This window comes from Glycine soja, chromosome 14 (genome assembly GCF_004193775.1).
Source record: "Glycine soja cultivar W05 chromosome 14, ASM419377v2, whole genome shotgun sequence".
Classification (NCBI taxonomy): domain Eukaryota; kingdom Viridiplantae; phylum Streptophyta; class Magnoliopsida; order Fabales; family Fabaceae; genus Glycine; species Glycine soja.
The window spans coordinates 49,933,246-50,002,708 of NC_041015.1; the positions used below are offsets into that span (position 1 = coordinate 49,933,246).

A 69,463-nucleotide genomic window follows, 5' to 3' on the forward strand; every position below is an offset into this window, starting at 1 on the left:
AAAATCAATGCATATATACAATCAAATTACAATCTTTTTCTTATCATTATTTTTTACTATTTTATAATTCAATAATGAGATCAATAAAATATATATTAGACCAATATAATAATCCAACTCAAAACATAACATAGAATAACATATTCTTTTAAAATACAAGAAATCAAAGAATATAGAGGTGATAAAAAAAAACAGTAAGCACAATACAATAGAATTTAAAAAGAACAGACATAAAAAAAACCAATTCCGATGAAAACATAATCGGGAGATGTCATTTCGAAATTGCTGAAAGTTATCACATACCAAGTTCCATTTTCATAAAAGCCGCCAAATTATAACTAAAAAGATATCATCCAAGACTAAAGCTGATAATTAGAAGAAAAAAATAACCCTCCACAAAACTGATATGTTCAAAATTAAGCAACAAATAAAAGTTTATATTATAAATTTGGTCCAGCATAACATCAAGGCTTATTCCTTAGGACTTGCTTTTAGGTTCGGACAGGTGCTGCTGCTGTGCCCGCAGGACGAGGTCCTTGACCGGGCTGACCAGGTCTTGGTGCATCATCCTGGCAAAGAGACAAATAAACTCATCAAACGAAGAGAAGGTGCTATATTGATTCATGATTCAGATTTCAGAATACAGATACATAAAACAATTAATCAACCATTGGTAACAATTTTATATCCATATAATCACAGTATATTAACACACAATAGAGCACATTTCCCTAATGCAAACTTAAATGCTGAATGAATTGCCTTTGTATCATTTTCCAGCAAATCAGAGAAACAAATATAAGTTTGCATATCGAGTTCTGGATCATACAGCTCAAACGTAAGAATAGAAAAAGACACAAGTTTGATATGATTGGATTCAAATCTGAGACCTTTCCAGTTTTGTCAAATTCTTCATCCACAGTATCAAGAATAAACCAAATTTCACATCTACAATATTACCTCCAATCCTAAATAATCCCTAATGTAATGAAATTATTAAAGTAATCCCTAATGTAATATCCAACATTTAGACTTTAAGTTGATGTGTTTTAGTCAAGTTCAAGACCCAATTTGAAGGGGGGGTTTCATTAATTTGGAGACTACTTAGCATGATTTCTAATACTTCTAGTACTACTTTAATACTTTTTCACTTTAATAACCATTTAGGACATAGAGCAATTGATCGAGGATAAAATTGACGGTTTTCTCCAATAACAATGGTCTACTGGGAAGGTACGACTCAACTCAATCAAGGAACAAAACAAGGCAAGCTAGTGTTTTAATATAGAAAATGCTCTATGCAGATCAAATTGTGCAGTTGGGAATTGGGAACTCATTTAAAATTCAATCTGTACACAAAGAACAAGTTGCCTCCTTTACTTTTAAATTCTTTTTAAGAGCAGAGTATCTCAAATTCGGTGACATTTCTTTAACATTCAAATAATTGAACACTTTGAGAAAAGATCCTCTCCATTTTATTTATTAGCCCAAAAAGCTTACAAAATGAAGAAAATACAGAGGATCCATTCCCCCGAACACTTAGTGTGCATCAGTACAAGTATACAAGTTTATTATCCAAACTAATCCTCAATTCAGCAACACACAGTGTAAATACAGCAATAAAACAAGAAAAAATGGTTATAATAGTGTTTACCCTGCGCCTGATGAATCTCTGTGGAGGCTCACGCTTCCTCCTGTCGGTGCGGGATCGAACCCTCACAACATGAGAGTGGATAGCACAGGAAACACAGTACTGCATCTTCACATAGAGTTTTGGAAGTGTATATTCTGCACATAAACAATTTAAAAAAAAAATAACAAATAAACAACATAAACAGATGTGAAATTTTCCTAAAAATAAATAAATAAATAACGGATTAGAAAATTACGTTCATAGACACAAGCTTCCTGCACATCTCTGACTGCAGCCTGTTCAACAATGTTCCTAACCAAAAACCTCTTGATGGCCTTGTCCTGTTATTATTATTTTATTTTTTTCAATTAATTGAAATGCTTCGCACAAAAAATTTGAAGGTGGAAGAAAGTGAAATAAATAATAATAAAAAAAACCTTGGGGCAGCATTTTCCGCAGTTGGAGCATCGGATGAATTTGACATGGCCGCGGCCGTGTTTGTTGCGACCTCCATTCCTGCGCTTGAATGTCTGCAAACAACAGCAGAAGATTCAACGCTGAGAAGAAGAAGAAGATGATGATGAAGTTTATGGAATGAAGAAAAGCGAGAATAAGAACAGATCTCGAACCATGGTCTGTGGTTGCCGAAGGTTGCACGCTCTCTCGTCCTCTCTAGGGTTTTGAGTGCTGCAGCTGCGGAGTGAATCCGATTGCAGCAAACAGAATCCCTTTTATATTCCACAAAAACCCTAATTTTTTTTCAACTTTGTTAAAATAGTCGTGCGTGACTAGATAAAAATAAGTATGTTAACTGGTATTTGTTAAATTAAATACATGTTTTTTTATATAAAAAAACCTTGTAAAATAGAATGAATAATATGGTAAAGTAAAAGAAAGAATGAATGATAATAGTTATATCTCAATAAAATAATAGAAATATTGATTACTCTGAAATCAATATTTATACTATATTTTAGCATAACATATTATAAAATGATGTTTAAACTTCCATAATATTTTAACATTGAAAAATTATAATTATTGATTACTCTTAAATTCATATTTATACTATATTTTAACATGAAAATTATAAAATGATATTCAAACTTCAAATATAGATGAAATTAAAAGTGATTTTCACTTTTATTGTGGACAAAATTCATTAATAGTTGTATTTTTATTACATAACCTAGACATCAAATGTAGAGGCAGCATAAGTTTAAGAAAAAAAATCTTTATAGAAAAACATTCAAATATTAAAAATAATTCATATTTTTTTAAATAATTGAAAGTATTAAAAAATATATGTATTGACTTTTAATTTATGCATCGATTGCACTAGATAAAAAATGTATCAAATTATATTTTATCTAAATATTTAATAAGAAATTTTCATTTTCTACATTTTTAATTATTGTTAGATATTTCAAATCATATAGAGATCTTAATTTTCCTTTAATTAATTTTCAAATTAAATTTTACAATGGAACCGGCAAAATGACAATAATATATATATATATATATATATATATATATATATATATAACTTGATTCAAATTTAATATAAATTTAATTTTGAATTTAAATTTAGAAAACATTGTGAGAATTATTTTAGGTAAATGCACCTCAGAAAATTTTCTACCCATATACATGTAGTTCTTCTATTTTTAATTCCTTTTTTTAGTTAATTGTAATCAATATCATTTTCATAAGCAATCATTGTTGTAAAATTATATTTAATTGAACATCGTTTTAATTTGAACAAATGTTAGTGTTCAATTTTAAAATAGGTTAAAACAACCATTTAAAATGAATTGGTTTTTTCCACTTGTTTAGGCTTTAGAGTGTGCCTAGGTAAATGGTAAATCATTGCATTGAAGGTTTGAATTGAAAGTGTAGTGGTGAAAATCTGCGTTTTAGTTTGTCGTTGCATATAATGTTTCATTGATGCTTGCAAGATCGAGGCCACCACCAACATTGCCACTATGCATATGATCGATTTCAGTGAGAGAAAGAACACAGAGAAAAAAGGGAAACAGTAAGTGAGACTCTTTTTTGTTTTTCTTTTTTTGTGTTTTTTCCCTTTATTTCTTTTGTATTTGTTCACAATGTTATGCTAAGGTTTTTCTTTTCTTTTTGTTGTTGCTGGTCTCTAATTGTCCTTGCAAATTGACCCGAGATGCAACATTAGTTGTAGGTTTTTGGTTTTTTATTGGCTCTGATTGTAATGTTTTGATTTGATTTCTCTTGTGTTTGGTATTTTGATGACTATATAGGAAATGCATGATCAAAACTCTTGCATCTATGTCTTACAAATAGCTTAATTTGTTGACCACTTAGCAAAAGCTTTAATAAGGAATGAGAATAAGAAAATCTCCCAAATTCAATACATTCATCAATGCCAATCAGAAAGGATATAAGAAATTCAAAAGTTAATGTATTCTAAAATTTACAACAGAAGAAAAAAATAAAACAGTGGACCTGACATGCAGGAAATGATGACAATGACGGAAGAATTGGATAGTGAAACATGAAAAAAAACTGGACAGTCTTATTATAACTATTAATGTGAAAAATGATAAACCTTCTATTTGCATTTAAATACTGCTTGTGCTGATCCTTATTTAAGTTCAACCGTGTTTTATTTTTTCGCTCTTCTTGATACGGATACAAAATAAAATAACAGTGTATATATTTATGATAAAGGTAAAGGAAAAATCAAGATGTCAGATGTGACAAATGTAATTTTGTTTAATACTTTGGGTCTAACCACGTTAAAGTTCTTATACATAAATATTGATATACTAAGTCTTCAAACTTTTATATGCAGTGTAGCTCTACTGATGGCCACATAACTTATGCAAGAGTTAGTCTTTTATTTTTACCAATCATGAAAACCCCTTGGGCCATCAATGTGTTAAACTCAAATCTAAGACTATTTTTTTCTACATTTTACCTTTTTTTTTGTGAGAACACTTCATTTCATAATAAAGTTGTATATTAAAATGGCCAGAAAGGCAGAAACAAATTCGAACTGATGAGAATATTTACCATTACTTATACGACAAAATCATGGAGATCAAAGACATTCTAAAGTTGAAATAGGTTCGTAAAAGTTAATAAGTAAATTGCAAACTTGTAATAACAAAACATTCTCAATGTCTTAAGAACAGAAAAAAATCTACACTGTCATAAACAACTGTACTTAAATTTCAACATCTTCACTAAGTTTCCAAATTAAAAGTGCAACCGATCTAGCATACTTATGACAGCTACTTGAATAACTATAGAGAGCAACATTTAGAAATAGCTTTTGTTTGCTGGTCTAAACTCAAGATATCCTACTTCATATGAAAGTTAAGGCTCTACATAGGATTTTAGTAGCTATTTCTTACTTATCCCATAGGCTGAGTTTCTTAAACCGTGACTCAGATTCTTCAAGCAGTTCAAGCTCAATAGCAAGAGCCAGTTTCCTGTCATCTTCAGCATTGTAGAAACAATCTCTTGTCTTAGCATCAAGAACTACCTTTCTCCATACAGAGTCACTATTGACTAAGGTTGTTGCATTTCCTATTATCCAAAGACAATATCTGCAATAAAAATAAAAATAAAACATTTCGATCAAATATTGCATATTCATAACTCGGTTGTAGCACTAAAGAATGAGCAAAACATGTGCCTACCTCGCCCTCGTCAGAGCAACATTTGCCCTTTGTCTATTGGAAAGAAAACCAACTTTTCCACTGCCATTAGATCTCACAGTTGAGATTATTATAATATCTACTTCTCCCCCTTGAAAACCATCCACAGAACGAACACTAAAAGAGAAATCAGGAAAAGAAACGGAATTGTACTTCTCAACTTTTTCCTTGATTTCATACACTTGAGCATTGTATGGAGATATGATTCCTATGCTAACTTTTTTCCTTGACCTTAAATACTCTGCCAAAACAAAATAGAAAACGGTTTACCACATTCTAAACTCTAAAGCATAGGATTTCTTATAAATATAAAACAGTCAATGCAGTATAGAGAACACAATGAATACACCAAGACAAAAGAAAGAAAATAACCTTTTTTGAGGCTTCGAATAATCTCAGAAATAACAGCAGCCTCAACCATGTTCTTGGAACTATATCCTCCACGACCAAATTGCTCTTTGCCCTTAGAAACGTTAATAAAAGAATATGAACCATACATTTCCCCCTCAAGGAACCGCTCATTATAGCTTCTTTCCAAGACATTGGGTCCATCAGAAATTTTCTCATCATAGAACTCACTGAATGGAAATAAGCTGATGGATGGATGCATTCTATACTGAACATTTAGCATATGCTTGCTGTCTCCTAAAAGCACCAGCCTCTCAAACAAACTTCTTCCAAAATCAGCCTTTTCAGCAATCTAAAAAGTTATATAAATTTCAAATTAGATAATTAACTTAACTTTTATATAATGGCAAGAAAATCACATTTCAAACTCAAAACATAAAATTACCTTGCTTTTGACCAATGCAGGAAGTTGTTTCTCATCACCTACTAGGATAATATGCTTTAATCCTGGAAGCTTTAACGGAATGACTGATTCACATTCTTTGAGCTGGGCTGCTTCATCAATTATCACATACTTTATTGGAGTCATCTCTTCTGCATATAATTTTATAGAACCTGAAGCTGTACATAAAATAATAGATGCATTCTGCAAGCAAAACTTTTCTATTCCGCATTTAGCCAGAAAATCAGTATTGGGAATTGCCGACGATACTGATCTCAACATGCTAAGGCATTTTCCGCTTGACGATTGAAAGCAATCAATAATGTTTTTTTCTTCTTTACAGCCACTAAGAATTAGCTTCAATTTTGATTCAAGAGAAGTTAGAAAATCCTTAACTGAAAACATTTTCATCACGACTTCTAATGAAAGGAAAGATTTTGGTAAGTGTGTATACAATATTTGCATGAAAAACATGAGCTTCGCTGCAAACTCCCCAAATCTTTCTACTATAAATTGCTCCATTGTCAACATATTTTTCTTTTTTTCTTGTTGATGCAATAGAAATTGCTCCATGGTCATCATATTTTTCTTTTTCTTTTGTTGATCCAATAGAAATTGCTCCACAATGTCCTTCCTTTTCTGCATCACATACTCCGTAATAATGGAATCAGTCGACTGTAACTCCCAGCCTTCCTTGCTTGCATGGAATTGAAGTCCAAAACTAGGGTAATTTTGCATGACAAAATCTTTAAATGAAACAATACCCTTCTCTTTCTCATACGAGGAATATTGTTCCTTAGGGTCTTCAAGTAACTGGATCATTGATTCCAAGTAATGCTTCCAACCACTCAGTGGATCAAAGCACTTCGACAGATTTTGTACGCGATGATCAAGAAACACATCTCGGAGGCCGGTATAAGAATCTACTTTCATTCTGGATTTATTGCCGAACAAAACTATGTCACCCAACCCATATGTATCAAATCCAAGTGAACCATTAACTAGATTTCGCAACCGAGCTGCCACTTCCAAAACTGCAGTGTTAGTAGGAGCACATGCCAATGTTCTGTGCCTAACCCTAAGCAGGCAACGTAACAAGCAAGCAAGTGTTTTTGTTTTTCCAGTCCCTGGAGGGCCCCATATAAGTTTAGTAACCATATGGTCACACATAGTAAGACAGCTTGAAATAGCAACTTCTTGGGATTCATTCAGATTCTGAGACCGAAGTGGGTACCATTTACAGACAGGTATAACGCTTTTTCTACATTTGCAATTTTGACAGTCAACTCCTCTCTGAAAAATATAAAGCAGACAGTAAACATGTGTTACCTTCATAACTGCGGTACCAATAAATCAATAAACATTGAACAAAAGTATAAATTTTCAAGGATTGAGAATAAAAATATGTAATCATCTAAAAAGGTAAAGCAGAATGGACAAATAATTAAACTATTCATATAATTAGTGGTTATAGTTGTCTTCTTTTTAAATTTTAGTATCTACACAGTTTTTTGTAGGGATCTATAACCACCAAACTGTTTTAATAACAGTTCCAACATCAAAGTCTTCCCTGGTGTTTAATACAAAAAAAAAAAAAAAACTTGTATGCATGTGTACGAACTAAAAATTCCAATTTATTTATTTAGAGACTAAAACATCAAATGGGGACAATTATAAAGATCAAGTGAATAATTTAACCAGTAATAACTAAAAGCCCAAAACTACATAGCACAGGTGTGGTATTAAATAACATAACAACTCATTCTAAATAAAGGATACAATGATACCTACACTTAAATCTGGTTGAAGAACATCTTTAATGATGTTCATGTTTGCTTCCTCCCCCTTGTACTTCAAAGCCTTCCAAATACGAATATTGGTCGTCAGGTTCAAAAGATAGGTTGCATATAGTTTTTGTTTCGTGTTTCTGGGCTGATTGGTTTCTTCTATATAGCTCCTCAGCTGGGTTGTTTCGTTTTTATTCAACCTACTAAATTCAAATTCAATATCCATCTCCAAGCACTTAGATGCCCGTATTGGGATTTCATTAGTGTTTGCATCTTTTCGGCCACACACATAAGCAATAACGTAGCTTAATTTGGGCCTATTGATCAAGTCACCAATGTTTTTGGGTCTAATATCTGTGAAGGCAAATATATCTCCTGGCTCAGGTTCATATGATCCAATATCTTCTTTCACTTCATCTTCAACTTCATCGGTTCGAGTCTTCAGTTTTATGAGATAGAATAAGCTATTGGGGAGTTTAAAGAACCTGTCCCTTATAACAGTCCAGATTTCACAAATAGGAGCACGAGACACACCCTTCAAGCTTGAACACAGATCAGAACGTGTTTCCTCTATCAACGGAGGGATGAAGGAGTTCAAGTAATCAGAAGTTGACATAAACGTCTCCGGTATCCTTTGTACCTGAGAAGGAAAAAAAAAAAAAAAAAAACAGTTTAATTTCCAACGAACTTCAAGCATGTTTGAAAAAAAAAAAATCTATTTAGGTATTATGGTGCTATTTTTCAGTCAAAAACGCGTTCCAATTCTACCTCCATAACTCACACAAAAAGGATTTTATTAAAAATCTTAGTAGTTAAAAATACAATATGAGAAATGTTGTTACTCTAGTAATAACAAATATATATATATATATATATATATATATATATATATATATATATATATATATATATATATATATATATATATATATATATATAAAAGATTTCAAAATATCCATAATGTAGGTTGGATATATGGATATCTTTAAGGCATAGTCCACAAAGTCAATCATTTAGATCGATTGAGCAACTCTAATGTGAAATAAATGACTTGTATAATTCTATGATTTCAACATATATATGCATAATGTGAGATGAGTTTTTGGATTGGTCAGACCCACTAAAGATTTACTCTAAATAACACTTCTATCACTACCTTATCCAAGTGTTCAACTAACTTACATAACTTTCAAAATTTCACCAAATTGAGGGAGACAGAACATAAAAAAGACTCTTTCTCATAGCGTAATTAAGGTAAGTATGAAATAAGGAGAATCTTACAAATGACAATGCAAGACACATTGTATAAAACACATTAAAATAATAACAAAGTCGAATATTAACGAGATTTTTTGGTTGACTGATGACATGATGTAAAAGAACCTTATGTTTGTAAAGATCTTCATTCAGAGCATCCTTAAGACTCCAAGAGAATACAATGTCTAAAAAGCTTGCACTCTCATCATCCTCTTCCGATGCATTACAAGTGATCTTCGCCAACTCTTGTCGCAAAACGGTCTTTCTTTCCTCGATTAATCTAAGGCAAACAATTGCAAAAAAATATCACTCAACTTCATTCCATTTTATAGGCTTAATCCAAAACATGCATAAAAATACAGTGAATGGTTACACTTAAGGAACTAAATAATTTAACTACCAATCTTGTTCCATATATATTTCAACCACCCGTGCTTAAAGTGAATATAAAATCAAAATAAACAAATAAAAAAAAGTACTCGTGGATGAAGTTCATTAAGTAATTCACTTATAATTACAGAAAGCAATTTCTCATGTACATGAGAAACATCACACTAATGAGAAAAGAGATGGTAAAAACGTAGTATGATTATATGTAGCAATTCTCTCACTCTTCAAAACAAGAATCAGAATCGGACAAAGACAAAATGTCATCTTCGGAAAGCCCTTCCATTTCGCAGAATCAAAACAAGACACTATTTGATAATTTTGGAGGAATGTGAAGTGGAGAGATCGGAGAGAAGCAACTTTCAAACGATTGGAAAGGTTACAATGAGTTTGCTGATAATTTTGGAGGAGTGGTGTATTTATTCTTAGTGTCCTGCAATTATGGTATACTCTTAATTACTACACTTACTCTTAACTATACACTTTATAGACATGCTCACGTTGAAAGAGATTAATTATTGTTTGATTGGCTTTTTTAATAAAATATTTTTTAAACTGACTCTAGGGAATATAATTTAGGAAATATGATGTGAAAGTGTAAAAATAAACATCAGTAATAAAAAACTCAGAATAGAAAGAGTAAATAGCGGTGCATGCACGTGTATAGAATTTAAATTCAAATAGAAAACCAAATTAAACAACTTAAAATTGTTCTTATTTTCTGGTTTTAAAAACTACTAAAAGAGGTATATAGAACTATTATCATGATTGATAGTTGTATTATTAGTTCATAAAAATTGTTAACTTTTTCAAAACAATATTCTTATCAAATTATGTTATTTATATTTTGTTTTAAAAAAAGAAAACAAACCTCTCCTAAGATTATTCAGAGTGGTTCTTGCTATGCATTTAGGCTTTGGCTATTTTCTTGGAAAATGATAGTTGCACATTAATTTTGGTGTGCGTCGTAATTTGGCTTGTGCTCATAACGTGGTCTCTGGAAATGAACGATTGTCGATTGAGCATGCACCTAGAAACTGCTCTACTAGTACATGATTATGGTAGTGATCAATTATTGTATTAGAACTTTTAAATTTTTTGAAACTTTTAAAATTTAAACAAATTAAGAAAAGTTATATGAACACACAAATAAGCTTTTAGAATAATCTAGAAAACAGTTATTCTATCAAAAAACTCAACTCACCATCTTTTTATTTATTTAAAAAAACAATTGCTCAAGTAAGGTACGGTTAAGATTCCAAGAGAATGCACTGTTTAATATATATATATATATATATATATATACATATATATTAGCCAGCTTCGTTCGATTTTATAGGTTTAAATTAACATCTCATCTTCTTTATCAAGCCATTTCATATCTCATGATTATATTAGAAAGGTTGCCTTGATGCACTGTTGGATAATTAGGGTGGTATGTGAAGGGTACATAGAAATTCGAGAGAAGCAACTTACTACAAAGAATGGAAAATTAAAGCTCTTTAAAATGAGATGTCGTTATACTTAAATACTAAAATATAAAATAAATTGTGTATTTATTCTTTAATTTTAGTGTGCTACAGTTATGGCACTTTAAGTTAAATGAAACGATTCAGCAGACATATACACCCAAAAATTTTCTGTGCATGATAGTAAGTTAGTATTATTCTGTATTAAAACTTTTAAAATTTTAAAAAACTAAGGAGTAACTTCTAAACAATGATGAAAAATTGTATTATCAACAGACAAATAAAATTTAAGAGTAATATTTGCTCTTGTAGGATGATCAATAGTTCAATATACGTGTAGAAAGAAGTTTTTTATCATAGAAAATAACTTATAATATTACTATATGAAGCGAAATTAGACTTCAAAGGACACTTATTCGGGATTCAAAGTTAAAAAAATAAATTAAGAAAACTTTTTGTGCTTAAATACTAGATTTCAATAAATTTTGGTGGCCATGATCTCTTAATGTGATCGCCACCAAACCTAATGGCTCGTTTTGGCTCAATTTTTTTTTAGAGAAATTACAGTATATTTTAAGTAAAAGATGTGTTTAAAAAATTGTTTTAGTGTTTTTCCTAAGAGATAAAAATAACAAATTTGTAGTAATAAACAGGTCTTAAGAAAAGTTGTACTATCACGAATACTTTTTTTAAGCTTAAATAAAAGGATTATAAATTTACAAAATAGAAGTTGCATCGGATTAGAGGCTAATGGATTTAAATAAGGCTGCGCACGAGGTATGTAATAGGAAATGGGAAAAAGGGAGAAAAATAAATAAATCGTGATGCATTGGTTTCTCGACTTTTACACTTCCAGTTATCATGCATGAATTCAATGACAGAATAGCAAGTGACCTAAATAAGAAAACAAAGGTGGTTGTTATTCTCACCCTGAATTTTCTATTTACACTCTTAACTATCTAAATAGACCATCTATTATTTATATGCTGTTGCCCACATCAATACGGAACACGGACTGAACAAAAGCTACTTAATTTCAGGATTTTCTTCCTGCACCTATGTAATAAAAAACCAATTTTCCCCCTCCTTCATTGATGCTTAAAATATGAAATACGGATTCATCTGCATCATTCATTCACGCTCAATTCATTTCTCCTCTCAAATTCTCTCATCTTCATCTCTTCAATCCGTGACTGATTTTCATCAAACTGTTGTTCATCTTCATCAATTCGTGTGTGTTCGTTGTTGGCGGCCACCATCGTCTTGTAATTGTCATTGTGAGTTTCACTATCATCTACATTTTTTGTGTATTGAACATATACGGACTAATTAACAATCCGTATAATCCAAATGGATAGTCAACCAGTATAAGTTATACAAATTGTTAATCCGTATATTTATTATGACACAAATCCAACTTGCAGAGATGAAAAAAACTTACATCCTCTATGGTTGCACCACAACACTTACCATGACAACAACCATCTACTATGAATAACCACCGTGATAGTTTACTTTGACAAAACCAACCACAAGAAGAAAGGAAGAGCTCAATTGAAAGAATACAAAAATGGTGTATGAAGAAAAAAAAAACAAATGTAGAAGAAGTTAACAAAGGTAACCTTGGAATATTCAAAAAATTGTTGGACGCAGAAGAAGTTAATTTCTTATCAATTGGGTGCCATGGAGAGCTTTTTTCGTCTCTTTCTACTTTTTATTGTTGGTTGCTCGCATTTTCTCTTACTAGAGAGAGGGGAAAAAAAGAGATGGCTGGGAGATGAAAGCTATTAAGGAGTAGATGCACGTTGTTCTGATTTTTATAATTTGTGAGTCGAGATAAAGAGAGAGAACTTATTATTTTTTATTTATATGAAGAGAAAAACATAATAAAAAAATTATTATATAAAATAAGATATAATTGGAACAATTAAAAATTAATTGTTAGTTTGTTAATTTTTTTTTTCCTCACGTGTTTTCTTTACTTTTAAAGAGAAAATTTCCATAGTGCATTCATGTTAATTTTTGTTCTTTCACTCTCTGAAGAGTTCTTCATTGTTATGGCATGCAAAGCATGCAAGGTCCCTATTAGAACTGAACATTTTATTGGCTCGAGTGAAGGTCTAAATATAATTATTTTGTAGTTACAAAGGACAACATTTAGATACATTCATTTAGTTATTTTTAGTATTTTTCTCTAATTAGAATTAGAATTTCATCACAGCAATTCACATTATAAATGTTTGTATTAAATGTCAACATATATTATCTATATGAAAATTTAACTCTAATTAGAGAATCACACCCAAATTACATTAGGAACACATACTGAGTCCACACTAACACACATCACAAGCACAAAGTTTTGGGTCAGCTAGCCATGGAAAGCAACAATGTCAGCACCCATAGAGGGGTTGCTCACAGTTGGTGCATCATACTTGCTGAACAACTTGTAGGATGAAATGAGGGAAAGCAAGACATAGAAAACAACAACAACAAATGTGATAGTTGTTGATGCAGTAACCTTATGACAAAATGGACCAAAAGACCTACAAGCTGAGCTCCATGCTGTTGCCATGTTTCCCTTTTCGGCCAGGTATAACACCTCTGCTGATGCAGCTCCAGCAGACAGGATTATGTACGTTAAAACCTAGGAAACCAAATGGAAACATGTTTATAAATTTTAAGTTGTCATGCATGCATGCTGTATATTGGTATTTTATCATGTTATATATGGTCAAAATTGTCTTGATACTTTCTTCTTCTTCTTTTGCTACAGTTAATACTTTTTTCCTTCTAACATAATTTAAGGTTGCTACCCCTTCCTGCCTCTGGTTGACTTTAATTCATTTTGCCAATTAAAATTCCAAATTTTAAAGTTTTTTTTAATGAATGACACTTAGAAACGTTTAGTTTTATGGATTTCTTTTTATTTTTTGCTAATTTCCTCTAAGAAATATATGTGTGTTACCCTTTAAAATTATTTTAATATAAATGAATTTCTTGAGAAAAGTGAGCGATACAAGAGAGTAAACCATGGGCAAATCTTTGAAGTATGTTCACCCCTCTAATTAAGCACGTCATTCAGAATTGAACTCGCCACCATATTGATCAACATGCATTGGTATGAAATTGGGCATAAAAAGTTTGGATTTAAATAAGTTTTATTCCCACGGAAATTTGTGATTTTCCTATTTGGGCATCTATTTTTTTCTTGCTTTCAAATGAATCATTCCAAAAATAATTTTCTCTATTAAATTGTCTATTTCTACACAATATATATATATATATATATATATATATATATATATATATATATCTTAAATTTCTCTTTTTTCCTGCTTTCTACATAATTAAAAAAATGTCTTTCTTTTCAATTATATTCTTACATAGCAATTTAAAAAGTTATTTTATTTTCTATTTTTTTCTTTTTACATTTTTCCATCAACTTTTCTTTCTAATAGCTTAGGATATATAATGAGTTGCTAAAATACAAAATGGTCCACTCTCTCACAGAGTGTACTTAATTATTCATTGTCCCACATCACCTACTCAAGAGTCCTAATTAAGAATAACCAAACCTAAACATATTCAATCTATTTAAAATTATTGTATATTTTTAATTCTTTCAGAAAAACTTTTGATATTTTAGAAATTAAGAATTGGTAAAATCTTTTTTTGTTAACTAGATTTTCACTTCATAATTACACCTAATGTGTCTATTAAGTATCAACTGTATCTTATCAACTTCAGTTCTCACCTATATATATATATATATATATATATATATATATATATATATATATATATATCATTTTTATTTCATTGATACTTCTTTTCTTAACTATCATTAGTTAATTAATTAATAATTTTTTAATCAAGATATATCAATATTTTACTCCGATAATTTTTAAAACAGGGTTTTTTTGTGTGAAAGGATTTTAAAACAGAGGGTAGTACCAGTTAAAATCATTTAATGTTATAAAAAATCTCTGGATTATTCTGAAGTTCTCTGATGTTTGGTTGTACCTAAGAATATCATTAACTTTTTAAGGCAAAAAAAAAAAGATTTTATTAAATGGCATAGATGGAGCACATGTGTTCAAATATTACCTAGGAATATCATTAAGTTTTATTAATTTGTCATCTATTTTAAAATAAAATAAAAGGTTATTGAAAATGTAACATTTATTATTAATAATATATTTTCACTATGATTTTTAACATTTTTGGTTTAAACAAAACCGATATCATTTCCATTTATTTCGAATGCTCAAATAGCTTAAAGATCACGATAATCCGTATATTAACTCACTCTTAATTAATGGCCTTCATATATTTTATATCAAAAACTATTAGGTATTTCGCATTAATGCAGAACAACCAGTATTGGAGTTCTTGTTTGTCAAAAAAACCAGTATTGGAGTGCTTATCCTTTAATTTTGGCAAATTTCATTCATATATGCACAATAAGAAGGAATTAAAGTGAGAAGACCTGGTCAAGCACAAAGAAAGTCCAAGCTATATGCATGCTCGACAGACGAGGCAAAGCAACAAAAATGGCTGAAAATAATGAATATCCTGCACAAATGCCATTGGCATGCACCAAATACCTGCAAAATACCGAATCCAGAGGTCAAAATTAGTTTCGGTTCATCATTTCTATATATACTAATGCTATTTTTAACGATTGTGTTAAATATATTTTTAATTTCCTTAAAAATATATTTTTAATCTCAACAAGCAAATAGGGTATGATTTGTTTTTGGTTTTTCAAAAAATAATTATCTCCTTTTAATCTTTTACTTATAGAAATGTGTCATGTGTGTCTCTATTTTCATAAACCTAGAGAGTAATAAGAGTGTTTTTTATATAAAAAAACATGAGAAATTAAACAGATGATTATTTTTTTAGAGACTAAAAACAAATATTTTTAGAACAAAATTTGAATATAGTTTTCTAAATATTATTGTTGTACACTGCCAGAAAGAAAGTATAATTAGTGTTGTTCAGCAACCAAAACTAAAATTTAATTTGTCTCAAAAACTAGTATAACAAAGATAAATATTAAGGATTATCGAGATAAAAACTTATTAATCCTGTTAATTAGAATATCCCCAAACTTCTAAGTTTCATCTTACCGATACAACCCTAAATTCTTTGCTTCTCAAGCCACAACAACCCCAGCTATCAAAACCAGCGAGTGATAATATATTTACATATCTAATATCAATTTTTGTAAAGCAAAAACGAAAAAGAAAGAAAGAAAGTGTATAAATCTGTGTGGTGACTAGATTGAGATACGTACCTGAAAGCACCAAGGTCGGTGTAGCTAACAGAGCCATACTTATTTTCCTGAGAGTTCTTGAGCATAATTACAAGAGCTGTGACACAAAGACCAATGGGGAACAAACGCAAGAAGGTCTCCACAACACGTAGGTTGCTATCAATATAGCCTTCAAATTCCTTATCGGACCCTTCAGGTCCTATGAGTTGCTTGCAAGATCTCGAAGTTTCAAGCACTCCACTTCTCTCTTCCATAACTATTGTGTTTGTTTCTCTACTTAGTTATTAGCTAGTCATGTATGTATTTGCAAATTGCAAAGTGAAGTGAATCAATGTGATGTGATATATACCCGATGAAACAATGGCCTAGGCCAGCAGGGCAATCACAGCATTGAATGTACATCATGTCATTGAAGGGAAGCCACTCATTCCCAAGGGAGTTGCCAAATACTAGTCTAACTAGAAAAGAACTTTCCACTCACACAAGTCATTGGTCATAGTATTAGATTCAAGTTTTTTAAACAAAAAAAGTAGTATTCAAATATCCAGCATTTTAAGAGAAAAATATTAATACAATAGATGATGAGACATGATAAAAAAAGAAAATTAAAATTATTAATAAGGTATTCAATATTTATAAATATTTAAATATAAGAACTCTTTCTTAAATAAGGTATAAATTCAAGGTTTATAAATAAAAAAATATGATTTAAAGAGGAAAATTTCAATAAATATAATCAATTAAATTTTTTAATAAAAATTAATCATAAAAAAATATCTTACACCAATAGTGATCCAAATTAGGTCCTTCCTTTCCTTTCTTTGTTGTCTAAGTAACTCGCTAGTTTTAGCGTTTGCCCAAACCATCAAGGCATATCAACTAATGTATCACTTTTTATTTCCATGCGTCAATGTCAAGTTATATTAACTCGTGGTCTTTACTATTAAGAATGGGGAAAATTAAATGCCCATTTCATTTTAGGCGGATTATGTAGAAAAAGAGAAAGATAGGAGGAAAAAAATATAAAAATAAGACTGAATATGATTTTGATCCTTACAAAATTCCCTTCTTTTTATTTTAATCTTTATATAAAAAATATGAAATCATTATTTTTATTTTTTTATTGTCATGTGACACAATATGTTAACTGTTTATTGTTTAATGGAAAGTTAAATGGTCATCCCAAATGTCTGTGATGTTATGTCAACAAGTGACACCAATTTTTTTCTTCTAAATTCTTAGACTAATGTTATTTGTCTACCTTAAATGTTATAGGGATCAAAGATAATAATTTTATATTTTGAAGGATGAAAACCAAAGTATTTTATAGAGGCTAAAGTCAAAATTCACACATTTTTATAAGGACCAAAAATGGTGATTTTAAATTTTAAAAATAAAAAGTAAAGATTTTTTTATACAAAAATCTAACTTGTGACACACTTAATTTATAGGATTTAAAACAACAATATAATGAAGAAAAAAAAGAGAAATGAAAAAAAATCGAATGAAAATAAAATGAAAAGGAATTAAAGTATATATATATATATATATATATATATATATATATATTTATAATTTGCTATAAAAAAAACTAAGGGTAGTGCCGGTGGCTGTGACTGAATGGGACGTGATATGATACGACGATTGTGAGTAATTAATTATGGAGGGGACGTGACATTGAATTTAAGCTTAGACCGTAGGAAGGTGAGTCGGCTACTTATTTGTTTAGGTAAAAAGAAAAGAAAAATGTCACGGTTCTACCTATTTGTTCTAATTAACAGCTGATTTGATGGAGAAATAAGAGAAAAAGAGATAAGTTATATATAAAAAAAATCATTTATTGCTTTGTCTTATGAAGAGTCTATTTGGTTATGGCACGAATTCTTAAATGAGTTAGATCACATTGAAGCAAACTCACATTCATCAAACTCCGTTTTCACTTTATGAAACAGTTTGGCAGTGTGATCGATCACAGAAAGAATAATTCCTTTCAGGTCATAGTATCTTTCCGAGTTTGTGTATGTTTAGGGGGTGATTCCCCATTTTGGATCACTTTTACAAATTATTTTTTAAAATAAATCTGTTACCAAAATTTTTATTAACATGAATCTATTTTTATCAAATATTAAATCAAATTAAAAGGTTGACCATGTGACATATCATGGGAGCTTCACAGATAAAACAACTACTTACAATAATTATTTCATTCCGATTATTATAGTAATTTCTAGGTTGTCACCTCAGACGATAATTACTACTTCAATCACTTTTTACGAAGTAGTAATTTTTATTTGTGACTTCAAGTACAACAGTACCATAAAATAGCAAATAAGAATTACTATTTCAATCATTTTTTGTGCTGATACATTAAGGAAATGAAAATTCTTATTTGCTGATTTGTAGCAGTTTCATTAAAAGTATATTTTTTATTTTATTTTTTATACATCATGTGTAATATTTATATTTGTCAGCATATAGATTTTGTTGTGCATTTTTTATTATTATAGAATTTAATTTAAATTTTGTTGTCTATTTGCATTTTATATTATTTGCAGTTAATTTTGTATTATTTGTATATTATGTATCTTATTTAAAAAAAATTGTTACTTTTTTACAAATACAAATACACAAAAAAATTACTAGTAAAAACAAAAATTCAATTTACAGAATAATTTAAAAAATTACAAGTAATAAGATACATCATAAGCCCCCTTCACAAAGGATTCTTCTTATATTAGTTGCATAACATGCTAGTTATATATGTAAAAATAATGACACTATTTATTAAATCTAATTAAAGAGTCTTATAATAAATCATGGTGAGTTCTTAGTTTCTTACAAAAACTACTTCTATTTTAACATGAATATACTCTTCCTAAAGATATGAGGATTCAAATTCCTTAACAAGTTGTTTTCCTTAGTCATAATTGACCATGATCCACTAATCTATATCCTTGAAAAGCACGGTTAGTACTGAGGACATTTAGCATTGTATATTTCATAGTTAATTAGGTACGGATAGGTAGGGTTTCACTTTATTCTTCCTCACTTCAATTTTTCACATAAAGCTTTTGTTAGGGATGTTACTTATGACAGATAGACAATCATAACTTAATTAGTCGTAATTGTACACTTACAATAAAATCCAACTTTTCTGGCCGAAAAGAATCAAATTCAATGCTGGAGCGAGTTAGGTCTTACTTTTATTGGTATGAAACTGGATGCTAAAATAATTCTTACTTTTATTGGTATGAAACTGGATGCTAAAATAATTCTTACTTTTATTGGTATGAAACTAGATGCTAAAATAATGCTTACTGTTATTGGTATGAATCTGGCTACTATAAAATTACTAGCAGTTAATTCTACATCCACATTTTGTATACAATAAGGTATGATATCGATAAAGATATATAGATAGTGAAATTGAGGCAATATATATTAACCATAAACTTGTATGTGATGATAGCGAGAGGAAGCCATTCAAGTGAAAGTGAAAGTTGGTTCTTTAACAATTCCACCAACTTTAACACCATTCATCCATTAAGAATTTAGAGTTAACAGACCTCAATCCTTCTAAATGGCTTAATATATATAGAAATCGTGCTTGATGTAGAACAGATCCATAGTATTATTAGTACTTTTTACCCCCTCACGTAAAACATATATAGGAAGCTAATAACATCATAGTGGAGATTGAAAATAGCTGAAGATTTTGAAATTAATGAACTCTTCTTCTATGTTTCTTGCTACCATGAAAAATATATTGAAGTATTCCAATTAAAATTTTAGTAAAGCTATTCATATATTGAAAATACTATTTTATTAACAATTAGTATTATAATATTTAGTGTTTTCTTAATACTTGTGTTTGTTATTATTGATGAGGTTATAATTTTAATTAAAACTAAAATAACTGAAAGAAATAATATTTGAATTGATTAAGTTTTTAGTTCTTAAACTTTTTCGAATTTGATTTTTAGACTCTAAATAAAAATTTGACTAATTGTGGTCCTTCAACTTTTTTTCATTAAATTATATAGTTCCTAAATAAAAGTCTTACCGGTCAAGATTCTTATAAACTTTTGAAAAATTTTAGAATGTTCTTCGTACTCAAGCAAAATACCTTTTTAAAAATTCAGTTTTTAGAATGTTCTTCGTACTTTTTATTCTCCTAGCGAGTTGCAAACTTCCCCCAGTTCGTAAGCCTGGTGCATTAAAACTTCCGCTATTACCTCTGAAATGCCTTTTTAACCTTTTGGATTGGTTAATTCGGAAACCAAATTGGTGCAAGAATAAATTTTAGGTGCAGGAAGCTATAGCTAGACCTTTTGTTAACCTAGACTAACGGGCCCATAGCATTTACAGCCCAAAATAAGCCGAAAATTATATATGTTTAGTTGTGCCACCGAAACTGCAATGTAGTGAACTAAAGGCTCCTTTTATACTTGGTAAAATTAGTTGGTAATTAGAAGTTGAATTATAAGTGTTTGATAAAATTATTTATTGAAGTAGTTGAAAAATACAAAATTATATAAATTGATAAAATTATATCTTAACTAAAAATATTAAAAAGGAAATTTAATAAATATTTAAAGACAAAAAGGGAATACAAATAAAAATCTAGAAGCCAACAACTACCGTTTTAAAAATGTTATATTAAGTAGTGTCATAAAAAGATGTTAAAAATTATTAAAAAACTTATTTACCAAATCGTCAAACAAATTTTTTAACAAGTAAAAAAAGTTAAAAATCAACTAAAATATTTTGCTAAACACACTCTTATTTCCATAGCTCAAACTAAAAAGGATACCCATTATTTATAACCTATATTTATAAAAAGGTTAAAATATATTTGTGATCTCTAATAAATACCCAAATTTTGTGTTTGTTAATTTTGTTCTTTACATGGAGTCCCTAATAAAATAATAATTTTTTTTTTGATCCTTAATACTTTTTTTAGTTTCTCATAAATTAGAAAATTTTATATTTACTCCTTGATAATTTTTTTTATTTGTTATTAGTATTTTTTAAAGGGACTAATAGCAATTGAATTTTTTTTACTAGGAATAACTCATCAGGGATTAAAGAAAATTGTCAATGACCAAAAATAAATTTTTTGTTTTATTAGGAGGAGAAAACAAATAAAATAATTATTAGAGGACAAACACAAAATTTGAATATTTATTAGAGATTATAAACATATTTTAATAAAAACATTATCATGTTATTGATGTGAAATATCCACTAATTTTGTTAACAATTAATTTCTGTAAAAAAACTTAATTGATCACATTTAGTAAGATTTTTTTTCTTTTAATCACATGTATTTTCATATATAAGACCGAACTCAAAACCTTACTTAAAAAGATCAATTGTATTAACTTAAACCAAACTACTTGGCATTTATATCTATAATATATTATTAAAGGAAACAACTCTATTTGGATTTCACATTCTTTTGTTTATTTTACCTCTAATTTGCACATGACTAAAAATTAAAGAACTACTTATATATGGACATAAACTAGTACCCAAAGTATAAACATGTATTAAATAGAAAATTTAATAATAAAAAAAATACTTTTTTTAGTTTTTTCTATTTTATATTCAAAAATTACCAATCATGCTCTCCTCCAAGATAGCTTTTGCCATTAGTGCTTTGCCCAAATTGGCAATTGATGAATGGTTTCACAAAAATATTTACCATTAAATATCTTCATGCCTTAATGTTACGAAGATAGCCTATAGCATCGATCCTCGCTTACTTGTTTTAATTCTCTCCAAACGGGAATGAAATCAAATGTTTTTCGAATGTTAAATTCTAGAATGCTTTTCAATTTCAAGTACTTAAGCCCATACGGTTGGCCCAAAAGTGTAAAAATCAGAAAAGGAATATTTTCCTAGGACATCTAGATCATTTTCTTGTCAACAAATCTTTGATTTCAGTCCATGTATCGACTCTCATATTATTATGATATAATATAAGTTCCTTTTATTTATTTTTTAAAAAAACGGGACTTAGATAACCCACTTAAGATCTTAAGAAGAAAGGTATAAGTGGAGTTTTAATAAATTGGTAAATTTGGGCTCACCCCAAACCAGAAAAGAAAAAAAAAACTGTTGCTTTTCGGCTAAATAGATATATGCTCATTTCCTTAACTTATAAATAAATGAGTATTTTATACCGTAAGTATATAAATTATTTTCTCAACATTTATAAAACAACTCCAAAATAACAAATTTAGTATATATTTTCATATATATTTTGTACATATCCAAATATTCAAACCTAAAACTTGTTACATGTACTTTTGTAAAACAATATTATTATTTCTCATTCTAATTATAAAAATGAAATTACTATTCAACTTACTAGCCTTTTTTATTTTTAATAGTGATATGCTTTGACTATTGAACTTACAGAATGACCTACCTACCAACAATATTGTAGCGCAATTACAAAGATCTATATGTTAGACAACAATTGTAAAGAATTAGAACTTTTAATTTCAATATTAGAAAACTAAGTCAACTTAATAACATTTATGAGTTGTGAAAGTAATGTTATCAAATTGACCAAATTGACTAAACTAATATGATAAATTGACCGGAATTGCTGAACTTAATTTAATAAAGACACTTCAAGAGACTAATAAGAAACTTACTAAATTTAGAAGATCAAAATAAAACAAATTAAAAAAAATCAGATGATATTTTTACATAGTTATACTTGATAAACTTTGAAAGATTCTATTGTTTATTATAAAAACAAGTAATTATTAAATACCTTACAATTAAACAATAAAATACTGGAGTGGATGACGGCAACATCAAAAATTCATTCAACTCAGACATTTTCCAGTGTTGGAGATATCCACTTGTGCTACAAACTCCTTGTCAATTTCACCCTTATCCAAACTCCTTGTCAATTTCACAATCCACGCACTACCCCTTGATCTTCACACTTTTTTTTTTCTTAATAATAATAATAATAATAATAATAATAATAATAATATATTTTATTTTTTAGAATCATGTTTTCGTTTTTACAATGTTTTTTTTCTTATACGAAATTATGTATAAACATTTTTGTTGGGTTTTGAATCCATCGAAGAAGCGCCATATTTAATGTGTCGTTATCAACATATACTTACAAATTTAAGTTTGTTTAATCTTAATTTAATAAACAAAATATCTTTAATTGAAGAAAAATCATATAGTGGCAATTTATATTTTATTGTGAAATTCTCCTAAAATACATTTAATATTTTATAAAGAAATTTTTAAACAAAAGGTAAATTCATTCATCATCTTAAAAATATTAAAATACTTAATATTTTTAATTAATAAAATAAAAATAGTAAAAAATGTTACCGGAGAATTTACATATTACAATTATTCCTACTATACTCAAAATAATATAACACTTTTAATTAATTAAATTCAAAAACTGTACATTCTCAGTTTGATAACATTTTTTTATAAAAATATATAATTTTAATTAAACGTAACAGAATATTTTTTTTTTTTAACTTGCATTAAACATCATTAAATTATTTGTAGTTGTGTCAAGTGTTCTAACTCACTTGGTTAGATAAAATATATAAATTATTGTTGTAAATTTTGATACTTTTTACGATTTTCATATATATATATTTTCTTGAACCGCCTATCCAAACCTGGCACTAGCTAGGGTGAAGGATGACATGGGACTGGGAGTTTCAGTTAACGGGAACAAGAAATATCAATTTCGGATAAAGCCGAATCTTACTCTCTCTGTCAAAAAAGATTATGATAAAATAGATAATACGAATTAAAAAAATAACACTAATCTTATCCAACATCTTATAAAGTCTTGCTTATAAACCATCCAACCTTGTGATTCTATTTAAAGCCTACAGCTTTAGATCAGAGAAAAGTGCATACATGTTTCTTTCCACCCATTGAGTGCTAGCCAGATACAAATCGTTGCGTGTGGTTCATTGATTAATTGGGAAGAAGAATAAAAAAGTTGACACATAAAACCCCCAAAAGGGTACTTAAGAAACAAGATTTGTTAGGAGATGGAACAGCTAAAGTATAAGGTTGGCCAAGGTGATGATAATAACAACAAAGGACAAGTTGATGAGTATGGTCTTGTTCGTTCTTTTTCTTCTGAGTCTGAATCTGGAATTTCAAGTGGTTCATCATTGGATTCTGATTCATTTGAAGAAGTTACATCCCCTACTTCCTCTTCTTCTTCATCATCATCTGATCAACTTGTAACTGAACCGTTGAATGAAATGTCTTCTTTGTTTCAACAACTTCCCATCCAGTAAGCTTCTTTCTCCACCCCTTTAGTTCTTTATGTGATTTTGTTGAGTTTGCAATTTTTTTTTAAACACAGTTGCTTAATTAGAAATAATTCTGAATATAATTTTTAAAATAATTATTACAAGGTTCAATAACCGTTTAATTTCTATATACAATTAGAATAGTTTATACTATTAATTGATAAAAAAAATCATTATAAACAAACATTTAAGATAATTATTATAAAATAAGCCCAATTAACTGATTAATGATTGTAATAATCATCCATATCATTTGTGCATATACTATTTTCTCAATCTAAATATAAAAAAACACTATTTATTGATTGAGTAAATACTGTTATGCATAACAATTGTAAAAAAGACTTCAGCAATTTAATTAAATTTTTTTGTTTTTGCTTCTAAAGTTTGTGTGTTTGATAATATTAATTAGGAGGGGGATTTCCAAGTATTACGAGGGGAAGGCACAGTCTTTCACTTCATTAGCAAAAGTGAGCAGCTTGGAGGATCTTGTCAAGCCAGAGAATCCATACAACAAGAAGTTGAAGACTTGTAGAAGCTATGGAGGGGTAATGGGTGAGACTCAGATAGCAAAGTGCAGTCCTAGTGCTATATCTATGCAGGGTTCTCAAAGGGGTTCATGTTCTTTTCTTATTGCAAATAGGAGCAGTGACAACATCATGGGTAGAAGACCCCCAATACCACCTCATAGATCTACCACTACCAGCTCCATTCCTAATCAAACTGCTTTGTTTGTTTGAAACGGATAAATAAAAACAAAGTTGAGATCGAAGGGTTGTTTTTTGTTCTTTTTGTAAATTAATGGTTGAGAGTTTTTTGGTGTTAGAAATTTTCAGTCATAGTATGTAAAAATGTAATTAGCGGTCATATGATGTTGATTTACAGATCTAATTAGTTTCATTCTTCAAAGAAGGCGGATAAGAAGCTTAATTTTGATACATCCTCAGTTCATTAAATGGTAGTTATCACAATGAAAAATGTTTAATCTGTGATTACCAACGCTTTACAATTAAATTCTTGGATTTAAATTTTCATTTTAGTATTCAAGTTTTAAATATGTAAGTTGAATAAATACTACTTGTAATTATTGTTGGTTGTTCTAATTTAACTAGCAATATTGAATTTTTTTTAGAATTTAAGTTTTAAATATATAATTGGATTAAATACTTAAAAAAGAAAAAGAATTTTGTCCCTTATTGCATTTTACCTACTCGAGCAGAATTCATTACCGTAAAAGATACCCATTATCTTTACTAAAAAATAAAAAAAGCAAACGTAAATATACAAACATGATAATGTGTATCTTTATAGTTCTAGTAATGTTCAATAATTGATAATCAGCTTAGTTTTCCTCTTTAAGAGTGTGAACCCATTAAACCTGAGCATCTAAATCGACCAACATTTTTATTTGAGTTATAAAAGAGTATGTAACATGGGTGTTGAAACGGACACCCTCTCTAGGTGTGATTAATGGTTGAAACTTGAGAGGGAATCTGATTTCAAAATGATGCAATTATAGCCTTGCCTTCTAGTTTGAGAGAGAGGCCATGAAAAATACTCCCAAAAGCTTTGCGTGAGTGATAGGGCACTAATCAATCTAAACAGAGGAGGCTGAAATGAGAATTCCACAACTATTTCTAATAACTCCACCACAACCTGCTTGATGATTTGATCCTGGAATAACACCATCCACCTAAGTGGAGGAGTTTGCCAAGGAATAGAATTTTGAATAAAAGCATCCAACGGGTTTCTCGTTAGAATATTTAAGTTAAAGTATTGCTATAGGTTCCTACTCCTTTTGGTTCCTACCATCAAGTAAAAACTCCATTTTGTTAACTATTTCAAAAACTCCACCCTCCCTCTTCTCTTCCCTCTTTCGAACTCTCTTCTTCCTTCTCTCTTTCTTTCTCTTTTTCTCTTCTCCTCCCAACCTCTTTTTTCTTTCTTTTCTTTCCTTCCCCAATTCCTCTCCTTCCTAATCCTCCTCTTCCTCCTCCTTCTCCTCATCACGTTCAACTCTTTACCTTTTTCTTCTCCAACTCCCTAGAGGTATCATTTTTTTTTCACAAATTCACCTTCAACGAAATCATGACTTTATTGTAGATGTAGCTACAATAAAATCATGATTTCGTTCATCTTTTTTTTTGAAAAAATAAGTAATAAAATCACGATTCTTTTGTGTATGTTAACATAATGAGTTTTGTTATCTTTTTTGTGTTTTTGGAAAACTACAATAGAACTTTGATTCCATTCTATTGTTTTCCAGCATCACAACGAAATCATGATTTTATGGTGCATTATGATGGAACACACAAGAAAATTGTGATTCTGTTATATTTTTTTATTACTTTTAAATAAATGTAGTTTATTTTATTTCATTGTCTTAGTTAAATATAAGTGTTTATTATGAATGATTACTAGCTTATTTTTTCATTTTGTTTAGATGCTTGCACGAAGCAGACATCATATGTTGTCGGATGTGACCCCTCGCAGGAAGGGGAAGATACTGTAGAGAAACGTCGTAGAATGACTGCATTGACATGCCAACATCATGATGACGAGCAACAACAAGAGCAATAGCAGGTAGAGCCAGAGCCAACTATTGGTAGGATATGATCTCCATTTGGAGGATGTCCAATTGATTTGTCTCATCGTTTGTCTTATAAGGAACACTGTGTTGATCATGTTTGGATCCATTAGGAGCGCCCTTAGTTGAAGCTTGTCATCTATAAGTTCGGGCTTATGTGGACTGATCGGGTTAGCAGCCCTTGTTGCGGCATGGTATCCTGTAGCAAACAAGGACTTGGTAAATGTCTTTTTGGAGAGGTGGCATCAAGAGACATCTTCTTTCTATCTGCCTGTTGGAGAGATGACTATCACTTTGGATGATGTTCTTGTCTGTTGCACTTGCTTGTGACAAACAGAACCATTGATCATATCTTCACTCTTTGACAGAGATGGTGAAGAGAATGAAGATCTTGCTTATCACTTATCTGAAAATTTCAACAAAAACAAAGACTTTTATGAGAAAAAACGTAGGTGTCAAGATGAGGTTGATGTGGCTAGAAGACCCTACGCCTATAATTATGAGCATAAAGACTTACGTAAGCATAAGCCACACTAAAGATCCCATTATTCCCATCATTGGTATGCTTTTGGTATTAGAGGGAGGAACAAGGACCTTAATTTTATTAACTAGCAAGATAAGGAAAAATAGAGGACGGCATTAACATTCCAATTACCATCATTCTCCACGAAGTGCCATACTTTTGAAGATGTTGATTGTTCATAATGTACACAGTAGTTTACCAAATTTGGGAATCCAAGCATACCTTAAAAGCTAGCTTTCACTCAATCTCCAAGCTATGTTATTTAAGGAAATGATTCCAATTATAGCAAACCCCTCTCCAAAAATTTGAAGGAGCTTTAGTACATTAACAATGGGGATAGAATCATCACCACATTTATACTTAGCTCTAAGCCACTTGTGCCCAAGCCTTATCATCGTTCTTGCACAGATCCCACGAAGCTTTTGAGCATGAAGGCACTATTCACCTCCCTAGTAGATTTTATACCTAGACCTCCTAATAATTTGCGTTGACAAGTTTTTTGCCAAGCCAACGTATGAGTCCTCTTATGATGAGGCATATCTCCCCAAACGAAGTATTTTTGCCCGATGATGAGTATTAAGTTAACTAAAATAAAGTAATTAAAAATGCATGTGGGCAAGTTGGATTCATAAAAATACTAATGAAATGTAAATTACTTTTACCATTTTTAATTAATAAAAAATACGTAATATTCATGATTGTTAATATACACATGCAAAACACATTCAATTGACGCATATTTTTAGAAAATTAAAAAATAATAAACAAATTTATAAAAATTATAATAATAAAAGTAAATTATAAAATTAATACCTGTATACGACATAATATATTAAACTAGTATATATATATATATATATATATATATATATATATATATATATATATATATATATATATATATATATATATATATATATAACTTGCATAACTATTTTGATCATTTGAAAATATTTAATGATAAAATTATTAATATTTAACATATAAAAAAATTATTAAATGGATTAATTCTTCCAAAAGTTACTAGTAACTTAATCCTACTCAATACTCATTATGTTTTGTTTGAATAAAAAAAAATCTTATAATTTTTGGTTTTGAGCAACTTTCAACACTTACTTGAGGCCCAAGCAGCCCATTGGACCCAATTGATAGTGATGCGTCCCCCAACACAAACAAAACAAGCCTTGTCTTCTTTGCGCTTAACCTTGCCGGTTGCCGCGGCGAACGGGAAATGAGGGCACCGCACATATTTGAATTTGCATATTATCGAGTAAGATCACTTTTACCGTTACTTCTATATGTATGAATCAATAATTTCTTCTTCTTTCGTTTGATTAATTTGTGTTCTTGTTAGCAACCCCTTTCTAGCTTATGTTCATCTCTCCCCCATTCATCCATATAGGGTGTTTCTTGCGCGGTATTAGCACCGAATTTGCATGCTATTCTTACGAGAATTTAAAATTACTTTTGGATGCTACATTTGCAGAGTGATAAATGGGAATCGTGGTAGTGGGAAGGAGAGTAAGGAAAGTTGTGGTTATAGTGGGGTTGGCCTGTTCCTTAGGCTGGAACTGTCTCTTTGTTGTTTTTTTCTTGGTCACATTTATTCCTCGTTTTGCTGTTTCACATTCCAGAGTTTTCAGAACATTTTTTGGTTGTGGCTCTACTTTTCTTTTTAATCAAGGGGTTTTCCATGTCTGAGGAAGTAACAATTGAGTTTCTTTTATAATTTGTGGATTTAATGTTTATGGTGTTTCGGGATTCAGAATTGATCTTACTTTATCCTTTTTGTCTTCTTTCAAATTGAAGCTCAATCATCAATGGAATGAGCAAATTACAATATATGAGCACCTATAGAAACTGTTGTATGATAAAAGTTGAATGACTCTCCCTTTTGTGGAAACTATGAAGTATGTTTCATTATTTTTAAGTGTAAGTCTTGTTAAATTTTATTGGTTATATTCCCTGGCCTGGTGGCAGGAAAGGAGCTAGTATGCATCGCTTCCATATCAGGGACAAATTGTACACCAGGGTTTTTCATAGGGTTCTGAGTTCCATCTCTCTTCTTACCTTTCACTTTTTGACTATTTTTCCATGAACCCTATGGAAAACAACAGCAGCACAAATGCCACATCAAAACTACCCCGCAGAGCAAAAAGAAAAAAGAAGGGTCTGGGAGTAAATGTTGCTCAAGTAGCAGACAACACATCAGAATTCTCATTTGCTATAGCCAAAACTGCTGTTGCTCAAATCTGCCAATCAGTTGGATACAAAATCTCCAAACACCATGCTCTTGAAGCCTTAACTAATGTTTCCACAAGATATATGGAAGCCATTGTGAGGTCAGCTTCCTCTTTTGCCAATGCCTCCAATCGTACTGACTCCAACCTCTTTGACCTCATCAATGGCATTCATGATCTGTGTTCTGTTCTAGGATTTCCTGGTGGTTCAATGATACACAAAAGTAACCTGCTGGGGTCTTCAGCTCTAAAAGAGATTATGAATTTTGTCAACCTCTCTAACAAAATTCCATTTGCTAAACCAATTCCATTCAGAAATGTTTCTGAAGTAACCATTGATTCTGGTACGTCAATGTGCTTATCTAAGCAAGCGAAAACTCACATACCAAGATGGCTCCCAGATTTTCCCAAGGAAAACTGTAATCAGGTTTTGGTTAAGGAGAGGAAATGTGATGAAAAATTGTGGGAACATTTACTTGCTGCGGAGGAAAACAGTGGCTTATTACAGAGCAATGACATTAATGGAAAAGAAGGTAAAAACGCAAGGATGGAATTGCCAAAGGGAAGAGAAAAAATGAAGTTTAAAATTAGAGGGGAGAAGAAGAAGCATGGCGGATTGGGTGTGAATATGATGAATGGGGTTTGTAAAGGAAAAACGAGTGTCTTGGAATTATGACAAAATCAATTATTGTATGGTTAAGGAAAATGATGAAGAAAGATAGCATAATTGTTATGGAAATGAAATGATGTTTGTAACTGTTGTGTAAGCTCAGAATATGAAAGAAGAGACTGACATGAAATCAAATGAAAATTTAGTGCAGTCTAGTTTTGACCAAGCTTCATGTTTTTGAGAGTTTTGTTTCGGTGGAGTGGAATGGGACCGATTCCTAGATTATGGCTTGATTATGAAACTTATCTTCCAAAGAAAATGATTTGTTTGCAAATTCTTTTTCGAATATTGTAGCTAAGTCTAGCCCATTACTGCATATTAGATTTTTTCGATTCAACTCTTTTGGACAATATATTCTAAAATCGGAGTCGAACAGTCATTAAATTAAACCCTAAAGGTACTAAATTATAAATAAAATAACTAAAAAAGGGTACTAAATTATTATTTATTAGCTGCTTTTGGGGTTTCTTCTTCTGACTTTCTATTTGTAATAGACTATTAGTCTACTTGGACTCAGTTTCAGATGAAGATGAAGGGTGTTACTATTGATCCTTACAAAATTATTGTTGGTTCTTATTAGTCAAATACAATTATCCAAATATCCTTTAAACATTTCACCTCACCCTTTTTCATCCCACGACTCTTTGTACAATTTTTTCATAAATTCTTATGCATAATGAAATCACGGTTTGATATATAAGGGATGCAAAAAAATATACAACATAATTAATATTTCATTTGTTATTATATAATAGGATCTCAATTCTGTTAGAACAATAGCTTTGGCACCCCCTAATGGAGCAGAAGCATAACTCCGTTGTGTATTGTGAGTGAAGGTAAATTTAGAATTTTTAAATGGTGATAGGAAACAATAACAACTCCCTCGTATGAATAGGTACTTCCTGTAGTAGTTAGATTTTTGTGCACTTTTGGGCCACTTCTTTTGAGTCCTTATTTCGCTTTGGGCCATTATGGCTAGCGAATTATATGAAATGTTTACATTGTAAGAAGGTGCTTTGAGAGTGTATACACACACATATATTCTTTAAATTATATGAAAAATTGAAAATATATCGAAAAATTGAAAATATATCTAAGTTTAACGATTGATATATAAAATGTTGAGCAACAAAACAACATTCTTCAGTTGGAGAACATAGGTGTTACACTTCTATTTATAGAATATATTATTTTAAAAGTGAACGTTAATCTTAATTCACAATTCACATGTAGTATAACATCATCGTTAATTTACAAGAACGAAAACTAAAATAAATATAATTTATATGGATTAAAATAAAAATTTGACATATTTATATTGACGAACAAAATATCTAAATTTTAAATTATATACTAAAATAAAAATAAATAATTTAATATTAATTCATCCACATTTTAATTTTTACATTCCCTCTACCTTCAAATTCTTTTTTTTATCCCTCTTTCCTCTCCTATCTTCCTTCAAACTCCACTTTTCATTATTTTTATTTTGCTATTCGATTTTCAAATAATAAAATCACTATATTAAATAGTACTAGTAATGGATATAACAGGGGAAGGGTTTCAGACAAATTCGGTACACTAATACTACATGTGCATTTTTCATGATTTGTCCTCCGGTTTGTCGGTAATGGAGTAGGTAGGGAATCCAACAATTAACACGTGTTGAAACATTGACTGCTTTGGACGGATGCATGTGTAAGTAGTTTAGGAAAGGGAATATTATAAAATTGGTCTTACTTTATTTTTAATTTTGAATTTAATCACTCAATTTTTTAATTCATGAATTTGGTCTTTTTATTTTACAAAATCATGTAATGTTGGTCCTCTGACGTTTACTGCTAACAAGTAATGTTAACGGTCACATGTCACGTTCTTATGATGATTGTCATGTATTATGTTTTGATTGGATGTCAATTCTATTAAAAATAAAATGTATTGTTGTTTTCATTGATCAATCAGAACATGACACGTGACAGTCATCATCTAATAAAATCGTAACACATGACATTTAATATTCCTTTATAACAGTCAACGTCCAATTGTGACATGAAAGATCAACATTATACAATTTTATAAAATAGGGGAACCAAATTCATGAATTAAAAAACTGGGAGTAAATCCAAAATTGGAGATATCAATTTTATAATTTTGCCTTTGGTTGGCCCTCCGTATATATACGTATTATTATTTGAGAAGAGTGGTTCTAAAGATAGCTTACTTCCTACACAAACCTGATATATATATATATATATATATATATATATATATATATATATATATATATATATATATATATATATATATATATATATATATATATATATTTGAGAAGAGTAATATACTTTTTTAATTGATAAAATTTATTGTATATTGTATAGACAATTTAAAATATTTTTTTGGATACTTTTTTTATAAAAGGCTTTTTTATAAGCTAAACTTTTATTAGAATTTAGTGGTGCATAATAAGACGTGCCCACAGAAGGTCACCACCGTACAATAAATCGAAACTTCCACACATACTAGACATAAGTAAATATATAAAGTCAAAATGGATTTTAAGGAAGTTTTTTTGGATTCAGGGGGCGACTGTCCGTATTTCCTTTAATAATAATCTGGCAGGAATAATGATATTCAGATGTTATTATTTTATTTTTATAAACTAATCAATTACCTTTAATGTGAATATAATATATTATTTTCTTAGACATATATTTGTTTTTTTATTATCTTTAATGTGAAGATATTGAACCTTTAATGATATTGTTGTTGAAAGTCAGGTGAATAATGCAGAAAAGAATCTAACGAACTTATTAATACTAGTAGAATACTATGAAGTAAAAAAAAAAAAAAAGTAGAATAACGTCGTTATAGTGGTAACTAAATTTATAACTAAAAAAAATGTAATGTCCTAGGAATTTTACTTAAGATACTTAAAATAAAAATATTTTTATTAAAAGACACAAAATTATATCATCTACCATCTTTCTAATGTTCTCTTATAATTTATATAATAATATTTTTTCTCTTGATTTCTTAATTAATATCTAAATATCCATATTCAACGAGATCCTTTAACTGATGATGATAAATTTATTACATGTCACGATTCAAGAATGAGGAAATGTTGACTATTAACTCTTGCGTTTCTTGACACCATGCACCAATGTTGTTAATTAGGGTTAGTTAGCAGATGACAATATATGTTTAAGACAACATGTTGTGCTTGATAAATACTGCTAACTAGCTGTCATTAAGGAATGTGTGGACATCTCAATTTTGGTATACATATATATACAAAGAGAGAGTGAGAGTGAGATAAATATTTTAGAGTATTGGTTAAGAAATTTAAATAAAAATATTTTTATTGAAAAAAAAATTATATTACTCATAATATTTTTTATGTTATTATATAATTCATATAATAAATACTTTTTTAATTCTTTAATTAATATCCTAAAAATACCGGTTAACAACACCCATGTATATATGTGGATGCATTAAACACATCGCTTAAACAGTTTGAAACTTTGAATGGCTGATATCTCTTATAGTTTCTGTTTCTAGCAACTTGACGATACTAAGAATGCCACAACATCTATTATCTGCTGCACCATTGATATTGTATGTACTATAATGCAATCGACAACAAAATTATTTCCATGTCACATCCCAAATAGGAACTTAAATCATTCAAGTATGCTTATTAATTATAAAAAATACCTTTTATATATAAAAATAAAATATAATATGAAATAAACATTTAAAATTTAAATTAAATAAATACTGCTAAATATTTTCCATTAAAATTTTGAAGGAGGAGATTAAAGATAATAAAACTCACAAATATTATATTGTAATTACATAATCACACATCAAGTATATAGAAGTGTTATGATTATTTTTTAAAATATAAATTTAAAACAAATATTAATACATTTTTACGTGACCAATAATTATTTTAATGTAATATAAATATCTTAATAAATTATTAAATTCTTTTTTATCATTTAAGTATGAACTCACTATTACTACATAAATAAGTGTAATTATCAATGATGGATTGTTGATGTAAAATTGAACTCTAAACAAATTTTGACTTTTGATAGAGAGAAAGATAGGAAAAAAAGTAATAAATTTAATGGACCATGTGATGAAAATAAAAATAAAAGATAAATTTTAATGTATATTCAAGAAAGAAATAAGAATAATAAATATGATAAATATATAGTCTTAAAGATTTAAGAAGTATTAATCACGGAATTAAAAAAAAACTGGCAATTTTACTAAACGAGAGAATCAAAATGCACGTAATAAAGTCAAAATTTAAATGAATGAGTCAAAATTCAAATTATATAGTCAAAATAAGTATGTCCTTTTATAAAGTAAATTTCATTTGATAATACAGAGTGATGATAAACGTGAAATCTAAATTAATTTGATAGTCAATCTTTATTAATAAGTGAGTGTAATTTCTTTATTTTATTAATATTTTTAAGGAATTAATTAAGAAATTAATATTTTTGTAATTTTTTATTAACAGATTCAAAAGAAGAAGATTTTAAGTGCTTTAAAGAAGAAATTGATGCAAAAAATGAAAGAAAAGACCTTGAAGAAAAATTATTGAAGAATGATTGGACAACTCACTCAGCAAGCACTCTCGCTTAACGGACAAGTTTAGACTTAGTACGCAACACATGCTTAGCGCGAAAAGACCCACAAGGAAGCTCAGATGCGCACTTAGCGCGAAAGCCCGCACTAAGCGTGAAAAGTAAGCTAGCATAGGCCTACAAAAGGAATAGAAAGCAGGAAAAGACACACCAAGTCTCAAAGCATTGGTTTTATTGTTATTAGTCATCCAACACTTTCTTTTGTTAGTCCCTGAAGTGTAAAGTTTCTCATGATTGAGAGACTAAACTCCTTTTGTTGGGTGTTGAAGGGTCAAACTCTTGTAACTTAATTCTTTACTCTTATTTATTTAATGCAATTATGTTTATATTATTCTTTTATGTACTTTTGAGGGTAATGCATTGAAAAATGATTACTGTCTAAAGAACGGGAAAATGCATCTAAATGAATTCATTGTTAAAAATAAATTGACATTTGTTTTACTCTAAAGAATTTTTGTCTTTCTTGTGCGGGAAACCAAATATAAGATAATTCAATAGATGAGAATAGAAATAAGGATTTTCACTAAATAGAGAAAATCTTTTACATTAATTTTGACATACTAAGTCCATCATCATTGCATTCTAATTACATTTTTTCACGTTTAAATTATTATTTTTTTGTTATCTCTCTTTTTTTCTTTATCGTACTCCAACTTTTATATTTATAATTCTTTATCTCTTTCTTACTCCAACTTTTACACCGATAATTCTTTATTATTTTAATCTTTATTATTTATGATCAAGTTGGTACCTTTGTAAATTTGTTAACAAGTGAAATGTGATGTTTGGTCAAATCAGTCACTTCTTGTATTACTATTACTGCTATTATAGTCCGTACAATGCTTTTGCACTATACTTTTTTCCCCAAATCAAGATCGACCGGCTTAGCTGCAATGGTCAAAGAAAGTCTTAAAGAAGGTGATTCTACCAACTATGATCAATTAAATTTTTTAATTAAAATTAATTATCAACAAAATTGATACATATCTTATACCAATATCATAATAACAAAAGAAAAAAAATGATATGTGATAAAAAATCATCAAATAATTTCTCCTCTAACTAATAACTAGTCACCCAAAAAATAGTTTGATTAGTTTTAAAATTTGATACTTTTTCCCACAAGCTATTTTAAGATCAAAAAAGTGCCCCCACTAAACATTATCTTTCTTAAATTCATGATTGTTAGTGTTTGGTTACTGTCCGTGAGTTGTAAAGAAAAGATTGCTGTCTCCGTGAAGCTGTCAGTAGCCCCAGATCATTAATTTTTCTTTTTGGCGGCTTTATATGAGAATGATTGTTAATTGTTAGGATTACTTCCACATCCCGTGTTAGACAGATATTTATATTTACATGCTCTATATATCCAATGGTGTAGATTAAATTTAGATATTACTGCATTTAAAACATTAAACATTTTACTTTCCATTTATATAAGAATATAAAATAGGATTAAATATGATTTTACTTTTCATATTGATTTTAGTTCTCTAAAAAAATTTCTTAAATCTGATTCCTGAAACTTTTAAAATTCTTCTTTTTAAGTTTATTTAATTCCATTAATATTTTTGTTAAAAATTTACAATAATAGCTGTTTCAACATTAACATTTTATTTGACTCAAAAACTTAATACAATTAACCAGCAAGTACTTAGATATGAGTAGAAATGGAGTCGGGTGACTTAAGCAAGTAAAAAGGAGTTTAAATCTTGATTCTTTGCATGGAAAAAACATAGATTGAAGATGCAATGGACTGTTGAGCGACTTTAGATCCAGCAAAAGATTTACCTCAATGACAGAAATACTCCTTTCAATCCTATGCATAGTATTGGAAAAGCTTAATGCAATAAATAAAAGTGATTGATTAATGTGTTACATGTGCCTAATAGTTAGGAATTTGGACGTGGACGCACGGATATAAATATCTCTGGCATGTACAATAGCACAGACAAGGTGTTTGGCGGGTATTTGTATTGTATGTTAATTTACTTTTGTTCCATATAATATATATTATTCTAAGTTTATTACATTACACCAACAAAGTGCCGTTGGTTATTGGATCTCTCACTAGTTTTAGAGAGAGAGAGAGATTCAGAGGAAGAGAAAAACGTGTGGTTATGTGATTGTGGAAGAGAGAACTGAGACGGCATTGCCAATTCTCCCTTGATCTATGAAACTGACCCTGCAAATCTGAGGCCACAATCGGTAGAGATTGTTTCATTTTCATAACAAAAAAAAAAAAAAACATTTCAGCTCTAAGCCTCTAACCTTATGAGTTTTGAGCTGGTTTGGTAAACTGTGTTTCTCTTCCAATCTATTCCCTTTGATTCCATTGGTTCATCTCAACAAACCCTTTTGACTGTCTACCCTTCTGTTGCAAGTTCTGTGATCCTTTTTCCATTTCTATGGACGCAAAAGAATTATTCTCCACAAATTTGATAGATGGTTAGTATTTTCTTACTCTCAATCGTATTCACATGCACACACAGTTTTTATGTATGGTTTCATAAGCTCACTATATGTTTGTTTTGCCTTTGTTCTCATTTTCTATAGTTTCATTGCAAAGGAAAGGTTCAACTGTTTTGAAACTTAGTAGGAATTGAAGTTGGTTGCTTAAAGTTTACTTGGCCAAAGCCATTTGTGTGGGACTTGATCTAGGGATCAAATAGTCCTAAAGGGGTGACATTTGAGCTACAGCTCTTGGCTGCTAACTTTTATGTTTGAAACTTTTAGATTTTACCTTTTTATGTTGAGTGTTTTGCCATTATATATGTCAATATAACAGTAATATTGTGCACGAATAGTACTATTTCTGAATGTTGAATTGCCATGTCAGTGATTGCATTCCTGGCGGTCAGACCTGTCTCTAAAATGGTATTGGACTAATTAAGATCTGAATTATGCTACATGGTAGATGCTTGCTACAAAAATAGTTGTTTGCAATTAAGGATGTGTTTGTATTGGTGTTTAGCACGTTGAATTCCAAAGCTTCCTCTCGGTAAAATTGCATTCAACGTGTATTGCAACACGAGAAATACTTAAACCAAACTCACACTAAGTGTCTCAGGTTGTGTAATTGTGGATGTAAGAGAGGAATCATTAGAGAAGCTAAGACATAATTGCCATGGCATGGATGCCTTTGATGCATGTGCCATACATGGCCACGTCTATGTAGTGTCGGTGTGGTTTGCGGTAACGAGTATGATGCATTTCCTGATGTCTTTTTATTACTTGATCTATATATCATGGCGTACTATGTTCTTATTACTTGATCTATATATCATGTGCATACCATGTTCTTATGTGGTCCACTGTTATATTTTTAGGAAAAATAAAAATAACATGAGGGAACAACAATATAGATGAGGCTCAGTTACCAGTTACCACGCTCCTTTAGACAAAAATAACTAGCTCATGGGTCCCATTATCTGTTTCATATGACACGAGATTCTATTTGTTTGAGTTGGTTTGTCTGTCAATTTCAGACTTCCATATTGAAAGGAAAAGTAAGATTAGTACTATTTGAGGAATTATTTCGTGTAGAATGGCTGTCCTTTTCGTTACAACTGAAAAGTTTTGTGCTAAAAACATTGACTTGGGATAATTTAATTTTAAGTTGATTTTTCAGTTCTTGTTTATCCCTTCTTCTTTTTTTTTCAGTTCTAGCTGGAGTCAGAGGCAGGGAAAGTTGGATTGATACCTATTTGAATCTTTATATAAGAAGTTAACAATTTAATATACAATCCAATGATCCACCTGTTTATTTTGTTATTCTGATTTTCGAGATGATAAATTGCTGAAAGACAGAAATCACAAAATATTGAGTAGTTCGATTTAAAAACTGAACAAAAATGGAAAATGCTGAATTAGGTGGCAATTTCCAATGCTGTTAATCTTAATTCTTGTCACAGGAATGACCATGAACTTTTAACCTCACCAAGCCACACGAAAAGGCTTCATTTTTTGACACACATAAAATTAACTGTCACTTTTCTAAATTGTGTACATCCATCTTCTTCTCAAAGAAGTTATGACAGCACATTACTTGCTTGACATTCCCTAATTCATTTGTTCATGTTTGAAAGTTGCACTTTAATTAAGAAGATAACAATAAAGTGTTTTTTTGCCCTTTAACCCAAAGTAGCTTATTCTTTTGGATGAGGTGAAATTGTGGGAAATGTATGGCTTTTTCAGTGATTTGTTCTTGTGTTAGAGCATTATAACATAATGATCTATATTCTTTAATGGGATGCACATGCAATTGTTTACACGGCTTGCCTGTGAAATTTTACTTTAGTGTCTTTTCTGAATATTTCAAGCGAATATATTATGGATATAGAATACCATTTTTGTGTTGGTGGTTACATATCTATGTTTTCTTCCTTCTTGTTCTTTCATGTCTTTGAAAAAGCAAGAGAGAAATTTTGCATTATGTGGTTTATTTAGTTCATTCTCTTCCACATATAAGGGCACTTTTTTCCCCTTGTGATTTTGGTGTCCACCAGGCACTGTTACCTCACACATCAAGAGGCAATGCAATTCTCCTCCTACACTTATTGTTATTGGTGCTGGAATATCAGGAATTGCTGCTGCGCGTTGTCTCCATGATGCATCTTTTAAGGTGTCATATCATCATGATTGTCAGATTTCATCTTTATTTATTCTTTCTAATATCTTTAATTACGTCAAGGAAATATTTACTATTGCTTTCTACTTTGGCTTATTCTTATCATTTGGTTAGGTGATTGTATTGGAGTCAAGGGATAGGATAGGTGGCAGGATTTATACTGATTACTCATTTGGCTGTCCAGTAGATATGGGAGCCTCATGGTAAGTTCTACTTGTTTTACTATAATTGTTTTTTGTTGCTAACACACTATTTGATAAATAAAAGATTAACATCTTCTCACTAGCCATCACTGATTGTACCATTTTTAAAAAGGCAGGGTTTTGCCCACCACACAAAGCATAAGGAATTTGATCTTGTTAAACTTGTTGGTAGGCCACTCATGCTTAGATATTCAAAGAAATGGATTAGATCAATTTTTTAGATATTCAAAGGAGTTGGTATCAGGGGTTTATAATAACTCACTCACACTTTTCAACATCAATTATTTTTTTACCATTTTGAAAGATGTTCAACAAAACATTTTATAAAAAAGGAATATTTTTTCTATTTCATTTTTCAGATACTACTTTGTGAGATTTCCTGACACCTTCCTCTTATTGCCAATTTTTAAGGCTCCTGAGTCCTGTCTACATAGTTGGTCCACAGAGAAAAACATCTATCTTCAACGAAACAATGCACACAATGTTTGCTAAAAGTGTGAACTGCAACTTAATGGCACAACTTAATGGATTTTTCCCCTGTAATTCCATTACAATTGCATGTGATTTAAAGCTTCTAAGAGTCCATCCTGATGTAAAATTTCAAGTTAGTAATAAAAAAAAAAGCCTTTCTCATAGAATGAAGCTATTCTAGTATATTTGTTGTGACTCTAGTGTACCAAAAATGATAACCTATACTCACTTTCCAGTTGTATAACAGCAATGATAACCTTTTGTTTATGATTTTTCTTTTTAATTTTGTCAATCTAGTGCTAATATTTTCTGTCTTCTAAAGCTAATGGTCGTTTCTAAATTATAATGGTTACTCAAATAGTGAGGTTTATGCTGTTTGGTTTGGTCTATAGAACCAAGTGTCTTCTCTCTCGTCTTTTAATTTTCTTCACACTCATGAGGCTTAAAATTCAGTACAGTGTGAGAAATTTAATGTAGTCATTACCCCTTTATCGAATTTTATTGAAAAATTTTATTCTGAGTTTTATTTTCTGTGAGAAAAGCTAAATGCACTTTCAGTTTCAGATGCTTATGCTGAAAGAAAATTTCTTAGCATGGATACATATGCTGTAAAACATCTCTCAAAGATGTTTGAGATCGTGAGGAAACACAGTTTTTATCTGATAAGTGAAATGTGAAGAACTGTCAGTGAAATGAATCAGAACTCAATAACTTTGTTTTATTGATTATTTCTTGATTATTTTCCAGGCTACATGGTGCTTGCAATGAGAATCCCTTGGCACCATTGATACGCGCATTAGGACTTACACTCTATCATACAGGTGGTGATAACTCTGTCATATTTGATCATGACTTGGAAAGGTAGTAATTCAGATTTATTCTTCATGTTTCTGCAAGATTGGTGTATTTGAAGGTTTATGATGTAGTAATTAGGATTAGAAGCAAAAGCATTTTAACTGAAATCTACATATGATTATAGAAATTTTTGTTAAGACAGCTCTACAATCTTTGTCTCATTAAACTGAGGCATTCACGTATGATTTTCTAACAAGTGTCAAACATCTGAAACTTCTGCATTTCTATACTTCTACTTTCTAGTAATTCTATTTCATCTTTCTAGCTGTATGCTATTTAACATTGATGGTCATCAAGTCCCTCAACACATTATGATGGAAGTTGGAGACACTTACAAGAGAATTCTGGCAGAGGTAAGATCTTTGCTGCATATGGCTTCTGTTGCTTCTTTTAATCACGAATGCGGTTGTGGTTATCTTAAACTAGAATCTAATGGCTTTCTGGTGAGATATCTAGACAGTAAAAGTGAGGGATGAGCATCCTGATGACATGCCTATTCTCCAAGCAATTTCAATTGTGTTAAATAGACATCCAGAACTAAGGTAAGAGATTGGTAAGAGCATATATTGTGTATAAGCACTGAAACTTGAAGTTTCAATCTATCGATATAACTGACAAAGTTTTCTGCAGGCAACAAGGACTTGCTCATGAAGTGCTGCAATGGTATATATGCAGAATGGAAGCTTGGTTTGCTTCTGATGCGGATATCATACCATTGAAAACCTGGGATCAGGCAAGTGCCATTATATTAGTTGAAGGACACAAGATCCTCTTTCCCCTAAGCTTCTACACATGTCCTTTTTTCTGTAGTTTTATACTTGAGTCTTGATTTCATTATGAAATCTCGTTTTGCCACTAGGTCCCTGGTTAGATAATTGTTAATACTATAAGTGATGAATTCTGCTTTGTTGGAGCTTTTATATAATTAGCAGAAATCTAAGTTTCCGACCTTTATGAAACCTATACAGTATTATTTCCTACACAGCATTATATTTCTGAACGTCACTAAACTTCTAGAAGAGAATACAAAGACAACAACAAAAACCTTATCCCACTAGGTGTATGTTTGGCATATGGTATCATAGGCTGAGTTACTTGATATTTTTCATTTGACATGAGATTTCCAAAATAAATGGTCACTTATGTCATAGGTCCTCTAAGAAAAACATTAATGCTATATAATTTGAGGAAACTGAAGATAATAATTATTTTAAGGGGATATATTCAACATTTAACCTAAACTGAGCAGTATTTGCTGCAACTGAAGTCAATTAACTTTTTTTCGTGTTTTGAATCTTAGATTTTCAGTCTCTTCTTTTTTCTAAATGAAAAGGTCATGCTTATGAAAGTAAAAGAAAAACATATTATTTGAGTTTGTGAGATAGACTGGTTCATCAAGTAATCATAGCAAATTTGAATGTTTACTATACTAAATCAAATTGATGTAAATTTGGATACTGATATGTGTTAAGTTTGGATACTTAAATTGACAGTGATAAATTAGACTTCACTTTTCATGCACTGTCAATCAGAAATCATGGTAGGTGTGAATTTGAAAGTAATTATTCAAAAAGTTAACAAATTTACCATACATGACATTTTTTATTGGATGACTGTGTAAAATCCTTTTACATTATCAGCAAATACTATTTACACAAAAATTATATTGAACGGTTTGCATTATAATATAAATATTGTCTGTAATAGTAGCTTCTTACTCATTTGGGTACTGATATGAAAAATATCTATCTATTTCATTGTAAAGAAATCTTTGCTGAACAGTATCAAGTATATTTCTGCATTAGGCCCTTGATTCATTAAGTTATTCCCTTTGTTAAAGTCGATAAATTTTAAATAAGGGTTCCGTCTGTATGTAGCAGATGAATTTGGCAATGTTTAGTAATGCTTGTGTTGTTCTTGTTCTTAATTTTCCTACAGGAGCATATCCTCACTGGTGGTCATGGACTCATGGTGCAAGGATATGATCCTGTTGTAAAAGCTCTTGCAAATGATCTTGATATACGCTTGAACCACAGGTTTGCCTGTATAATTTATTGCACGACTTAGCTACATGATTTGATGCATAATCATTTTTCATAATTTATTGTGGAATTAATTATTATCATTTTTCGTCACTTTTATCAACAAGAACGCATACCAATTTTTTCTGTTACCTCCTCCTCTCATAGGGGTAGTTAGGCAGTCAGGTTTTGATCCTTTTATGAAACCTTACCATGTAGGGTGACCAAAATATCCGATGGTTACAACATGGTAATGGTCACAGTTGAGGATGGCAGAAACTTTGTTGCTGATGCTGTTATTGTAACTGTCCCTATTGGAATCCTTAAGGCCAATTTAATTGAATTTTCACCAAAACTGCCTCATTGGAAGGCTGAAGCAATTAAAGATATTGGTATGGGAAATGAAAATAAGATTGCCCTAAGATTTGATGCAGTGTTTTGGCCTAATGTAGAAGTTCTGGGCATAGTTGCACCCACCTCTTATGCCTGTGGTTATTTTCTCAATCTCCACAAGGCAACAGGCCATCCAATTCTTGTGTATATGGCAGCTGGCAAGTTTGCCTATGACCTTGAAAAGCTGTCTGATGAATCAGCTGCAAATTTTGCAATGCAACAGCTCAAGAAGATGTTTCCTGATGCTTCTAAGCCTGTAAGTTCACCTCTCATGTTATGAGTTTTCATTATTATGTGGGCTGGGACCACCACTTTTAATCTCTACATGACACATGATGAAGCGCTATTAATTTTTTTTTCATAAATTAAAAAAGTTAAATATATGTCACATAGAGATTGGTCAGGACCATAGACAAGTGGTGGTTTAGGACTACCTAATAATTTCTCACTTTCAGGAGCCTGATTTTTGAGTTTTGATGGACTACTGTAGGTTCAATATCTTGTGTCACATTGGGGAACAGACCCAAACTCTCTTGGTTGCTATGCTTGTGATTTAGTTGGGATGCCAGATGATGTGTATGAGAGGCTTCGTGCACCAGTAGGTAATCTATTCTTTGGCGGGGAAGCTGTTAGCATGGATGACCACCAGGGATCTGTGCATGGAGCTTACTCTTCTGGGGTGATGGCTGCTGAAAATTGTCAGAGACATCTTCTACAGAAACAAGGCCACATGGAAAGTCTTCCTCTAGTTCCTTCTGTTAGGCATGAAATATTTGAAACTACTATACCTCCTCAAATCTCTAGAATTTGATTATGTACCCTTCCTTGTTCTTGAAAATGAGAACAATGCTCAAAAGAATGAGTTGCTGATTAGATTAATTAATGCACATTGTAGTTCAACTTAAACCATAGTGACTAAAATATTTAGGGAAGCCACCATAAAAAATCATATTATCCAAGAACTTTATTGCCAAATCAATTTTTCCTTCTTTGCATAAAGCAGAAATAAAAGGATCATAAGTTCATGACTATAAGCATAAGTTAACCCCTGCCCCTTCATAACCATCAGCACATTCGCAGCCTTGTTAACTTTGCCACACTAATAAAGCAAACTAATCAAAATGTTGTAGGTCATAATGTTTGGCTCACAATTTTTTACAAATATATCATACAACTCTCTCTATATAGTTTTCCATTTGCATCCATTAACACATTCTTTTTCATTAGTTAAGTTTTATTCAAAATTATAAAACCAAGAGGGTTAAAATTTATTAAATAAGACGTGAGACTTATTTAATTTTTTAATTTTCAATAAATTTTCAATAAGAATGTGTGTTTCTTACATTTTTTATTAAAATATTGTAGGAAATTACATTCAAAGTGTAACCCTTTGACCAAAGATACTGTTAGTTTTGAGAAGGAAATTATAAAAAACAAAGGAGAGAAGAGAGACAATACGTATGTGAAGGAAATAAAATTATTTTATTCTAATTCAAATTGTTCTCAGCAGCGATATAATAAATAGTAAAGGATAAACTAATTAGATAACAAGATATTAGCAAAACAGAATATTAAAACTAACTTGCTCCTTAAAGATAGGAACCACTTATTGACTAGGCTAATCCATTAAAACTGCCTTACTCCTAAAATATAGGAAATCAACTTATTTTTTAAATTCTATCTTAAAAACTGAAAAATAAAATATTATGCAGTTATAAAAGTATATCTTCAACACTCCTCCTTGCTTTTGGAACTGCAAACTCCAATTCTTTGAGTTCAAGTTTGTTGATAGGTAGTGACTTTGTAAACATGTCAGCCAATTGATCTTTAGACTTGCAGTAAATTAAGTTCACTTCTCCACTTTGTTGCATCTTTATCAAATAATAAACCTGGATGTTGAAATGTTTAATCTTCCCATGACACATGGGATTGTTTGCAATAGCAATGACTACTTGATTGTCAACAAAAATTCCAATTTTGTTCTTTTTAGAAAATAAGAATGTTTGATCTTGTTGAAGTGAGATACATTAGACATCCAATCAAGCTCCCACAATATCCTTCATCAATGTTATCAACACCTTCTTCCTTGCTAAACTTCTCTTTTTGATTCATTGGTGTGCTAACAGACTTGCATTCTTCCATTTGAAACTTTTTCAAATTTTCTTTTGCATATTTCCTTTTTTTCATGTTTAGCATTCTTTCAAAATGGCAATGATCAAGTCTCTTGTGCCAGAGTTCCGTGGGTGTGACTTGAGTGAAATAGGTTGTATGCTCCTCCTCTGCTAGATCAAATGAAAAGCTTTTACCTTTCATTTTAACCCTTAGAACTTCCCGGCCAAAATTGTCATAGATAAAGCAATGTTGATGTTCAAAGGACACTTTAAATCCCTTTTTAATCAACTGACCTACACTTAGCAAGCTTTGGTCAATGTTAGGTACATAAAGAACATCTGATATTAATTTGGTACCTGAACACGTTGAAATTACAACAGTTCCTTTTCCTTTTATTGGAATATAGACACCATTCTCAATTCTGACCTTTGAGACATTAGTTGGCTTCAAATCCTTGAATAGAGTCTTATCATTTGTCATGTGGTTCGTACAACCACTATCAATCAACCAACTTTCACTTGATTCACTACTCAAGAAGCATGTGGCCACAAACAGTTGGTCCTCTTCTTCTTGATTAGCAATCTGAGCTCTCTTATCATGATGATTTTTGTTGGCGCAGATCACCGCTTCATGCCCTATCTGGTTGCACTTGTTACATTTTGCATCTGGTCTCCTCCAACATTTGAAAGGTGCATGACCTTTTTTGCCACAATGCTGACAAGGTGGATAATTTTTCTTTTTATCCTTACCTTGGTTGTTTGCACTGTTTTCGCTGCTTGCTGGTTGATTCTTCTTGAAAAAATCTTTTTTGCTTTCATCAACTTCATGATGTTTGGCGGGCAAAGCACCTTCGACAACACGATCTTGTCTCATCAACTTTCGCTGCTTTTGAGCTTGCAGGGCATGTAGCACTTCTGCCAATGTGATTTTTGACAGATCCTTTGTGTTCTCCAATGAAGTTATAGATGCTTCATACCTCTCCGGCACTGTTACCAAAATTTTCTCTACAATTCTCGAATCAGCAAAATCACTTTCCAACAACTTTATCTTGTTGGCAATACCCAACAATTTGTTTGAGTATTCTTTGATTGTCTCTGACTCTTTCATCCTTTGAGGCTCAAATTCCCTCCTTAAATTTAGCACTTGCATGTTTCGTATTCTATCATCTCCAGCGTATTCCTCTTTCAGATAATCCCAAATTGCTTTGGGTGATTTAAGAGTCATGATTCTGATGAATATCATTTGTGAAACACCAGTGAACAAACATGACCTCGCATTTGCCTTCTTCATCTTTCTTTCCTTGTGATTTTTAATTTGGGCCATGGTGGGATTTTCAGGCAACGGATATATTTCATAATCCTCTTCCGCAGCATCCCACAAATCCAAAGACTCCATGTAGGATTGCATTTTCACTTCCCAAAGATCATAATTCTCTCCATCAAAGATCATAATTTTCAGGCAACGGATATATTTCATAGTTTTTTTCCTTTCAAATTATTCAAAATAATATCGCTTTGCCGATTGATTTATTTTTGGTATTACTTGTTCAATTTATCGTGTTTAAGGAATATCTATGTTTAATTGCTTTAGGTACTTGGCATTGTAATTTTGTTTATGAATAGTGATTTTTTTGGGACATTTTTAAGTTTAAGTATAAAATTTTCATATTTTTTTAATATAGGTCGGGTTATGCAGGTCACTTGGTGTGATTCATTGGTTTAATCATTGACCTAATAATTTAGTGTCTTGATCTTGTCTATTATCAACTCAATTTTTAAAAACTATGGACCTAATTGTAAATATAATGGTATTTAAATGTTATTTAATTTTTTTTCTTATTTTTTACAAAATATTTTTTTTCATAGGCTTTATTGTGAAAGTAATAATATTTTCTCCTTATTTTAGATAAATATTATATTTTTTTAATAACTTTGCATTACAAAAATCATTACATTCTTTCTTTTCTAAAACAAAATAGTCAAGTATGATTATTTTCTTTTAAATTTTTTTCTTTTATAATTCGTGATTGTTATTTTAATTATGTTGATTTGATTATAATTAATTTATTTACATATTATAATTAATTTAAAAATTGGAGAATTAATATTTATTAACTTTTTGTCAATAGAGCAAGTTTACAGACAATATTTAAATTAAAAGATTGATCGGGTTGAACTTTTAGACACACCAACAAATATTATGTTTGCTTAACACTATATTCTTCATATATTTTCTTTGTTTATCTCCCCTCATCTCTATTCTTTTGAACATTATTTGTGATACTAATTTTTAACCATTATAATCTTAGTTTTTTTTTAAAAAAAAATATCTAGTTTACCTTATGCCTAAATATATCTTCTATTAACAGTTAATAATGATAAGTTGATAACATAGGTTAATTTCTAGTAACGTAGGAAGAAATTAACTACCAAATGAATTTTAACTTCATGATTTTTTTTCATAGAACATAAATTTAAAGCTTATTTCACACAAAAAACATAATCATTATCAATTGGAAGTCAACATAACTTCTAACATTGTTTATACTCAAAAAAGATTTTTACACTTACAACATCATTCTTTGCAAGATTGAGGGAGCGTATAGAGGAGGCAAGGCGGCAGCAACGCTCATAAGTTTGTTGCCATGTGAAGCGGATTCCTTCATGGATGATAGAGATACGATTGCCATAGCATTTGGCACACCTGGTCAAGAAAGTTACAGGACTGAGAGGGCTATAATTTGCTTCGCATTTTGGAATGTTATCCATCTTCTGATGTATAGTCTTTAATTTCTAGCTATATGGGACTGATGCAAAATAGATATGATTCACACAATAGAGGCGAAGAGGATGGTATATATATATATATATATATATATATATATATATATATATATATATATATATATATATATATATATATATAAGCACTTGGCAATGTTTGTTTTGATCACTAATTAATGGAATATATATATAGAAAATTAAATAACCCGAGTGATGCTATCAAGGTTATCAAACTCAAGAGTTTACATGAATTCCTGAAAGTTTTATAGACTCGACTCGTGGACTCAACTCGTGGACGTAAGAGTCTACTTCATATAAAAATAATAACAAAATATGTATAAGTAACCTACTAATTAAACATTTTAACAAAAACAGTACGTCATAAAGTTCAAAATATTTAAATAATCAAGTCTAATAATGATACATCACTACTAGATAATAACTTGTAGAGGTTATAGAATTATAGTGATAGATCATTATCATTGAGGATTTGATGTTATTAGAGAACAAAAGTTTGATATTATTAAAGGTGAAAATTTTGTATTTGAAAATAATACATTAAATGAAGTCATGTTGAATGCTAAACAAACAAAAAATAATAAAAAATAACTTATATTTTAGTATACTTTTTTTAACTTGCTAACTCATTTATTCAAGGATCAACTCATTTGACTTGCATGGGTTAAGCATATAGCTAGCGTTCCTTCTAAGCCAGGATCAAACTCTTCTTTTGAGTATGATTGGGCCCAACAATGTAGAACCTGGTGAACCGGGCGTACTACTTTTCCATCCTGTCCCAGCAAGAGCGCGTCCTAACGCTATAGGCTTTCGTGCTAGTGCACTAAGTCCGTTGCTTGTTTCGGTCTAGCGTCTTCAAACCTTGCATGCATTGCTTCTCTTATTCTTTCTTTTTCGAAAAGAACAGTACACAGATAGGGATGTGCTCCCAAGCTGCTACCTCTGTAGGTAGTATGGAGAGTCCTCCACTTGCAAGATCAATATCCTAGAAAATAAGTGGTCTTGTAAACTCGTAATAATTAATGAGTTAACTTAAAAGTTTAATAATTATGGCACTATTTTTATTACTGATTATTTGGAATCTGTTTATATATATTAGCAAAAAGCTTAATAATCATACGTGGACCGTATAAAATCATGATTGATATGATTTCCATAATAGTTATTATTATTATTATAAAAATTAATAAATTTATGAATAAAGTATTTTCAGAAAATAACCTCGAGTAGACCATGATAGTATTTTGATCACTAATTGATGGAATCTTGGAGTCTGCTTGTATATCTATGAATAGAAAAATAGCCCCGCGAGTGGCATGGATGATATCTTTTAAAGGCCATAAATTATTTTCAAGGAAATCAAAGAATTTGTTAAAGGCGGAAGGGTCTTAAAAATAGAAAGAAAGAATATGCTATGTAATGAAACTTCTCCTATACAGTGGGGTCCCCACCCGTGCAACACGAGAGTAATTTATTTCATTTACTATTTAGTACTATATCATTAAATAAAGGGTGTTGCTAGGTGCACCCAACACTTAACATGAAAAGACAAAAATATCCCTGTGTATTTTAAAAATATTTTTGTGCACTCAGCTTATTCAGATTGATCCGTATATGTAATGAGTTGATCCGCATAGGTTTTAGTTGATCCAAAGCTGATATAGATGATCCACAGTAGATTTTTAAGACTTACGGATCAAGTTGATTCGCAAGTTGATTTTAAGATTTACGGATCAAGTTGATCCGTAAGTCTTTTATGGATCAACTTGATCCGTTACGGATCAAGTTGATCCGCAAGTTGATTTTTAAGACTTACAGATCAAGTTGATCCTTAAGTCTTTATGAATCAACTTGATTCGTGAGCTTCTTATGGACCAACTTGATTCACAAGTTGATTTTTAAGACTTACGGATCAACTTGATCCACAAGTTGATTTTTAAGACTTATGGATCATTACGGATCAACTTGATCCGTAAGCTTTACGGATCAACTTGATCCATAAGCTTTACGGATCAACTTGATCCGCAAGCTTCTTACGAATCAAGTTGATCCACAAGTTGATTTTTAAGATTTATGGATCAAGTTGATCCGTAAGTAAATCTTAAAAATCAACTTGATCCTCAAGTTGATCCGTAAAGGGAGAAAGAAGACAAGGATAATTTTGCCATTTAAAAAAATGTTGAATGCACCAGCAATAATGCTGGGTACACCTAACAATACTCTTAAATAAAACTGTTGCTGGAGCACGTACGAAATTATAAGCAGAAGAAATACACAATAACTTTTTCATTTCATTAGTTAATTACTGCTAGGGAGTATGTTGTTTCGAAGGATAAACGAATTACTTCCTCCCTTCTCTGTGCTTATAAGATATACACTCAACAATTTTTTTTATTCCTTATTCTAAGATTCCATTTCATCTTATGTATTAACTATTTTTTCACCAAAATACTTTGAATTATTTTTTTTCTCTCCTAATATTTGATAAGTAAGGACTAAGATATTAATTAGAGTGGCGGATGTGTTTTAATTGTATAAGGGGATTAATGGCTGTTAGATCTAGATGTGCTTTTTATGCGGCACGTGGTTACGTGTGCTATTGGGTTTGGGAATAAATGATATTTTTTCTTTAGTTGATTAAAAAAAACTATATAGAAATTAACAGTCAAGTCGAGGGGATTTGCGCAGATGTGACGGGATTTTTTTTTTAATTTAGTTTTGTTGTTTTTTTATACACCAGACAAGGAAATACTATCTTACAAAGTAAATAGTTTATGCATTAGTATAGAGAATCACTATATAGATTTTTTATATTATTATTTAATTATCATAAACTATTGTGTAATGTATATAGTAAATTTATTGATTATTATAATAAATTAAATTAAAAGTTTACCGCAATAATTTCTCATTGTTGATAGCGTAAAATGTGTTTATATTGAATGTTCAAAATATTTCTTAAAAATCACATTTCTTAAAAGATTTGTTCAAATCACCATTTTAAAGTTTTAATAAACTTGGCATTTTCAAATGAATAAAGTGATTAAAAGTTAACAATAAAGTCATTTATTTTAATAAATTGCTAGATTGAATATGAAAGATTTAGGTATTAACTAAGAATTTATTAATGGTGATACATGGATAAATTATACACAAATCACTGAATTATATCTTATTGTCCTAAGAGTATATGTTTTATGAATTGTTTAAAATTAAGTAATGTTATTTAATAAGTTTTTACCATTGAAACAAATGACTTAGCAATACATTATTTAATGAGTTGTTTATATAAATAAGTGTTACTTAATATTCATTCTTATTAATTAAAGAATCATTTTTCGATTATAAAATAATAAGAATCATTTTTCGATTATAAAATTTAATGTGATTCAAATGAAGTATTGATCACTCTAGTAATTTTAGCAACGAAATAAATGTTTGTGTAAAATTTTAAAATTTATGTGATCTGATAGAACTTACTAATTTAAGATAAACAACTCATTAAATAATCATGCATGCATTGTAGATGTTGAAATACTTTTTAAGTTTATTAATTTTGAATTGATTTATATTTTATATTTATATTCTTGTTCTTTTTTATTATATAACTGTGGTTTATACTGAAGATTAAAATTTTAATGAAAAAGAATCTTCATAACAACCAAAAACCACATATTTCAGGAGTATTAGTTACGTTGCTTCTTGTTCGACTAAGCCATAATTCCCATAAACACATGATCCTCATGTTTAAGAATATAAACCCAAGAAATAATCTTCTTTTTCTGTTACCATCCCAGAAAAACAAAGATTTCTCAGCAATCTAATGTAAACTTAACAAATCAAAATAAGATGATATACATCTTAGAATAGAAAACTAGACCCTTACTTAAATATAATTCCAGACCCCAACAAATAGGAACATGCATGCAAACACAGAGCAGTAATAGAGCTGAAAACCTTGGGATCATACTGAGTTTGGAAGTATCGAGTTTGGAAATATCATTGTAAAATGAGCCTTAATAACGAAAAAAAGTCTTAAAAATGCAAGAAAAAAAAAAGGATTTCACGATGGTGTTTTTAAGCTCAATTTTTTTCGCTTAAATGCATTACTTTTGCATGAAATGATGATGATTCCATTAGTATTCATGTTGGTCTATCAAATGCATTCACACAACTGCCAATCACACTAAAAATAAGTGTAAAATGAGTTGCGATTAGATTAATTAATGCACATTGTAGTTCAACTTAAAACCATAGTGACTAAAATATTTAGGGAAGCCACCAATAAAAAATCATATTATCCAAGAAACTTTATTGCCAAATAATTTTTCCTTCTTTGCATAAAGCAGAAATAAAAGGATCATAGTTCATGACTATAAGCATAAGTTAACCCCTGCCCCTTCATAACCATCAGCACATTCGCAGCCTTGTTAACTTTGCCACACTATAAAAAGCAACTAATCAAAATGTTGTAGGTCATAATGTTTGGCTCACAATTTTTTACAAATATATCATACAACTCTCTCTATATAGTTTTCATTTGCATCCATTAAACACATTCTTTTTCATTAGTTAAGTTTTATTCAAAATTATAAACCAAGAGGGTTAAAATTTATTAAATAAGACGTGAGACTTATTTAATTTTTTAATTTTCAATAAATTTTCAATAAGAATGTGTGTTTTTACATTTTTATTAAAATATTGTAGGAAATTACATTCAAAGTGTAACCCTTTGACCAAAGATACTGTTAGTTTTGAGAAGGAAATTATAAAAAACAAGGAGAGAAGAGAGACAATAGTATGTGAAGGAAATAAAATTATTTATTCTAATTCAAATTGTTCTCAGCAGCGATATAATAAATAGTAAAGGATAAACTAATAGATAACAAGATATTAGCAAAACAGAATATTAAAACTAACTTGCTCCTTAAAGATAGGAACCACTTATTGACTAGGCTAATCCATTAACTGCCTTACTCCTAAAATATAGGAAATCACTTATTTTTAAATTCTATCTTAAAACTGAAAAATAAATATTATGCAGTTATAAAAGTATATCTTCAACACTCTCCTTGCTTTTGAACTGCAAACTCCATTCTTTGAGTTCAAGTTTGTTGATAGGTAGTGACTTTGTAAACATGTCAGCAATTGATCTTTAGACTTGCAGTAAATTAAGTTCACTTCTCCACTTTGTTGCATCTTTATCAAATAATAAACCTGGATGTTGAAATGTTTAATCTTCCCGACAATGGATTGTTTGCAATAGCAATGACTACTTGATTGTCAACAAAAATTCAATTTTGTTCTTTTTAGAAAATAAGAATGTTTGATCTGTTGAAGTGAGATACATTAGACATCCAATCAAGCTCCCACATATCCTTCATCAATGTTATCAACACCTTCTTCCTGCTAAACTTCTTCTTTTTGATTCATTGGTGTGCTAACAGACTTGCATTCTTCCATTTGAAACTTTTTCAAATTTTCTTTTGCATATTTCCTTTTTTTCATGTTTAGCATTCTTTTCAAAATGGCAAGATCAAGTCTCTTGTGCAGAGTTCCGTGGGTGTGACTTGAGTGAAATAGGTTGTATGCTCCTCTCTGCTAGATCAAATGAAAAGCTTTTACCTTTCATTTTAACCCTTAGAACTTCCCGCCAAAATTGTCATAGATAAAGCAATGTTGATGTTCAAGGACACTTTAAATCCCTTTTTAATCAACTGACCTACACTTAGCAAGCTTTGGTCAATGTTAGGTACATAAAGAATCTGATATTAATTTGTACCTGAACACGTTGAAATTACAACAGTTCCTTTTCCTTTTATTGAATATAGACACCATTCTCAATTCTGACCTTTGAGACATAGTTGCTTCAAATCCTTGAATAGAGTTTATCATTTGTCATGTGGTTTCGTACAACCACTATCAATCAACCAACTTTCACTTGATTCACTACTCAAGAAGCATGTGGCCACAAACAGTGGTCCTCTTCTTCTTGATTAGCAATCTGAGCTCTCTTATCATGATGATTTTTGTTGGCGCAGATCACCGCTTCATGCCCTTCTGGTTGCACTTGTTACATTTTGCATCTGGTCTCCTCCAACATTTGAAGGTGCATGACCTTTTTTGCCACAATGCTGACAAGGTGGATAATTTTTCTTTTATCCTTACCTTGGTTGTTTGCACTGTTTCGCTGCTTGCTGGTTGATTCTTCTTGAAAAAATCTTTTTGCTTTCATCAACTTCATGTATGTTTGGCGGGCAAAGCACCTTCGACAACACGATCTTGTCTCATCAACTTTCGCTGCTTTTGAGCTTGCAGGGATGTAGCACTTCTGCCAATTGTGATTTTTGACAGATCCTTTGTGTTCTCCAATGAAGTTATAGATGCTTCATACCTCTCCGGACTGTTACCAAATTTTCTCTACAATTTCGAATCAGCAAAATCACTTTCCAACAACTTTATCTTGTTGGCAATACCAACAATTGTTTGAGTATTCTTTGATTGTCTCTGACTCTTTCATCCTTTGAGGCTCAAATTCCCTCCTTAAATTTAGCACTTGCATGTTCGTATCTATCATCTCCAGCGTATTCCTCTTTCAGATAATCCCAAATTGCTTTGGGTGATTTAAGAGTCATGATTCTGATGAATATCATTTGTGAAACACAGTGACAACAAACATGACCTCGCATTTGCCTCTTCATCTTTCTTTCTTGTGATTTTAATTTGGGCCATGGTGGGATTTTCAGGCAACGGATATATTTCATAATCCTCTTCCGCAGCATCCCACAATCCAAGACTCCATGTAGGATTGCATTTTCACTTCCAAGATCATTAATTCTCTCCATCAAAGATCATAATTTTCAGGCAACGGATATATTTCATAGTTTTTTTCCTTTCAAATTATTCAAAATAATATCGCTTTGCCGATTGATTATTTTTGGTATTACTTGTTCAATTTATCGTGTTTAAGGAATATCTATGTTTAATGCTTTAGGTACTTGGCATTGTAATTTTGTTTATGAATAGTGATTTTTTTGGGACATTTTTTAGTTAAGTATAAAATTTTCATATTTTTTTAATATAGGTCGGGTTATGCAGGTCACTTGGTGTGATTCATTGGTTTAATCATTGACCTAATAATTTAGTGTCTTGATCTTGTCTATTATCAACTCAATTTTTAAAAAACTATGGACCTAATTGTAAATATAATGGTATTTAAATGTTATTTAATTTTTTTCTTATTTTTTACAAATATTTTTTTTTCATAGGCTTTATTGTGAAAGTAATAATATTTTCTCCTTATTTTAGATAAATATTATTTTTTAATAACTTTGCATTACAAAATCATTACATTCTTTCTTTTCTAAACAAAATAGTCAAGTATGATTATTTTCTTTTAAATTTTTTTCTTTATAATTCGTGATTGTTATTTTAATTATGTTGATTTGATTATAATTAATTTATTTACATATATAATTAATTTAAAAATTGGAGAATTAATATTTATTAACTTTTTTGTCAATAGAGCAAGTTTACAGACAAATTTTAATTAAAAGATTGATCGGGTTGAACTTTTAGACACACCAACAAATATTATGTTTGCTTAACAACTATATTCTTCATATATTTTCTTTGTTTATCTCCCTCATCTCTATTCTTTTGAACATTATTTGTGATACTAATTTTTAACCATTATAATCTTAGTTTTTTTTAAAAAAAATATCTAGTTTACCTTATGCCTAAATATATCTTCTATTAACAGTTAATAATGATAAGTTGATAACATAGGTTAATTTCTAGTAACGTAGGAAGAAATTAACTACCAAATGAATTTTAACTTCATGATTTTTTTTCATAGAACATAAATTTAAAGCTTATTTCACACAAAAAACATAATCATTATCAATTGGAAGTCAACATAACTTCTAACATTGTTTATACTCAAAAAAGATTTTTACACTTACAACATCATTCTTTGCAAGATTGAGGAGCGTATAGAGGAGGCAAGGCGGCAGCAACGCTCATAAGTTTGTTGCCATGTGAAGCGGATTCCTTCATGGATGATAGAGATACGATTGCCATAGCATTTGGCACACCTGGTCAAGAAAGTTACAGGACTGAGAGGCTATAATTGCTTCGCATTTTGGAATGTTATCCATCTTCTGATGTTAGTCTTTAATTTCTAGCTATATGGGACTGATGCAAAATAGATATGATTCACACAATAGAGGCGAAGAGGATGGTATATATATATATATATATATATATATATATATTATATATATATATAATAATATATATATATATATATAGCACTTGGCAATGTTTGTTTTGATCACTAATTATGGATATATATATAGAAATTAAATAACCCGAGTGATGCTATCAAGGTTATCAAACTCAAGAGTTTACATGAATTCCTGAAAGTTTATAGACTCGAACTCGTGGACCACCTGTGCGAGAGTCTACTTCATATAAAAAATAATACAAAATATGTATAAGTAACCTACTAATTAAACATTTTAACAAAAACAGTACGTCATAAAGTTCAAAATATTTAAATAATCAAGTCTAATAATGATACATCACTACTAGATAATAACTTGTAGAGGTTATAGAATTATAGTGATAGATCATTATCATTGAGGATTTGATGTTATTAGAGAAAAAAGTTTGATATTATTAAAGGTGAAAATTTTGTATTTGAAAATAATACATTAAATGAAGTCATGTTGAATGCTAAACAAACAAAAAATAATAAAAAATAACTTATATTTTAGTATACTTTTTTAACTTGCTACATCATTTATTCAAGGATCAACTCATTTGACTTGCATGGGTTAAGCATATAGCTAGCGTTCCTTCTAAGCCAGGATCAAACTCTTCTTTTGAGTATGATTGGCCCACAATGTAGAACTGGTGAACCCGGCGTACTACTTTTCCATCCTGTCCCAGCAAGAGCGCGTCCTAACGCTATAGGCTTTCGTGCTAGTGCACTAAGTCCGTTGCTTGTTTCGGTCTAGCGTCTTCAACCTTGCATGCATTGCTTCTCTTATTCTTTCTTTTTCGAAAAGAACAGTACACAGATAGGGATGTGCTCCCAGCTGCTACCTCTGTAGGTAGTATGGAGAGTCCTCCACTTGCAAGATCAATATCCTAGAAAATAAGTGGTCTTGTAAACTCGTAATAATTAATGAGTTAACTTAAAAGTTTAATAATTAGGCACTATTTTTTATTACTGATTATTTGAATCTGTTTATATATATTAGCAAAAGCTTAATAATCATACGTGGACCGTATAAAATCATGATTGATATGATTTCCATAATAGTTTATTATATTATTATAAAATTAATAAATTTATGAATAAAGTATTTTCAGAAAATAACCTCGAGTAGACCATGATAGTATTTTGATCACTAATTGATGGAATCTTGGAGTCTGCTTGTATATCTATGAATAAAATAGCCCCGCGAGTGGCATGGATGATATCTTTAAAGGCCATAAATTATTTTCAAGGAAAATCAAAGAATTTGTTAAAGGCGAAGGTCTTAAAAATAGAAAGAAAGAATATGCTATGTAATGAAAACTTCTCCTATACAGTGGGGTCCCCACCCGTCAACACGAGAGTAATTTATTTCATTTACTATTTAGTACTATATCATTAAATAAAGGGTGTTGCTAGGTGCACCCAACACTTAACATGAAAAGACAAAATATCCCTGTGTTTTTAAAAATATTTTTGTGCACTCAGCTTATTCAGATTGATCCGTATATGTAATGAGTTGATCCGCATAGGTTTTAGTTGATCCAAAGCTGATATAGATGATCCACAGTAGATTTTTAAGACTTACGGATCAAGTTGATTCGGCAAGTTGATCTTCTACACATGTCCTTTTTTCTGTAGTTTTATACTTGAGTCTTGATTTCATTATGAAATCTCGTTTTGCCACTAGGTCCCTGGTTAGATAATTGTTAATACTATAAGTGATGAATTCTGCTTTGTTGGAGCTTTTATATAATTAGCAGAAATCTAAGTTTCCGACCTTTATGAAACCTATACAGTATTATTTCCTACACAGCATTATATTTCTGAACGTCACTAAACTTCTAGAAGAGAATACAAAGACAACAACAAAAACCTTATCCCACTAGGTGTATGTTTGGCATATGGTATCATAGGCTGAGTTACTTGATATTTTTCATTTGACATGAGATTTCCAAAATAAATGGTCACTTATGTCATAGGTCCTCTAAGAAAAACATTAATGCTATATAATTTGAGGAAACTGGAAGATAATAATTATTTTAAGGGGATATATTCAACATTTAACCTAAACTGAGCAGTATTGCTGCAACTGAAGTCAATTAACTTTTTTTCGTGTTTGAATCTTAGTTTTCAGTCTCTTCTTTTTTCTAAATGAAAAGGTCATGCTTATGAAAGTAAAAGAAAAACATATTATTTGAGTTTGTGAGATAGACTGGTTCATCAAGTAATCATAGCAAATTTGAATGTTTACTATACTAAATCAAATTGATGTAAATTTGGATACTGATATGTGTTAAGTTTGGATACTTAAATTGACAGTGATAAATTAGACTTCACTTTTCATGCACTGTCAATCAGAATCATGGTAGGTGTGAATTTGAAAGTAATTATTCAAAAAGTTAACAAATTTACCATACATGACATTTTTTATTGGATGACTGTGTAAAATCCTTTTACATTATCAGCAAATACTATTTACACAAAATTATATTGAACGGTTTGCATTATAATATAAATATTGTCTGTAATAGTAGCTTCTTACTCATTTGGGTACTGATATGAAAATATCTATCTATTTCATTGTAAAGAATCTTTGCTGAACAGTATCAAGTATATTTCTGCATTAGGCCCTTGATTCATTAAGTTATTCCTTTGTTAAAGTCGATAAATTTTAAATAAGGGTTCCGTCTGTATGTAGCAGATGAATTTGGCAATGTTTAGTAATGCTTGTGTTGTTCTTGTTCTTAATTTTCCTACAGGAGCATATCCTCACTGGTGGTCATGGACTCATGGTGCAAGGATATGATCCTGTTGTAAAAGCTCTTGCAAATGATCTTGATATACGCTTGAACCACAGGTTTGCCTGTATAATTTATTGCACGACTTAGCTACATGATTTGATGCATAATCATTTTTCATAATTTATTGTGGAATTAATTATTATCATTTTTCGTCACTTTTATCAACAAGAACGCATACCAATTTTTTCTGTTACCTCCTCCTCTCATAGGGGTAGTTAGGCAGTCAGGTTTTGATCCTTTTATGAAACCTTACCATGTAGGGTGACCAAAATATCCGATGGTTACAACATGGTAATGGTCACAGTTGAGGATGGCAGAAACTTTGTTGCTGATGCTGTTATTGTAACTGTCCTATTGGAATCCTTAAGGCCAATTTAATTGAATTTTCACCAAACTGCCTCATTGGAAGGCTGAAGCAATTAAGATATTGGTATGGGAAATGAAAATAAGATTGCCCTAAGATTTGATGCAGTGTTTTGGCCTAATGTAGAAGTTCTGGGCATAGTTGCACCCACCTCTTATGCCTGTGGTTATTTCTCAATCTCCACAAGGCAACAGGCCATCCAATTCTTGTGTATATGGCAGCTGGCAAGTTTGCCTATGACCTTGAAAAGCTGTCTGATGAATCAGCTGCAAATTTTGCAATGCACAGCTCAAGAAGATGTTTCCTGATGCTTCTAAGCCTGTAAGTTCACCTCTCATGTTATGAGTTTTCATTATTATGTGGGCTGGGACCACCACTTTTATCTCTACATGACACATGATGAAGCGCTATTAATTTTTTTTCATAAATTAAAAAGTTAAATATATGTCACATAGAGATTGGTCAGGACCATAGACAAGTGGTGGTTTAGGACTACCTAATAATTTCTCCACTTCAGGAGCCTGATTTTTGAGTTTTGATGGACTACTGTAGGTTCAATATCTTGTGTCACATTGGGGAACAGACCCAAACTCTCTTGGTTGCTATGCTTGGATTTAGTTGGGATGCCAGATGATGTGTATGAGAGGCTTCGTGCACCAGTAGGTAATCTATTCTTTGGCGGGGAAGCTGTTAGCATGGATGACACCAGGGATCTGTGCATGGAGCTTACTCTTCTGGGGTGATGGCTGCTGAAATTGTCAGAGACATCTTCTACAGAAACAAGGCCACATGGAAGTCTTCCTCTAGTCCTTCTGTTAGGCATGAATATTTGAAACTACTATACTCCTCAAATCTCTAGAATTTGATTATGTACCCTTCCTTGTTCTTGAAAATGAGAACAATGCTCAAAGAATGAGTTGCTGATTAGATTAATTAATGCACATTGTAGTTCAACTTAAACCATAGTGACTAAAATATTTAGGGAAGCCACCATAAAAAATCATATTATCCAAGAACTTTATTGCCAAATCAATTTTTCCTTCTTTGCATAAAGCAGAAATAAAGGATCATAAGTTCATGACTATAAGCATAAGTTAACCCCTGCCCCTTCATAACCATCAGCACATTCGCAGCCTTGTTAACTTTGCCACACTAATAAAGCAAACTAATCAAATGTTGTAGGTCATAATGTTTGGCTCACAATTTTTTACAAATATATCATACAACTCTCTCTATATAGTTTTCCATTTGCATCCATTAACACATTCTTTTTCATTAGTTAAGTTTTATTCAAATTATAAAACCAAGAGGGTTAAAATTTATTAAATAAGACGTGAGACTTATTTAATTTTTTAATTTTCAATAAATTTTCAATAAGAATGTGTGTTTCTTACATTTTTTATTAAATATTGTAGGAAATTACATTCAAAGTGTAACCCTTTGACCAAAGATACTGTTAGTTTTGAGAAGGAAATTATAAAAAACAAAGGAGAGAAGAGAGACAATACGTATGTGAAGGAAATAAAATTATTTTATTCTAATTCAAATTGTTCTCAGCAGCGATATAATAAATAGTAAAGGATAAACTAATTAGATAACAAGATATTAGCAAACAGAATATTAAAACTAACTTGCTCCTTAAAGATAGGAACCACTTATTGACTAGGCTAATCCATTAAAACTGCCTTACTCCTAAAATATAGGAAATCAACTTATTTTTTAAATTCTATCTTAAAACTGAAAATAAAATATTATGCAGTTATAAAAGTATATCTTCAACACTCCTCCTTGCTTTTGGAACTGCAAACTCCAATTCTTTGAGTTCAAGTTTGTTGATAGGTAGTGACTTTGTAAACATGTCAGCCAATTGATCTTTAGACTTGCAGTAAATTAAGTTCACTTCTCCACTTTGTTGCATCTTTATCAAATAATAAACCTGGATGTTGAAATGTTTAATCTTCCCATGACACATGGGATTGTTTGCAATAGCAATGACTACTTGATTGTCAACAAAAATTCCAATTTTGTTCTTTTTAGAAAATAAGAATGTTTGATCTTGTTGAAGTGAGATACATTAGACATCCAATCAAGCTCCCACAATATCCTTCATCAATGTTATCAACACCTTCTTCCTTGCTAAACTTCTCTTTTTGATTCATTGGTGTGCTAACAGACTTGCATTCTTCCATTTGAAACTTTTTCAAATTTTCTTTTGCATATTTCCTTTTTTTCATGTTTAGCATTCTTTCAAAATGGCAATGATCAAGTCTCTTGTGCCAGAGTTCCGTGGGTGTGACTTGAGTGAAATAGGTTGTATGCTCCTCCTCTGCTAGATCAAATGAAAAGCTTTTACCTTTCATTTTAACCCTTAGAACTTCCCGGCCAAAATTGTCATAGATAAAGCAATGTTGATGTTCAAAGGACACTTTAAATCCCTTTTTAATCAACTGACCTACACTTAGCAAGCTTTGGTCAATGTTAGGTACATAAAGAACATCTGATATTAATTTGGTACCTGAACACGTTGAAATTACAACAGTTCCTTTTCCTTTTATTGGAATATAGACACCATTCTCAATTCTGACCTTTGAGACATTAGTTGGCTTCAAATCCTTGAATAGAGTCTTATCATTTGTCATGTGGTTCGTACAACCACTATCAATCAACCAACTTTCACTTGATTCACTACTCAAGAAGCATGTGGCCACAAACAGTTGGTCCTCTTCTTCTTGATTAGCAATCTGAGCTCTCTTATCATGATGATTTTTGTTGGCGCAGATCACCGCTTCATGCCCTATCTGGTTGCACTTGTTACATTTTGCATCTGGTCTCCTCCAACATTTGAAAGGTGCATGACCTTTTTTGCCACAATGCTGACAAGGTGGATAATTTTTCTTTTTATCCTTACCTTGGTTGTTTGCACTGTTTTCGCTGCTTGCTGGTTGATTCTTCTTGAAAAAATCTTTTTGCTTTCATCAACTTCATGATGTTTGGCGGGCAAAGCACCTTCGACAACACGATCTTGTCTCATCAACTTTCGCTGCTTTTGAGCTTGCAGGGCATGTAGCACTTCTGCCAATGTGATTTTTGACAGATCCTTTGTGTTCTCCAATGAAGTTATAGATGCTTCATACCTCTCCGGCACTGTTACCAAAATTTTCTCTACAATTCTCGAATCAGCAAAATCACTTTCCAACAACTTTATCTTGTTGGCAATACCCAACAATTTGTTTGAGTATTCTTTGATTGTCTCTGACTCTTTCATCCTTTGAGGCTCAAATTCCCTCCTTAAATTTAGCACTTGCATGTTTCGTATTCTATCATCTCCAGCGTATTCCTCTTTCAGATAATCCCAAATTGCTTTGGGTGATTTAAGAGTCATGATTCTGATGAATATCATTTGTGAAACACCAGTGAACAAACATGACCTCGCATTTGCCTTCTTCATCTTTCTTTCCTTGTGATTTTTAATTTGGGCCATGGTGGGATTTTCAGGCAACGGATATATTTCATAATCCTCTTCCGCAGCATCCCACAAATCCAAAGACTCCATGTAGGATTGCATTTTCACTTCCCAAAGATCATAATTCTCTCCATCAAAGATCATAATTTTCAGGCAACGGATATATTTCATAGTTTTTTTCCTTTCAAATTATTCAAAATAATATCGCTTTGCCGATTGATTTATTTTTGGTATTACTTGTTCAATTTATCGTGTTTAAGGAATATCTATGTTTAATTGCTTTAGGTACTTGGCATTGTAATTTTGTTTATGAATAGTGATTTTTTTGGGACATTTTTAAGTTTAAGTATAAAATTTTCATATTTTTTTAATATAGGTCGGGTTATGCAGGTCACTTGGTGTGATTCATTGGTTTAATCATTGACCTAATAATTTAGTGTCTTGATCTTGTCTATTATCAACTCAATTTTTAAAAACTATGGACCTAATTGTAAATATAATGGTATTTAAATGTTATTTAATTTTTTTTCTTATTTTTTACAAAATATTTTTTTTCATAGGCTTTATTGTGAAAGTAATAATATTTTCTCCTTATTTTAGATAAATATTATATTTTTTTAATAACTTTGCATTACAAAAATCATTACATTCTTTCTTTTCTAAAACAAAATAGTCAAGTATGATTATTTTCTTTTAAATTTTTTTCTTTTATAATTCGTGATTGTTATTTTAATTATGTTGATTTGATTATAATTAATTTATTTACATATTATAATTAATTTAAAAATTGGAGAATTAATATTTATTAACTTTTTGTCAATAGAGCAAGTTTACAGACAATATTTAAATTAAAAGATTGATCGGGTTGAACTTTTAGACACACCAACAAATATTATGTTTGCTTAACACTATATTCTTCATATATTTTCTTTGTTTATCTCCCCTCATCTCTATTCTTTTGAACATTATTTGTGATACTAATTTTTAACCATTATAATCTTAGTTTTTTTTTAAAAAAAAATATCTAGTTTACCTTATGCCTAAATATATCTTCTATTAACAGTTAATAATGATAAGTTGATAACATAGGTTAATTTCTAGTAACGTAGGAAGAAATTAACTACCAAATGAATTTTAACTTCATGATTTTTTTTCATAGAACATAAATTTAAAGCTTATTTCACACAAAAAACATAATCATTATCAATTGGAAGTCAACATAACTTCTAACATTGTTTATACTCAAAAAAGATTTTTACACTTACAACATCATTCTTTGCAAGATTGAGGGAGCGTATAGAGGAGGCAAGGCGGCAGCAACGCTCATAAGTTTGTTGCCATGTGAAGCGGATTCCTTCATGGATGATAGAGATACGATTGCCATAGCATTTGGCACACCTGGTCAAGAAAGTTACAGGACTGAGAGGGCTATAATTTGCTTCGCATTTTGGAATGTTATCCATCTTCTGATGTATAGTCTTTAATTTCTAGCTATATGGGACTGATGCAAAATAGATATGATTCACACAATAGAGGCGAAGAGGATGGTATATATATATATATATATATATATATATATATATATATATATATATATATATATATATATATATATATATATAAGCACTTGGCAATGTTTGTTTTGATCACTAATTAATGGAATATATATATAGAAAATTAAATAACCCGAGTGATGCTATCAAGGTTATCAAACTCAAGAGTTTACATGAATTCCTGAAAGTTTTATAGACTCGACTCGTGGACTCAACTCGTGGACGTAAGAGTCTACTTCATATAAAAATAATAACAAAATATGTATAAGTAACCTACTAATTAAACATTTTAACAAAAACAGTACGTCATAAAGTTCAAAATATTTAAATAATCAAGTCTAATAATGATACATCACTACTAGATAATAACTTGTAGAGGTTATAGAATTATAGTGATAGATCATTATCATTGAGGATTTGATGTTATTAGAGAACAAAAGTTTGATATTATTAAAGGTGAAAATTTTGTATTTGAAAATAATACATTAAATGAAGTCATGTTGAATGCTAAACAAACAAAAAATAATAAAAAAATAACTTATATTTTAGTATACTTTTTTTAACTTGCTAACTCATTTATTCAAGGATCAACTCATTTGACTTGCATGGGTTAAGCATATAGCTAGCGTTCCTTCTAAGCCAGGATCAAACTCTTCTTTTGAGTATGATTGGGCCCAACAATGGTAGAACCTGGTGAACCGGGCGTACTACTTTTCCATCCTGTCCCAGCAAGAGCGCGTCCTAACGCTATAGGCTTTCGTGCTAGTGCACTAAGTCCGTTGCTTGTTTCGGTCTAGCGTCTTCAAACCTTGCATGCATTGCTTCTCTTATTCTTTCTTTTTCGAAAAGAACAGTACACAGATAGGGATGTGCTCCCAAGCTGCTACCTCTGTAGGTAGTATGGAGAGTCCCTCCACTTGCAAGATCAATATCCTAGAAAATAAGTGGTCTTGTAAACTCGTAATAATTAATGAGTTAACTTAAAAGTTTAATAATTATGGCACTATTTTTATTACTGATTATTTGGAATCTGTTTATATATATTAGCAAAAAGCTTAATAATCATACGTGGACCGTATAAAATCATGATTGATATGATTTCCATAATAGTTATTATTATTATTATAAAAATTAATAAATTTATGAATAAAGTATTTTCAGAAAATAACCTCGAGTAGACCATGATAGTATTTTGATCACTAATTGATGGAATCTTGGAGTCTGCTTGTATATCTATGAATAGAAAAATAGCCCCGCGAGTGGCATGGATGATATCTTTTAAAGGCCATAAATTATTTTCAAGGAAATCAAAGAATTTGTTAAAGGCGGAAGGGTCTTAAAAATAGAAAGAAAGAATATGCTATGTAATGAAACTTCTCCTATACAGTGGGGTCCCCACCCGTGCAACACGAGAGTAATTTATTTCATTTACTATTTAGTACTATATCATTAAATAAAGGGTGTTGCTAGGTGCACCCAACACTTAACATGAAAAGACAAAAATATCCCTGTGTATTTTTAAAAATATTTTTGTGCACTCAGCTTATTCAGATTGATCCGTATATGTAATGAGTTGATCCGCATAGGTTTTAGTTGATCCAAAGCTGATATAGATGATCCACAGTAGATTTTTAAGACTTACGGATCAAGTTGATTCGCAAGTTGATTTTTAAGATTTACGGATCAAGTTGATCCGTAAGTCTTTTATGGATCAACTTGATCCGTTACGGATCAAGTTGATCCGCAAGTTGATTTTTAAGACTTACAGATCAAGTTGATCCTTAAGTCTTTTATGAATCAACTTGATTCGTGAGCTTCTTATGGACCAACTTGATTCACAAGTTGATTTTTAAGACTTACGGATCAACTTGATCCACAAGTTGATTTTTAAGACTTATGGATCATTACGGATCAACTTGATCCGTAAGCTTTACGGATCAACTTGATCCATAAGCTTTACGGATCAACTTGATCCGCAAGCTTCTTACGAATCAAGTTGATCCACAAGTTGATTTTTAAGATTTATGGATCAAGTTGATCCGTAAGTAAATCTTAAAAATCAACTTGATCCTCAAGTTGATCCGTAAAGGGAGAAAGAAGACAAGGATAATTTTGCCATTTTAAAAAAATGTTGAATGCACCAGCAATAATGCTGGGTACACCTAACAATACTCTTAAATAAAACTGTTGCTGGAGCACGTACGAAATTTATAAGCAGAAGAAATACACAATAACTTTTTCATTTCATTAGTTAATTACTGCTAGGGAGTATGTTGTTTCGAAGGATAAACGAATTACTTCCTCCCTTCTCTGTGCTTATAAGATATACACTCAACAATTTTTTTTATTCCTTATTCTAAGATTCCATTTCATCTTATGTATTAACTATTTTTTCACCAAAATACTTTGAATTATTTTTTTTCTCTCCTAATATTTGATAAGTAAGGACTAAGATATTAATTAGAGTGGCGGATGTGTTTTTAATTGTATAATGGGGATTAATGGCTGTTAGATCTAGATGTGCTTTTTATGCGGCACGTGGTTACGTGTGCTATTGGGTTTGGGAATAAATGATATTTTTTCTTTAGTTGATTAAAAAAAACTATATAGAAATTAACAGTCAAGTCGAGGGGATTTGCGCAGATGTGACGGGATTTTTTTTTTAATTTAGTTTTGTTGTTTTTTTATACACCAGACAAGGAAATACTATCTTACAAAGTAAATAGTTTATGCATTAGTATAGAGAATCACTATATAGATTTTTTATATTATTATTTAATTATCATAAACTATTGTGTAATGTATATAGTAAATTTATTGATTATTATAATAAATTAAATTAAAAGTTTTACCGCAATAATTTCTCATTGTTGATAGCGTAAAATGTGTTTATATTGAATGTTCAAAATATTTCTTAAAAATCACATTTCTTAAAAGATTTGTTCAAATCACCATTTTAAAGTTTTAATAAACTTGGCATTTTCAAATGAATAAAGTGATTAAAAGTTAACAATAAAGTCATTTATTTTAATAAATTGCTAGATTGAATATGAAAGATTTAGGTATTAACTAAGAATTTATTAATGGTGATACATGGATAAATTATACACAAATCACTGAATTATATCTTATTGTCCTAAGAGTATATGTTTTATGAATTGTTTAAAATTAAGTAATGTTATTTAATAAGTTTTTACCATTGAAACAAATGACTTAGCAATACATTATTTAAATGAGTTGTTTATATAAATAAGTGTTACTTAATATTCATTCTTATTAATTAAAGAATCATTTTTCGATTATAAAATAATAAGAATCATTTTTCGATTATAAAATTTAATGTGATTCAAATGAAGTATTGATCACTCTAGTAATTTTAGCAACGAAATAAATGTTTGTGTAAAATTTTAAAATTTATGTGATCTGATAGAACTTACTAATTTAAGATAAACAACTCATTTAAATAATCATGCATGCATTGTAGATGTTGAAATACTTTTTTAAGTTTATTAATTTTGAATTGATTTATATTTTATATTTATATCTTGTTCTTTTTTATTATATAACTGTGGTTTATACTGAAGATTAAATTTTAATGAAAAAGAATCTTCATTAACAACCCAAAAACCACATATTTCAGGAGTATTAGTTACGTTGCTTCTTGTTCGACTAAGCCATAATTCCCATAAACACATGATCCTCATGTTTAAGAATATAAACCCAAGAAATAATCTCTTTTTTCTGTTACCATCCCAGAAAAACAAAGATTTCTCAGCAATCTAATGTAAACTTAACAAATCAAATAAAGATGATATACATCTTAGAATAGAAAACTAGACCCTTACTTAAATATAATTCCAGACCCCAACAAATAGGAACATGCATGCAAACACAGAGCAGTAATAGAGCTGAAAACCTTGGGATCATACTGAGTTTGGAAGTATCGAGTTTGGAAATATCATTGTAAAATGAGCCTTAATAACGAAAAAAAGTCTTAAAAATGCAAGAAAAAAAAAAGGATTTCACGATGGTGTTTTTAAGCTCAATTTTTTTCGCTTAAATGCATTACTTTTGCATGAAATGATGATGATTCCATTAGTATTCATGTTGGTCTATCAAATGCATTCACACAACTGCCAATCACACTAAAAATAAGTGTAAAATGAGCATGAAAAACGTAAAATAAATCAGTTTTC

General features: G+C 30.4%; 6 protein-coding genes and 2 pseudogenes across 8 annotated transcripts; 4 read left to right on the top strand and 4 right to left on the bottom strand.

Annotated features, from left to right (window-relative positions):
• Positions 1–237: 237 nt before the first annotated feature.
• On the bottom strand, positions 238–2,420 carry LOC114383138 (40S ribosomal protein S26-3-like). Its single transcript, XM_028342738.1, has 5 exons — positions 2,263–2,420; positions 2,071–2,163; positions 1,890–1,974; positions 1,655–1,788; positions 238–569 (listed from the first exon to the last, which is right to left on the bottom strand). Exons 1-5 carry the CDS (start codon positions 2,263–2,265, stop codon positions 492–494), a joined length of 393 nt encoding a protein of 130 aa, XP_028198539.1. The 5' UTR covers positions 2,266–2,420; the 3' UTR covers positions 238–491.
• A 2,604-nt stretch (positions 2,421–5,024) lies between these two features.
• On the bottom strand, positions 5,025–12,888 carry LOC114384183 (probable helicase MAGATAMA 3). The gene is made up of 9 exons (XM_028343841.1): positions 12,234–12,888; positions 9,295–9,367; positions 8,112–8,551; positions 7,916–8,051; positions 6,884–7,417; positions 6,128–6,256; positions 5,707–6,034; positions 5,317–5,575; positions 5,025–5,223 (listed from the first exon to the last, which is right to left on the bottom strand). Exons 1-9 carry the CDS (start codon positions 12,281–12,283, stop codon positions 5,025–5,027), a joined length of 2,148 nt encoding a protein of 715 aa, XP_028199642.1. The 5' UTR covers positions 12,284–12,888.
• A 346-nt stretch (positions 12,889–13,234) lies between these two features.
• LOC114383698 (CASP-like protein 2A1) lies at positions 13,235–16,626 on the bottom strand. Its single transcript, XM_028343424.1, has 3 exons — positions 16,330–16,626; positions 15,517–15,634; positions 13,235–13,671 (listed from the first exon to the last, which is right to left on the bottom strand). The coding sequence occupies exons 1-3, from the start codon at positions 16,560–16,562 to the stop codon at positions 13,396–13,398; spliced, it is 627 nt and encodes a 208-aa protein (XP_028199225.1). The 5' UTR covers positions 16,563–16,626; the 3' UTR covers positions 13,235–13,395.
• Positions 16,627–24,205: 7,579 nt separating this feature from the next.
• On the top strand, positions 24,206–25,639 carry LOC114384497 (annotated as a pseudogene).
• A 3,286-nt stretch (positions 25,640–28,925) lies between these two features.
• On the top strand, positions 28,926–30,882 carry LOC114383587 (transcription initiation factor TFIID subunit 8-like). The gene is made up of 2 exons (XM_028343282.1): positions 28,926–29,024; positions 29,735–30,882. The coding sequence occupies exon 2, from the start codon at positions 29,849–29,851 to the stop codon at positions 30,668–30,670; it is 822 nt and encodes a 273-aa protein (XP_028199083.1). The 5' UTR covers positions 28,926–29,024; positions 29,735–29,848; the 3' UTR covers positions 30,671–30,882.
• A 6,410-nt stretch (positions 30,883–37,292) lies between these two features.
• LOC114385073 (polyamine oxidase 5-like) lies at positions 37,293–44,935 on the top strand. 3 transcript variants are annotated; one of them, XM_028345034.1, is made up of 10 exons: positions 37,293–37,779; positions 39,840–39,955; positions 40,076–40,164; positions 41,383–41,496; positions 41,756–41,843; positions 41,947–42,032; positions 42,121–42,223; positions 43,429–43,526; positions 43,731–44,160; positions 44,395–44,935. In XM_028345034.1, the coding sequence occupies exons 1-10, from the start codon at positions 37,740–37,742 to the stop codon at positions 44,713–44,715; spliced, it is 1,485 nt and encodes a 494-aa protein (XP_028200835.1). In that variant the 5' UTR covers positions 37,293–37,739; the 3' UTR covers positions 44,716–44,935. The 3 variants fall into 3 exon arrangements, with proteins under 3 accessions (XP_028200835.1, XP_028200836.1, XP_028200837.1); XM_028345035.1 differs by having other exon boundaries at positions 39,915–39,955; XM_028345036.1 differs by having other exon boundaries at positions 37,294–37,779; positions 38,995–39,955.
• Positions 44,936–59,742: 14,807 nt separating this feature from the next.
• Positions 59,743–61,058, top strand: LOC114384184 (annotated as a pseudogene).
• Positions 61,059–63,045: 1,987 nt separating this feature from the next.
• LOC114384185 lies at positions 63,046–63,633 on the bottom strand. The gene has a single exon (XM_028343842.1). The coding sequence runs from the start codon at positions 63,631–63,633 to the stop codon at positions 63,046–63,048; it is 588 nt and encodes a 195-aa protein (XP_028199643.1).
• Positions 63,634–69,463: the final 5,830 nt, after the last annotated feature.

Coding starts and splice junctions, on each gene's coding strand:
- LOC114385073 (XM_028345034.1), top strand. CDS start 37,740: ATGGACGCAAAAGAATTATTCTCCACAAATTTGATAGATG. Junction 40,165..41,382: donor GTAGATATGGGAGCCTCATG/GTAAGTTCTACT, acceptor ATTATTTTCCAG/GCTACATGGTGCTTGCAATG. Junction 44,161..44,394: donor TTCCTGATGCTTCTAAGCCT/GTAAGTTCACCT, acceptor GGACTACTGTAG/GTTCAATATCTTGTGTCACA.
- LOC114383587 (XM_028343282.1), top strand. CDS start 29,849: ATGAACCCTATGGAAAACAACAGCAGCACAAATGCCACATCAAAACTA.
- LOC114384185 (XM_028343842.1), bottom strand. CDS start 63,633: ATGACTCTTAAATCACCCAAAGCAATTTGGGATTATCTGAAAGAGGAA.
- LOC114383138 (XM_028342738.1), bottom strand. Junction 1,789..1,889: donor GGAAGCTTGTGTCTATGAAC/GTAATTTTCTAA, acceptor GTTTATGTGCAG/AATATACACTTCCAAAACTC. Junction 570..1,654: donor AGAGATTCATCAGGCGCAGG/GTAAACACTATT, acceptor TCTCTTTGCCAG/GATGATGCACCAAGACCTGG.
- LOC114384183 (XM_028343841.1), bottom strand. CDS start 12,283: ATGGTGGCCGCCAACAACGAACACACACGAATTGATGAAGATGAACAA. Junction 7,418..7,915: donor TTCTTCAACCAGATTTAAGT/GTAGGTATCATT, acceptor TATATTTTTCAG/AGAGGAGTTGACTGTCAAAA. Junction 6,257..6,883: donor ATGAGAAAGAGAAGGGTATT/GTTTCATTTAAA, acceptor ACTCCAATAAAG/TATGTGATAATTGATGAAGC.
- LOC114383698 (XM_028343424.1), bottom strand. CDS start 16,562: ATGGAAGAGAGAAGTGGAGTGCTTGAAACTTCGAGATCTTGCAAGCAA. Junction 15,635..16,329: donor ACCGACCTTGGTGCTTTCAG/GTACGTATCTCA, acceptor GGTATTTTGCAG/GTATTTGGTGCATGCCAATG. Junction 13,672..15,516: donor CTTTCTTTGTGCTTGACCAG/GTCTTCTCACTT, acceptor TTGGTTTCCTAG/GTTTTAACGTACATAATCCT.